Raw genomic sequence first — 72,089 nt, 5'->3', positions numbered from 1 at the left:
GAACACATTCACTATTAATTAGTGTCAGAGTTAGTTGTTGACGAACCCCAAGATGCAGAGATGGAGGCAGGCATGGAGTGAGGAAACATGATTTAATTAATATATAGAGGTATTAACAAAGGACGCGCACAAGGCCGATAACAAACAAATGAGTCTTTAGCATGGAAGCTAGCAAGAAACAAAAAGGGGCTCAGCGTGGAAGCTAGCTGGTAGCAAACAGGAAAATAGAGGTCGTTACTTGTAGAGTGAAAACAAAACGGAAGCAGGGACCAAAAAACAGTAAGCTACAAACAGATCCCGCAAGATAGCTTACCGCTACGCTGCAATGACTTGACATGAAACGACATGACAGGAGCGACAATACGGAAGTCATAGATAAGACAAATCAATAATCCAGCACTGACTGGAAGACAAAGCAGGTACAAATAAGAGAGGGCTGATTGACACCAGGTGTGGCCAGGTGCCAATCAGCTGCAGCTGAGGGGAAACAAAGCACTCAGGGAGACAAACAGGAAGCTGAACCAAAATAAGAGTGCTGACAGGAACTAAGGACAGGAAATACTAAACACAGAGGAAAAACTAAAACACAAACAAACTGTCAGTGGCAAGCCTGACAATTAGTTGCTTATTAACATGCAAATTAGTAACATATTGGCTCTTAATTAGTCATAAATAAGAACTTATTAAGGGATAGGGTTAGGATTAACTAACAAAATACAAAACTACAAATGTCGGTAACACTTTAGTATGGGCGACATATTTACCATTACTTAGTTGCTTATTAACATATATGTTCCCCATACTATAAAGTGTTACCATAGTTTATTTTGTTTTGTTAAATTACCAATATTTAACGACAAAGCATTGTGTTTTAATTAGTTATTGCCATCAACATTTAACCTTTTTCTCATTGTGTCTTTTTGCTTTATTGTTTTTCCCCATTTTCGGTGGGGTTTTTACCAATTTAATTTAATTTCTCCAGTGTGCTGCAGACCAATCAAAAACAATATAAAAATGCCCCTCAGGACTCACTTTGGATACCCCGTGTATCACTTTAATTCATACAGGATTCATACATCTGTTTTTTATATCGCTTGTGCTCATTTACCTTTACTGGCAACCTTTATTAACATTTATTCTGTTCAACTAATATTAAAGTGTTGCATGCCACGTGATCCCAAGATGCAGAGAACAGCAAACGATGTACAGGTTAAATAGTATTTAATATACAATGCAACAGCTATTGTGCAGCTGGGAAGTGCGTCGGAAGCAAAGGGAAAGCTACAAGACCACAAGCACACTTAACAGACTACAAAGTAATGAGCCAGCAAGCTGCAACAGCTGAAACTAAAAAGACCTGATTAGACAAACGAGACACAGGTGCACTGGCAAAGTAAAAGTGCTGCAAGACAAAGATAACCGGAAGTGGAACTGAAAAATAAGTGCACAAGACTGGAACAGAGGAAAACACAAACATATGACCAAACACACAGGAGCCACCCTGAACAATATACATATATATGTCACAAAAAATAATGCAAAAATACAAAAAACATCTCTATTTTCCTTTTTAGTTTGTGTACAACAAATATGGGGGTCATACTCCATGCCAGTGACGTGCTGACAGGGGAGGCAAGTGAGGCAGTGCCTCACCTGCCACCAGGTGGCTTAACCATGAGATGTTCCAAAACAAAGTAATAAAATAAAATAAGTTTTAATATTCATCTTTTGGTTTATGCTTTCTATGTGATTTTGGTGTGGTTTCTGTATATTTTGATCATTTTCATGGTCAAAATTGCGGAAATTCCATGTTTCCTTATCAAAACAACGCAGCATACAAGAAGCGAGGCAGACACAGGCGGTGCCTCCACGGCTACACACAGTGTGTATTGGGCGTGTGCGTGCGAGGGGGCGCATGATTGTTGCCAGGGGAAAAGGCTGGCCATGAGGCAGCATGTACCTCTGCCTCAAGGTAGGGGGCGATATATTGTCAACTTGCAGCTCAAGGCCTCGCCACACTGGGAGAAGTGGGGGCGCTCAAGCTAGAAGCCAGACTTTTTTTTCTTTTCTTTTTTTTTTAAACTGTATTTATAACAAACAGGCATTTTTATTAGAGTAAGCCAGCCTTTGTGGGTGTTTTTTGTCGGATGCAAAAATATTGTTTAATTTTTTGGTATTAAATTCAATTAAATGAATGTGTCTGCCAATATGGAGGATTAATTATACACTGCATCCAAGATGAAATACTTCTCTAAACTGGACTTTAAGACAAAATTAATGAGGTCATACAAAGTATGTTTTCATAGAGGATAGCTATTGCTGGTTCAGATACAAATACAGAAAGGTAATATACACTCACAATACTTGATTTATTTTGTTAAAAGGAAATGGGACCTAAAATTATTTAATAACAACTTTATTAAATACTTTTTGGAACCATTTATCATATCATTATATCATTATGATAACGGTTTTATGAAAGCGAATAACTCCCTTTTTTTGCTGTATCTCTAATGTGCGTCCTAAATCAACAATAACTGGAGCTGCACATATGAATTTAAGTAAAAAAAAAAAAAAGGAGAAAAAAAAGTATGCATGTCTCATCTGGTGTTTAGCTCACCGCACGTCACTGCTCTATGCACATTAGTTGTCTTAATATCAGTTAAATTCAGCTTCAAACTACCGTATTTGCTTGAATTGCCGCAGGACATATAGTATGCGCCTGCCTTGAATTACTGCCGGTCAAACTCGCTTCCCAAAATAATTAGCGCATGCTTAGTATTACCGCCTGGTCAAACTCGTGACGTCACAAGTGACACTTCCTCTGTCATCATTTTCAAAAAGGAGGAGGCTGATTTATTTGAAATCGCATAAAGGGAAGAGGATTAAGAGCTATTCAGTAGGATTTAAGGTCCAACCATACATCACACTCAAATTTTTACTGCATACCTTTGGTAAGTGCCGGAGTGAGAAGAGGTTTTAAAATAATTAGCGCATGCTTACTTTTACCGCATGCCTTTGGTAAGCGCAGGAGTGAGAAGAGATTTTAAATTATTTAGCGCCCCGGCGGCAATTCAAGGAAATACGGTAAATGACGGTGATCATTAAAGTTGTTTTTATTTGCTTGTTGTATAGCTACAGGCGACATATCTACCTCCGTTCCCATGGCGGCGAGTGTGGAGAAGTCATGTGTTTCAGTTGCTTAAGCGGTTTTCACAGAAGAAACGATGTGGCTTGTGGAAACAAACTGTCATCCATCTTTGGCTTTTCTGTCCACTCAGGTGAGCATTGAGATATTGTGTTTAGGCCTACACTGTATCCCAGATCTCGCCAGGTGTTTAAATATATTTCCTTGTTTTTTGACGCCAACCTGCAATTCATTTGAAGAACTGGAAAAAAAAAAATTCCACCTCACATAATGCTGAGATGGAGTTACAGGAACGGGAATTAACTCAAGTTTGTTGCAATTCAAAGTATCCAAGTAAAAATGTAATCATATAAAAGTAATTATCATGTGTTTCACATTTTTGACTTAAATTCCAAAAATACTTTGCAAAGTATTTCCAAATATATCAATTTTGAATTATTGGATACAGAAAAGAGTTCTAGGAAATGGAGGTACTTTTCCACTATTTAGAATTCCTAAGTAAGAACAATTTCCCTTGAGTATCATTTAAGTTTGTCTAAGTCTAAGTCTAAGTAAGGATGGTGAAATCAAATTTTTGGATGTGATTAATCACAAAAAAATGATTGCAGTTTTATTGTACTGTATAAATGCAGATTAATCACAAAATGTGTTTTGACCGCACACGCTCCTTTACTTAACTGTGGATGGTTACCTGAAAGGTGGTGGGGGATGTTATACGGTTAGTGATCATGTCAATGCATATGCTAGTACTCCAACTAGTGTGCTCGCTGGCAACGTTTGCTTCAAAACACATCCTGACTGAAAATAATACTGTTAATAGGTTTTGAGCAATTAAATGATGTGCATTCAATCGAAAAACATTCACATATGACATTCTGACAATAAAATTATATTTGTGTCAAAATATGAGGGCCTTTTTTTAAGCTAATTCAAATTACCCAAACAAGTAATTTACTGTGATCGTCGCGATTTATCGAAATTCAAAAACTACAATTGAATCTGATTGGAAAAAATTATTAGCACTATTTATAAAACATTAGAATAAATGATCTGTTTTATAGAAATTCTCAATTGTTTACTGAAAAACCTTTGCTGTATAAGGTAAACAAAAACTCAATCTACTACAGCATTTTGTACCTAAAACTTGTCTGAATGTAAGAAACTAAACATATAAAGTCCACATTAGATTAAGGGTGTCTCGATACAACTTTTTTACTTTCGATACAGCCTTAAGTAGTCACCAATACTGATATTGAGCCGATCAATACCAGCACAAATCATATTGCACACAGGTGTGAAATATTTAGAAAATGTTTGATCAAGTAAAATTACTCAGAGAACAACGGTGGGTATGAAAAACAATAACCCTATGACTGTTCTGAATTAAGGGAGAGTGGTAACATGTTTTTAGCGCCACATGGTGGACGACATTAATTCAGTAAATTAAGCTCACGATGCACTAAATTAAATGATGCGGACACGTTTGTTACAGGATACTTTCTAATATGCTTCTACTTCTAAGACTTCGTATGTATAAGTAATATGCAACGATAATTATATGATAAGTGTTTGTATTTTACGATAATTATATGATAATTGTTTGTATTGGACTGCAATATAGTTCTATGAAGGACCCTTATAATGTATGTCTAGCTTGTGTGCCTAGCTGTGTAGCTGTTAGCTCCATGTAGCCTATAGACTACCATGTTTACCTTTTGTTAATGACTTCACTAAAATTCAAGAAAGGACCAACTTTTTATTGGAGGACATTTCGATGTTAATTGCTTTGCACAAGTAACTGCTTGTATAGAAGCTAATTATTGCAGCGATTTTACATGCAAGCCAATATTAGTTTTTTTGCTGATATCTGATAGCAATATCAGATTGGGACACCCTATACATGCGGATCATAGTAATATTATTTCCATGAAACCAACATTTTTAATTGAAATTTCGCGTCATTTCAATTCTATTTTCTTTCATTTTAATTGCAATTGTACTTCCAGTTGCAATCTTAATTCAGATTCAATTCATATTTGTGGGGACTGCTTTGGAATTCTCCACTCTGTTCAAAATGTTGCACCAGCCATGCTCCATAAAATCAGTATAAACAAATGAGGATGTTGGGTGGGATGCATTGTGATCGTCTACATCAGGGGTGTCAAACTCAGTTTAGATGGGGGCCACACGGAGAAAAATCTACTCCCAGGAGGGCCGGGCTGGTAAAATCACGGCACGATAATTTAAAAATAAAGACAACTTCAGATTGTTTTCTTTGTTTAAAAATAGAACAAGCACATTCTGAAAATGTACAAATCATAATGTTGTTTATAGTATTCTATTTGTATTTGTTGTTATTTATACTTTCTCAATAAATTATGCAAAATTGTTCATCAGTCAACTCATTGGTGTTAGTTATCAATCTCATCATGATTCAAAAATGATATCAAAATCAAATTACAGGATGTTATTTATGTGGTTTGCTCATGTTCCTCGACTGATGTACTAACATGTGGTTTATTTTGTTTACATATTGAGCATCATCTGCAAAGATAAAAATAATTGCTATTGCCACATCTAGAGGACACATTTAGAACAGCGGTTTCTTTCATTCAAAAATTTCAACAAATTTTTATACCGCGTAAACTCGTCCCGTGGGCCGGATGAAACCGGTTAGGCCAGCGGGCCGTATGTTTGACACCCATGATCTACATGCATTAATGAGTCCCCTTTTTTTTTACCATGATATGCACGCTTTATAGACACTCTGAATTTGTTAAACACACACGTTGTGCTTTCTATGTTTTGTCATTATCGCTGTCTTTTCTGTGCTGGATGTCCCCACCAGACTTAAGCTCCATCAGCTCCACTTCATGCTTTGCTGCAGTCTCCAGCTCCTTCTGCTTGTTGTAAAACACCACAAAGTTGTTAATGATAGGGTGTATAGGTAAGGCGATGGCTATGACTCCACACAGGAAACTCAGGGCTGCGTTACACTTGCCCAGAGTGGTTTTGGGGTAGATGTCTCCGTATCCCACCGTAGTCATGGTGATGATGGCCCACCAGAAGGATTGTGGAATGCTCCCGAAGAGAGTCTTGGGGTGACTTTGCTCCATTGTGTAGCCCAGGGCGGCGAAGACAAAAATCCCCACGCCCATGTACATGAGGAGCAGCCCCAGCTCCTTGAGGCTCCTCTTGAGGGCGTGTGTGAGTGTCTGGAGTCCTGAGGAGTGGCGCGCCAACTTGAAGATGCGAGCTATGCGCATGATGCGCAGCGCCTGCACCGCCTGCTGAACGTTGGCCAGCTCCATCATGGAGAAGGTGCCGAGGTACGTCAGACTGAGCACCACGTAGAAAGGCATGATGGCCATGAAGTCGACGATGTTCATGAAAGAGAGCGCAAAGTGCAACTTGTCGGGTGAGGAGGCGAGGCGCAGCAGGTACTCTGCCGTGAACCACATCATGCAGGCGGTCTCTATCGCCTCCAAAGTCGGGTGTTCCACCAGCTTCCCCTCGGCGTCTGACACCTGCAACTCCGGGATGGTTCCCACGCACATCACCACCGCCGACACCAGGACGGAGAGGAAGGACGCGATAGCAATTACGCGCGCCGGGAAGGAGGAACCAGGCTTCTCCATGAGCCTCCAGACGACCCTCTGACACTGCTGGGTGCCAGAAGCGTTCTGGTCCTCCTCCAGATCCTCCAAAATTACCTTCACCTTGCCGGCGATGTCCTTCAGCTCGCCCTCCTTCTCGCTCAGGTAACTTTTACAGCAGTCATCCAAAACACTCTGGTCGATCTTCCAGAATTCCATCTCCTTGATGAAACAAATGGGGCAAATGCCGCGTTTTATGTGGATTTCATCCAGGTAATAAACATCCATGATGCACTTGAAGGCATCTGGATCTCGGTCGAAGTAAAACTCTTTCCTGTTGGGGTCAAAGTCGTCACAGAGAGAGGAAATAAGTTCGTCGTTGTGCGCCGAGGAGCTGTTCAGCAACTCGGCCAGTCGGCTCTCCGGGTAACGATTGAGAACATCCCCAAAAAGCACCACTCGGACCCCGCCGATGTTCACCGTGATCTCAGGCTCATCCTCGCACCTCCTGTATCTGGGCTTCGGGATCGTCCACATGTTGTTGGAGCAAACACACTGCTGGATCCTATTAGTAGAATTAGCGCGTACTGCAGATTTTAAAGTGCAATTGTTTTCCTCTTCAAGCTGACAGAGTGACTGACACAGCTTGTGTGTGTCTTTTTGTAGCAAGGAGAGTGAGAGGGAACACTTTCACTGCTTGCATTGAGCTCACCTAGCGGTGAGCTTCCGTATTACATCGTTGCTTCACTGATCCATCATCAGACCTGATCTATTGGGTAGGGCAGGGGTCGGGAACCTTTTTGGCTGAGAGAGCCATGAAAGCCAAATATTTCAAAATGTATTTCCGTGAGAGCCATATAATATTTTTTTTAACACTTACAACGTGTATTTTAAGACCAACATTTTTAGAGTATAATAAGTCTCTTATTCTTTTTAATAAGATTGTTATTCTAAAGCTAACCAATAATAAATATAATACTTCTAGAACAGGTGCGATAGAAAATGGATGGTTGAATTAAAATGCATGAGAATGTTTTATAATTTGAACGTTATTTTTAACACTGCGATTAACAGCGGAATTATTCATTACTTATCGTGTTAAGCGATATCAGCTAAGATTTATCTGAGAGCCAGATGCAGTCATTAAAAGAGCCACATCTGGCTCTAGAGCCATAGGTTCCCTACCCCTGGGGCAGGGCAATCTTTTTTCGGTCCTGTTCTGAGCTTTTTTTCCCAAACATCTGTTTTTGCTGTGTTGTTCACATCGTAATTGTTATCAAATTGTTTGATATTGTTAAGGGTGGGCGAAACTGCAAATTTTGGCATGGATCTGATACCAACTAAATCAGTGGTTCTTAACCTTGTTGGAGGTACTGAACCCCACCAGTTTCATACGCACATTCACCGAACCTTTCCTTAGTGAAAAAATAAAATAAAAAATTTTCAAATTCAAGACAAATGTATATGTTTTGGATAACACTTTATTATAGGGAACATATTCTAACTAACAGACATAATTTTGAGTTATTTGGACACTAGGGGAACATATTATAAGTAATAAAGACTAGTTATTTGGTTTGGGTTAGGGTCAGGGTTGGAGGGCTAGGGTAATAATAAGGCCATGCCGAATAGGACATTAATAAGTACTTAATAATGACTAGTTAAGAGCCAATATGTTACTAATTTGCATGTTAATAAGCAACTAATTAATGGTGACTATGTTCCCCCATACTAAAGAGTCACCATGTTTTTTTACTGGTGCACAAAATGAACCGTGCATGAACATCACCTTGTTCAAACAACAAAACCAACACTGTGCATAACCTCACAACAAATTACACACCTGCAAATCAGTCAGCTGTTGCCGTATCCGTAATACGCCGATAAGGAGAAGTTTGTATTTACGCGATGAGTCGGGTGTGTTTTGACCTCCGCCGAACCCTTGAGGCCGACTCACCGAACCCCTAGGGTTCGATCGAACCCAGGTTAAGAACCACTGAACTAAATAAAGGGTTGGTATATTACTTTTGAAGATCCATCCATTTTCTACCGCTTATTCCCTTTTGATGTAGCCTGTCTCAGCTGCATTCGGGCGGTAGGCGGTGTACACCCTGGACAAGTCGCCACCTCATCGCAGGGCCAACTCAGATGGACAGACATTCACACTCACATTCACACACTGGGGCCAATTTAGTGTTGCCAATCAACCTATCCCCAGGTGCATGTCTTTGGAGGTGGGAGGAAGCCGGAGTACCCGGAGGGAACTCATGCGGTCACGGGGAGAACAAGTTAACTCCACACAGAAAGACCCCAAGCCCGGGGATGGAACCCAGGACCTTGGTATTGTGAGGCACATGCACTAACCCGTTTCACCGTGCTGCCCTGATATGAATATGATTGCTTTTAATTTGTTAATCGTATCAGAATCATTTTTGTAACACATCAACCAAAAAACAGTAATTCCCTTTAAATACATACAATTGTTTGAGCAAAATAAAATGAATGCATGTAAACAAAAGCCACAACTTCCATTGACTCTAATTCAAATATTTAGGATTTTTGGCCAAATATTTTGGATTTTTGCCTCCAAAGCCCTTCTTGTGTCCATCTTATCACATCTGACTCTAATGCTACTCTCAGTACCAAAAACCAATACTATCCATATTTTGTTTAAGTATTTTGTACTACTGCGATGAGATGGCGACTTGTAGCTGAGATAGGCACCACGCAGCGGCCCCCGCGACCCCAAAGGGAATAAGCGGTAGCAAAAGGATGGATGTTTTGTACTAAAAGCTACATAAATACATACATTAAATAAAAAGGTAAATACTACTATTGACTTTCTGTTCAAACAATTGTATGTAATAAAAATAATTGGGTTATTTTTTTTACAATGTTATCTAAGTATGTTTTAGAGCACTGACACAAAAATCCTCAACAGTATTGATGTTATCTTTGACCAAAGCTTGCTGACATCTTAGTTTTTTTAAGTACCAACACGAAGATACATGTAAATATTTTTGCACTCATGCTGTGCCTTTTTATGCAATTAAAACAATTTCACTTAACATTTGAGATCATTACATTTTGCACTCATGACTACACAAAGCTTTTCTACAATTCACTACACATTTCTTGGTAGAAACTCGAATATTCTTGTGATAAACAAGAACTTTGATTTTAATGACGTCATTAGGAATAAAAAGACTCGCAAAAGCAATATTTACATACACCCAAATCGTCAGGCGGATTAGCACTTCCAAACATGAGGTTTTACTCCTGGGCCACCAACATTAAAATTCTTAATAATGGCTGTAATATGAAGCATTTGATCGCCTTCTGTTATGGCTGGTTATGGAGGCTAACTCAACTAAACCAGTATCTCTTAAGGCTGTGGTTCACTCCCCTATCCACTCTCCTACTTCCGCTTTTTACGAAAAATCCTATTGTAAAAACCTCAGAATTTGGATTCAGTTTAAGCGCTATTTTGTTTTACAGACTATTTTTAGTCTTGCACCCATCACTGCTAATTATGCTTTCCCTCCCTTTCTTGGTCAAGTCTGGGGATCAACGACATTAAATATTTATACATTGTCAACACTTTTGCCTATCTTCAACAATTTTGTGATACATTTTCATTCCCTAATTAACCCTTTCTTTTTAAAATATCTAGAGATCCAGGGTTTTGTTCTTAATACTTTCCCTAGGTTTCCAGATTTACCGACGGACAGTCTTAGAAGCGTTTCTGACGCATATTTACAACTAAGCTGTTATTTTACGTCCTGAGTCTCTAAATTCATTTATGTCACTTTGGGAGGAGACTTTAGGAGTGAACCTATCTGAGGATAGCTGGACAGATATTTTAAGTAGAGTTCATAAGTCTTATCTGTGCAAGACAAAGCTTCATCCAATGCAAGCTAATACATCATACTTATTATACCAAGGTTTGACTAGCTAAGATGTATGAGGGAATATATGAATAAAGTGATCTGTGCCAACAGTCTCCAGCTAATGCACATGTTTTGGATCTGCCCATCCCTGTGCAGTTATTGGACAGAAACTTGTCTGTGGTCACTGATGAAAGGATTGAACAGAATCCTTGAAGGGGATGAGGTGGCACCCCATTTATCTACCCGTAACAAATCAAAAAATAATCTTGTAGCTTCCACTACTCTGGTTGGAAGACTGTGTTGAATTGGAAGGCGACAACGCCTCCTTGCCACACACACTGGTTTAATGATGTTTTGTATTTTCTCAAACTGGAGTAAATATTTGTTCTGCAGCGTTTCAAGAACTGCGGGATGCCTTTCAAAGATATGTAGGAGAAACTGATCTGAAAATTAACACTTATTGAAACACAACTGTGTTGTGGGTGGCTGATGTCTTTTGTGTGCTTGTTGGTTTTTATCTAAGGCCATTCAAGAATGCAGCTGTCTTGTGTTTTTTTGTTGATATTAGTCTGTGGTTCCTTTTTATTTTATTTTTGTATTTGTTTCTATTAATACTATAATTGGATAAATACTGTATATATATATATATGTTTTATTAATATTTTACTTGGAAAAATCATTTGATGTACTTGTGTATACTTTCGTAAATTGTCCATCCACCCATCCATTTCCTACCGCTTATTCCCTTTTGGGGTCCCGGGGGGCGCTGGCGCCAATCTCACCTACAATCGGGCGGAAGGCGGCGTACACCCTGGACAAGTCGCCACCTCATCGCAGGGCCGACAGACAGACAACATTCACACTCACATTCACACACTAGGGCCAATTTAGTGTTGCCAATCGACCTATCCCCAGGTGCATGTCTTTGGAAGTGGGAGGAAGCCGGAGTACCTGGAGGGAACCCACGCATTCACGGGGAGAACATGCAAACTCCACACAGAAAGATCCTGAGCCTGGGATTGAACCCAGGACAGCAGGACCTTTGTATTGAGGCAGACGCACTAACCCCTCTTCCACCGTGAAGCCCACTTTCGTAAATTGTATGTTTACAAAACTTAATAAACACATTTTTAAAAAAACAACAGGAATTCGGGTCATAGGACTTCCATGTGCCCCACAGAATAGCAATGTAACTGTTGCGGTGGTGTAGAATTGTAGACGACATTATACTCTAATTTGCAATATTGACAATGGACACAAATTTTACAAAATATTGGGTTTTTAAAAAGAGTGTATTTATAAACTCGCATAAACATGGAGGATTCTTAGCAGAACATGGAGGTTTCTTAAAAGGAAGTGTCAAATGTATTTGTGGCAGTCCAAATGTATTTGTGGCAAGCCTCCACAAATAAATTATTGTCTGGGAATTTTTGTGACTTGCTGTTGCTACAGTATTTAGGCAATGTGCTGAGGTGTAAAATATGGAACCAGGTGTAACAGATGCAAGCTAGTGTGACCGTGCGATAGTAGTGCAAACCTCACACCCTGATGCATTAAGCGCTGCACTGGACAATGAGTTGACAAAGGCTTTTGTCATTGGTTAGCAGTGCTTGACTTAACTCAATCTGTGGGGATATGTGGTCACTGGTTCGAGTGGTTCAAGTGTGCAAGGCTGGACTGAGAGGTATGAGCTGTGTCACTATATAAATTGTATGTGTTTTTGGTGTTTTGTGTTGCTATCTTAAGTCCAACAAGTTGATGTTAACGGGGAAGCAGATGTAGGAGAAGTAGTCCTGTTGGCTGAATCCTGGGATGTCACAGGTCACCTGTAAGCAACGAACACTCTCATACATCATTGATTACACAGCATGCCTATGCAGGTTCTCATTTATCCAGGTCATTGTCGTCATTCCACAGTAATCGTTTATAAATGACTGTCGTTTGCTTTGACCGTTAGGATTGCTCGTTTGCATTAAAACAGTTGTTTTTCTCACCATGATAGGGTGAAACCATCCTTGCCCAGGCACACCCTCCAGGTTTTTGGAGTATAAATACTTGGGGTTTTGGCACCAACTCTTTCTACTAGATCCGACCAATCAAAGTCTACGAGCACGAACTGGTGAAGCATACTCGGATGAGCGTCTTCCCAGACAAACTAAGCAGTCCAGTTGCGACCGATTGAACGCCCTGAGATTAAACAGCAGTATTATTTCACAAGTGTGCCTTAGGCTGCCCACAAAACAAGGCCACTCTGAAATGTGCAGTTTTGCTTTGTTGCGGATCTGAGGAGGAGTGTTAAGAATGGCAGTCAGTATCTGGAGTTACCACCATTTGTGTCACACAGTGCAACACATCTCCTACACACAGAGTTCATCAGGTTGTTGATTGTGGCTTGTGGAATGTTGGTCCACAGTTCTTCAATGGCTGTGCGAAGTTGCTGGATATTGAACAGGCTGTCTTATACGCTGATTCACAGCATCTCAAACATGTTCAATGGGTGACATGTTCGGTGAGTATGCTGGCCATGCAAGAACCGGGATGTTTTCAGCTTCCAGAAATTGTGTACAGATCCTTGCAACAGGGGACTGTGCATTGTCATGCTAAAACATTAAGGTGATGTTCTCGGGTGAAGAGCACAACAATGAGCCTCAAGATATTGTCATGGTATCTCTGTGCAAATGCCATCAATAAAATGCACTTGCGTTTGTTGTTCATAACAAACGCCTGCCCATACCATAACTCCACCCCCACCATGAACCACTCGATTTACAAAGTTGATATCAGCAAACCGCTCTTCCCATGATGGCACAGAGAACACCTCTGCCAACGTGCCAGGCGCCATCGAATGTGAGCATTTGCCCACTCAAGTTTGTTACAATGACAAACTGCAGTCAGGTCAAGACGCTGATGAGGTTGACGAGCATGCTGATGAGCTTCCCTGAGGCGGTTTCACAGTTTGTGCAAAAATTCTTCGGTTATGCAAACTAATTGTTGCAACAGCTGTCCGGGTGCCAGGTCACAGACAATCATGGAGGTGCACCTGCCGGATGCATAGGTCCTGGGCTGGTATAGTTACACATGGTCTGCAGTTGTGAGGCTGGTTGGACGGACTGCCAAATTCTCTGAAATGCCTTTGGAGACGGCTTATGGTAGAGAAATGAACATTCAATTTACGGGCAACAGCTTTGGTGGACAGTTTCAGTCAGCATGTCAACTTCACGCTCCCTCAAAACTTGCGACATTTGTGGCATTGTGCTGTGTGATAAAACTGCACATTTCAGCATGGCCTTTTATCGTAGGCAGCCTAAGGCACACCTGTGCAACAATCATGCTATTCATTCAGAATCTTGATATGCCACACCTGTGGGGTGGGATGGATTGTTTTGGCTAAGAAGAAATGCTCACTAACGCATAATTAGTCAAAGTTGTGAACGATATTTGAGAAGAATGGGTATTTTGTGTATATAGTAATAGTTTTAGATATTTCAGTTCAACTCATGAAAAATGGGAGCAAAAACAACAGTGTTTTGTTTATATTTTTGTTCAGTGTATGTAGTAGGCTTTGCACGCAACTGCAATTCCAAGAAGCTAGGTGGCAGTAGTGTATAGACTACTTAGCCAGGAAGTAGTCTGTGTGTTTATGTTGAATGTGCCACGCAGTGTAATTATTGTATTTATTACACACTGATTTGATTGTACCGTGCATCTTAGTTGTATTTTTCTTAACCAAAATTGAAGCTGTTGAAATTGCCATGTAAAATCGGAAAGGCTAATCGGCAGCATGTCTACGAAAATTCAAATGTAAATTAACATGCAGCCAGCACATTTCTAAAAAAATGGAGCCGTACAGTACTTTTGAGTGCCTTCTTTTCACTTTGTTGGCATGGAAAATTGCAACATTGCCTAAGGGCCGTCTGACTGAGTCCTTTCTGAGTGCTAACCTGCTTGTTTCCTGGCCAAGGGTTTGAACTGATGCTGAGTATGCAACTGTAAAAGAGGTCACGTGCAACAAAGGTATAAAAATATGGCATCATTTGATTGTAAGTGAATCTGTGCCCAGTAGTTCCGACGAACATCGGTCAGTACCTATAAAAGTTTTGGGGGTGATCTGGATCACTGCTTGGATTCAGGAAAGTCTTACTATTAGGAGGTATACTGTAGGACCTGGTGGAGGTCTGCGCTCTCCAAGTGATTTTATTAATTAAGAATATTTATTTGATTAGGTTAGGTTAGGTTACTTTATTAGTACCCAAAGGCAAATTTGTTTTGCAGCCAGCAAGATCAGGACATCCATTTAAACAACAAATTTGATTGTTCTGTGACTATAGGACCTCATACTTTACTTAGATTGTGTTTGTTTCTGTTTAACAGTAATGTGTTGTTTGCAAACGATGCATCTCTTTGAAGTAAACAAATTATGTGGGGGGGTAGGTTCATCGTTTTTACTATCAAAACCACACGTAATTGGCCAAAATGTCCTGTATGGCACCGTATGGCCAAAATGTCCTGTATGGCGCCGTATTTGTCGACACTGAGCAGAAAGTGTGATGGAGGGGATACACAGTCATGGGCACACAAACAAGAGTGGGAGAGGGATGAATTTATGAGATAAGATAATATTAAGATATAACTAAGATAATTATAGACTACATGCTGGAAAGCTGAGGAAAATGAACATGAGGGAACAAAAGCTGAAACACTTTTTGAGTTTCTGGTTTCCAGAATATTGTAATGGTTTGTCTAATACACAGTATTTTTGTTGTCGATTTTCATAATAGAAATTTAAAGCTTAAACAAATCAGAGAAAGCCACGTGAAGCCAGGGAATAAAATAACTACCCTACCCAGCATGCAACAGGAGTGACGAGCATGCGCGGTAGCCCGGTATAGGTTGTGTCGCCATGACGGCATCTTGTATGTTGTGATATGCACGCTCTGAAAGTAAACGTTAAGAACTCAGCCAACACTCGTCGTCTGCATTATTCATAAATAGACAGACAACACATATACTCCGCTGTATATGCCTGGTTGTCTGGATTTCGAACTACCTCACCGACAGGCCACAGTATGTCAGACTGAAGGACATCACGTCCGACACTGTGATCAGCAGCACCGGAGCACCGGAGCACCGCAGGGAACGGTGCTGGCCCCTCTTCTCTTCACCCTGTACACCGCTGACTTCTGCTACAACTCAGAGCTGTGTCACATCCAGAAGTACGCGGATGACACAGCCATCGTCGGGTGCATCAGGGACGGCAGAGAGGAGGAGTTTCGGAACCTGGTAAGGGACTTTGTTGTCTGGTGCCACACGAACCTCTTGCAGCTCAATCCGTCAAAGACCAAGGAGCTGGTCATTGACTTTGGGAGGTCGAGTCCACGGTCACAACCTATTGTGATCGAGGGAGTTGAGGTACAGACCGTGGACTCATTCAAGTACCTCGGGGTTTGGGCGGACAATAAGCTGGACTGGACTGTCAACACGGACCACCAGTACAAGAAAGGACAGAGCAGGCTGTACTTCCTCAGGAGACTGCACTCCTTCAACATTTGTAGAAAACTCCTGTGGATGTACTACCAGTCTGTGGTTGCCAGTGTTTTCTTCTACATGGTAGTGTGCTGGGGGGGCAGTACATCTAAGGACAGCTCCAGACTTGAGAAACTGATCAGGCGGGCCGGTTCTACAATGGGAATGAAACTGGACTCACTGGTGACAGTGGCAGAGAAGAGGACTGTTGACAAACTAGTGAGCATCCTGGATGATGGCAGTCACCCTCTGCATAGCGTTATCAGTAGCCAGAGGAGCCTGTTCAGTGCTAGACGGCTTCATCCCAAGTGCAGGACTAATAGACTCAAAAACTCCTTTGTCCCACACGCCATTAGACTGTACTACAACTCTCTGGGACGGGGGGCGGTGAGTACTAGGATGACAGGGGATGCAAAAGAATAACATTGCAATACGTTTTCATAACATGGTCACTACTGCCTACTTTGTCTTGTTATATTTTTATTTTACTGTTATAATTTTATTCCCATTGTTGCTTTTTATTTGTTATTCTTATTGTAATATTTCTCAATTTTGTTCTCCATTTAAACCCCCATTATTTACTTTTTACTTTTTTTAAATTGATCTCAACTCTGTACACTGCTGCTGGAATTTTAATTTTCCTGAAGGAACTCTCCTGAAGGATTCAAAAAAGTACTATCTATCTATCTATCTATCTATCTATAGATATATGTATATATGTAATGTAGTAACAAGCACATTAATAACAACATTTAATATTTATGTATTTTGATCATTTTAAGCATACACGACGCATTAATATAAAAATGCATCACGTTTGCTTTTTTTCCCCTTCATCTCTGATTATTACTCTCCGCAGATTTCATGAGAGCCAACAAACAAAATAAAACATCACTTACTGTATAAAGTCTGCTGCCATTAGGATGCTGACTGCTAGGATGTTCATACATTCCCATTTAGGGGAAGAATGTCTCATAATGCTCGCGAAGAAACGGGGTAGAGGAGCAAGGGGAACAAATGCTTTTCGTGTCGTCCTCGACAGTTCCAGGACCGATGTGGTTGTCAGTTTGTCCCAACTTGTCGGATTATATCAACAACCACTTTGTCCAGGTGAGAGGCATGATTTATGATGTACAATAAACTTACATGGAGCAGAGAAACAGGGAAGCAGATGATCAGTCGATGATGTAAACATCGGCACATAGTAAGTGATAATGGTGCCGCTATAAATAGTTTGTCTGCGTTAGCGCTTATGATATTAATATCACTAAGACTTGTTAATATTCAAATCACCAAATGTTGTATTTTTGGCGCATTTTGAACGAATGTTTATCAATTTTATGGGTGGAATAGTGGAGGTCCCATTGGCTTTACTGTAAACTGACTTTTATTTACGTTTAAATTAAAATTTAAATGTTTTTTTTTTCTTCTAAAATCTCCATCCACTGTCATGTCTCTCATGATTGTGAACAATAGGCAAAATTCCCCCCCAAAAATGCAGTTACCCATTAAAAGCGTATGAATTGGCTCCATCCCATTTAAATTATTTTTTCATGATCACTTATACATTTACCTACAATCTTTCAAAATACGCCCAAATCTGCACTGATGCAGGTAAATTAAACAGTAACCTAATGTGAAAATATTTTGTTCAGTAATGTAACACAAAGTGTATCTTTTTTTAATTGGGATTTTTGCATTTTACCATTAGGTTTTGCAATCATGTTGAGCAAATACTAAAGCCATCCATCCATACTCTACCGCTTGTCACTCACGGGGTCGGGGGGGTGCTGGATGAAAACATTTAATATAAGTTTGTTTTTTACAGGACAAACAATCTCACATGTCATTTGGTTATAATCATTGAGTAGTCTTTTTTAGGGAGCTGAATTTCCATTTACTATTTTACATCATCAGTTCTATAGTTTTTTTAAGTGTTTTTTTTTCCTTTTTGGACTGGTATTCTACTCTTCCTGTCGTTGTTTTATTAGTAGAATGTACACATATGCTTCAAAGGAATTCTCACTGTGGTATACTGAAAATGAACAGGGTGCCAATTTCGGTCACTTACGTCACTGACTGCAGAAGTTGGGTCCAGATACGCAAACAAAGAAGAGAGTTTTTCACTCAGTTTCTCAGAACACTTCCTGTCTGACTGAAGCAGAAGAGCCTGATAGTTAACAGGCAGTCCGTACCTGGAGAGACCATTGAGACGTCATTAAGAGACAGCAAATGCATTCTATAACATGACCACTATTACTCACCTGAGAACTGACTCCACAAAGATCCTTAAGGCTTTCAGGTGAATCCAAGAAATGATCACCTGGTTGTATATTGCCTTTAGCCATTCCATAAAAGTGCCCTATGGAGAAAGAAGGCATAGCATTAACACAATTATGTATTTAGACATGTCAACACGTTCACCATCAATCTAGATCAGGGGTGTCAAAATTATTTTTTTATTGAGGCCCAAATTGCAGTTATGGCTTCAATGGGCCACTTGTTAGTGAAAATATATTAATTTTAATGTATAATCTCCTTGTGATATTATTACACAATTCCCTATATATTTTTTGGGGGGGGGGGTTTTGGACAAATTGATGGATAACAGACATACTTTTGAAATCATAAGTCAGGAAAGGGAATATACCGATATGTTAATATAGGCGTGTTCAAACTTTTTCCACCAAGGGCTGCATACTAAAAAGTCAAAGTATTTTGATTACATTTTTTTAAGAAATGCTAAAAACGGACATTGACTATCCAGTATATTGAAAGACAAGACTGTCATATTTGTGTTACACGTGACAAAGCACACTATTCTTATTACAGTGGTAAAAAAATAGTAGTCTTTTTTTTTTTTAAAGAACAAAAAAATGTAACGTAATGACAAAAAGCTGAAATTTTGACACTAATAACTACACTTTGACAACGCTGACCGGAACTTTTGCAGTTGGCCAAACAGCTAAATTTTTGTTTCATCTGACATCACATGGACAAATATAAGAACTTCTGGAGGAAAGTTCTGTGATCAGATGAAACAAAAATTTTAGCTGTTTGGACACAATACCCAGCAATATGTTTAGAGGAGAAAAGGTGAGGCCTTTAATCCCAGGAACCCAAGCGTCAAACATGGTGATGGTAGTATTATGCTCTGGGCCGGTTTTGCTGCCAATGGAACTGGTGCTTTACAGAGCGTAAATAGGACAATGAAAAAGGAGGTTTACATCCAAATTTTTCAGGACGACCTAAAATCAGCCCAGAAGTTGGGTCTTGGGCGCAGTTGGGTGTTCCAACAGGACAATGACCCCAAACACACGTCAAAAGTTGTAAAGGAATGGCTACATCAGGCTAGAATAATGTTTTAGAATGGCCTTCCCAAAGTCCTGACTTAACGTGTGGACAATGCTGGAGAAAAAAAGTCAATTTCAGAAAACCAACACATTTAGCTGAACTGCACCAATTTTGTCAAGAGTGGTCAAAAATTCAACCATGCAGAAGCCTGCCAGACGCTTGCCAAGGGACATATGACCAAATATTAACATTGCTGTATGTATACTTTTGATCCGGCAGATTGTCACATTTTCAGCAGACCCATAATAAATTCATTAAAGAACCAAACTTCATGTTTTTGTGACAAACAAGTTATATGCTTTGATCACTATCACACAAATTATTGGAAACTCAAGACAGCCATGACATGAATCAAGTGTATGTAAACTTTTGACCAAGACTGTGTATATATGTGTAGATGAGATAGGCACCAGCGCCCCCCGCGGCCCCAAAGGGAATAAGCGGTAGAAAATGGATGGATGGATGGACATATATATATATATATATATATATATATATATATATATATATATATATATATATATATATATATATATATATATATACACATATTGTATATATATATATATATTGTATATATATATATATATATATATATATATATATATATATATATATATATATATATATATATATATATATATATATATATATATATATATATATACACACACAGTATATATACACACAAGCACATGTATTAGTATGAATATAGACTTAGACTTAGACTAATGTTTGGGTCAGCTTTGTATTATAAGTGACAAAGTATAGTTTTTGGTATAAAAAAATTCAGCTTTTTCTCATTGCATTACATCCATCCATCCATCCATTTTCTACCGCTTATTCCCTACGGGGTCGCGGGGGGCGCTGGCGCCTATCTCAGCTACAATCGGGCGGAAGGCAGGGTACACCCTGGACAAGTCGCCACCTCATCGCAGGGCCAACACAGATAGACAGACAACATTCACACTCACATTCACACAATAGGGCCAATTTAGTGTTGCCAATCAACCTATCCTCTATATTTTTTTTACTATATACACACACACACACACTAATATATATATATATATATATATATATATATATATATATATATATATATATATATATATATATATATATATATATATATATATATATATATATATATATATATATATATTCAACTTCAGGAAGCACCAGTCCAGCCACACTCCACTCTTCATCAACGGCACAGCGGTGGAGATGGTTAGCAGCACCAAGTTCCGGGGGGTGCAGATAACTGACAATATGACCTGGTCCCTACACACCGGAGCTCTTGTAAAAAGAGCTTAACAGCGCATGCATTTGTGCGCGATTGAAAGGAGCACAACTCCCTCCCCCCGTTCTCGCCATACTCTACAGAGGCACGAAAGAGAGCCTACTGACCAACAGCATCTCTGTCTGGTCTGGAGCCTGCAGTGCCTCAGACTGGAAGTCTCTACAAAGAGTGGTGAGGACGGCTGAAAACATCATCAGGACTCCTCTTCCTCCTATCCAGATCATCGCAAAAAGCTGCTGCCCGACCAGGGTTCAGAAAATCTGCAAAGACTCCTCCCACCCCCACCAAGAACTGTTTTCACTGCTGGACTCTAGAAAGAGGTTCTGCAGCCTCCGTAGGAACGTCCGTAGAAGAACCTCCGTGTTCTGTAAGCGCTTCTTCCCTCAGGCCGTAAGACTATTGAACGCATTAAAATAATCCCTTCAATTCCCCCCCAAAATGGATTAACTCGCTGGAATATAAAGACAATATAACATACATCCATAATCGTGGCTGCATATGCAAAAGTGCAATATATTTATCTTTACAGTAATCTATCTATATCTGCACCTTATTGCTCTTTCATCCTGCACTACCGTGAGCTAATGCAATTAAATTTCATTCTTATCTGTACTGCAAAGTTCAAATTTGAATGACAATAAAAAAAAATCTAAGTCCAAGATACATTATATATATATAATATATATATATATATATATATATATATATATATATATATATATATATATATATATATACATATACACGTATATATATATATATACATACATATATATATATATATATATATACATATATACATATACATATATATATAGAAAAGGTTTGGACATACCTGAGTTATTAGGGTAAGATTTATAACTTTTTTGTCATTACATCGCAAATCTTTGCTTCTTTATTTTTATACATGCTCACTGTTGTTTTACGTAGAAAAAATATGCTGCGGGACAACAGAACTCGAGTTGTGGACACCCCCGTGTTAACACAATGTTTTTTGCATGGTCAGATAATTCTCAAGTTTAAAAGACATGCAATTGTATGCAGTTCATGCAATTTTTCTGACAAAATTGAAAGAACAAATATGTTTAATGAGAAAGATGAAGTGCACATTATTACCAGGCTTTCGCAGGCCATATAAAACGATGTGGCAGGCCAGATCTGACCCCCAGGCCTTAAGTTTGATACTGGTGATCTAGATAAACATACGTAATGCTCTTTTTTGTGAACACTGAGCTCCATCCTCTCCTGTTGCTGCTTCTCGTCCAGGTCAAAGCTGTACTCACGCACATTGAACCTGTGTGGGTTCAGACTACACAATGGTAAACAAAACGGACAACACGGTTTCATTTCAAAACGTTATATTCCTTCCAGTAACGCATCTTGCTTACTTGTTTTCCTTGGCTTTGGCTTTGAAGTCACACACCACTCTCTTGAATAGTGTCACAGAAAATATACCTACTGATCTGTCTTCACAAAGTTTTCTGATGATGCACAAAAAGAATGTGTCAACAGAGTTTTAGAAAAAAAAACATCAGTGCAGTTACATTCTGATTTACAAACCCCGTTTCCATATGAGTTGGGAAATTGTGTTAGATGTAAATATAAACAGAATACAATGATTTGCAAATAATTTTCAACCCATATTCAGTTGAATGCACTACAAAGACAAGATATTTGATGTTCAAACTCATAAACTTTTTTTTTTTTGCAAATAATAATTAACTTAGAATTTCATGGCTGCAACACGTGCCAAAGTAGTTGGGAAAGGGCATGTTCACCACTGTGTTACATCACCTTTTCTTTTAACAACACTCAATAAACATTTGGGAACTGAGGAAACTTATTGTTGACACTTTGAAAGTGGAATTCTTTCCCATTCTTGTTTTATGTACAGCTTTAGTTGTTCAACAGTCCGGGGTCTCCGCTGTCGTATGGGGGAAAGGTCTGGACTGCAGGCCGGCCAGGAAAGTACCCGCACTCTTTTACAACAAAGCCTCGCTGTTGTAACACATGGCTTGGCATTGTCTTGCTGAAATAAGCAGGGGCGTCCATGATAACGTTGCTTGGATGACAACATATGTTGCTCCAAAACCTGTATGTACCTTTCAGCAATAATGGTGCCTTTACAGATGTGTAAGTTACCCATGCCTTGGGCACTAATACACCCCCATACCATCACAGATGCTGGCTTTTGAACTTTGCGCCTACAACAATCCGGGTGGTTATTTTCCTCTTTGTTCCTGAGGACACCACGTCCACAGTTTCCAAATATATTTGGAAATGTGGACTCGTGAGACCACAGGACACTTTTCCACTTTGCATCAGTCCATCTTAGATGAGCTCGAGCCCCGCGAAGCGGGCAGCGTTTCTGGGTGCTGTTGATAAATGGGTTTGGCTTTGCATAGTAGAGTTTTAACTTGCACTTACAGATGTAGCGACCAACTGTATTTACTGACAGTGGTTTTATGAAGTGTTCCTGAGCCCATGTGGTTGTATCCTTTCCACCAGGGGTGCCCATTACGTCGATCGCGAGCTACCAGTCGACCGCGGGGGGTGTGTCAGTCGATCTCGAGCCAGGCTTTTAAAAAAAATAGACCTAAAAATTAGTGATCATCAATCTTCACCAAGACGTCAATTAAATGACATTCACGGTACCGGAGGGTCTTGTGAGATGACGCTGGCTGCTGCAAGATCATTATTATTAAAATATGACCGAGAGGAAGGCGAGAAACACTTTTTATTTCAACATACTCTCGCGCCGTACCTTCCGTCAAAACTCTAAAGGCCGACTGCACATTTCCTATCTTCACAATAAAAGCCCTGCTTCATGCTGCCTGCGCTAACTAAATACAGAGTCTCGGAAAACTAGCGTGCACAAGCGATCCCTCAGAAAGCTGGCGTGCACATCACTTGTGCACGCCAGTTTTCCGAGACTCTTATTTTGTTAGCGCAGGCAGCATGAAGCAGGGCTTTTATTGTGAAGATAGGAAATGTGCAGTCGGCCTTTAGAGTTTTGACGGAAGGGACGGCGCGAAAGTCTGTTGAAATAAAAAGTGTTTCTCGCCTTCCTCTCCATCATTTTTTCATAATAATGAACTGGCAGCAGCCAGCGTCATCTCACAAGACCCTCGGGTGCCGTGAATGTCAATCAAGCAAGCTACGGAATTTGCCGCCAATGTTTTTCTTGTAAAGTGTATGGAAGCTGGATGAATTAGATGCCAAAAACCAACCACTTTCATGTGGTATTGTACAGAAAGGACAACTTTTTTTCTCCTCCATTTGAAAATGTGGGCTTTATCATCATTACTGTCTGATTCCAATCAATGCAAGTCATCAGAATCAGGTAATACACCAACTTATATTCTTGTCTTCGTGAAAGAAAGACATCTATATGTGTTACACATGCTTGTATTATCATTAAACACATTTAACTTGTTTACAAAAATGTCTCTTTCAAAAATAAATAAATATAAATGATATATATAAATGAGGTAGATCCCCTCGAGTTGGTCAATTGAAAAGTAGCTCGCCTGCAGAAAAAGTGTGGGCACCCCTGCTTTACACACTGATGTCCGTTTTTGATGCAGTACCGCCTGAGGGATCAAAGGTCTGTAATATCATCGCTTATGTGCGGGGTTTTTTTTCAGATTCTCTGAACCTTTTGATGATTTTCTTTGTAATAGCTCGTTGAGAAATGTTGTTCTAACACTGTTCAACAATTTGCTTACAAAGTGGTTACCCTCGCCCCATCCCTGTTTGTGAATTACTGAGCATTTCATGGAAGCTGCTTTTACACCCAATCATGGCACCCACCTGTTCCCAATTAGCCTGCACACCTGTGGGATGTTCCAAATAAGTGTTTGATGAGCATTCCTCAACTTTATCAGTTTTTATTGCCACCTTTTCCAACTTCTTTGTCACGTGTTGCTGGCATCAAATTGTAAAGTTAATGATTTACAAAAAAAAATGTTTATCAGTTTGAACATCAAATATGTTGTCTTTGTAGCATATTCTAATGAATATGGGTTGAAAATGATTTGCAAATCATTGTATTCCGTTTATATTTACATGTAACACAATTTCCCAACTCATATGGAAACGGGGTTTGTAGTTAACTAAAACATAGTCAGATGCTTACTGACCACGGACTAGTCTCCAAAGTCAAAAGGATGCATTAATTTAGTTTTTGTCAGTGCTATAGCCTATCCGGTGAAGTAAAGGATAAAACCAGCTGATAGTTGTTAGAGTCTCGGTTTTATTACGTATGCAAATTGAAGCAATTGTTCCCATTAGAAATATTGTACATCCAAATTATCAGTTCCAGAAACCCAAAAATATTAACACTAAACACCTTTGATAATGTTAAAAATGTCAATATAATAAAACTGTGTGTAATCACGTGCCTTTATTTCCATCAACTGATGCATGACACCGCTGTTGCTCTACGGCACAATATGTCCCAATGTTGAGACGTCACAATGCTTACAACTTTTTTTGGCCCGATGCTGGGTTATTTTGCATTTGAAAAAACCCGAGAGACTAAGTCACCAAAGGGTCGGATTTGGAATTTTTTTTTGGGCTTGGGGGTAAATTTTGAGGGGGAAATTTCCACAAAATTCATGGAACCGCTGTTTTATCCTTTACAAACAAGCAATCATATACAGACTCTCTTATTTGCTGTAGCTAAATGTTTCAACATTTTCAATCAAAGTTTATTTATATAGCCCTGAATCACAAGTGACTGCACAAGCTCCAACGACATCATCGGCTCAGATCCCACATCAGGACAAGAAAAAACTCAACCCATTGCCTTATTTAGTTAAGATTTTTGAATATTACAAGCACATGTATTAGTATGAATACACCAAAAGGCTTATGATATGAGAAAGACCACTCACCTGCTTGACCGCGGCACCACAAATTCTGACAAAGATTCATATGTGTTTTCCCACTGCATATAGTCCCTCCTGTGATTCCAACACACAATGAAAGCAAACTAACTATGGCAGAAGTGTCCCATTTGTATTATCCCTCAACATACTCTAAACATCAAACAATTTCATTACTAATGCTATACATTATTATGTATTACAATAATTTGCTTTGCCACCTACAATACAGAGTTATGATGAATGTTTTTTTCAAATAGTACAGCACATATTGATCAAATTTGGGTGGATTTTAACATTTTGATCAAAGCTCTGACACCCCCTGAACTATGGCAATGAAACAATCCAAATAGGATTATATAACACAATTGTAAAATCCCTTATTTTCACAGCGTCTGTTTTCCTGACCTGCTGACCAGCACCAGGAGAGTAGTCAGATACTCTGAAAACACCAGATCTTCTCTCCTCACAATGCCATTCATGCTGCATGTTTGCAAACTGCCTCTGAAAATATAAATGTACTACTTTAATATGGAATAATGTCATGCATGTGTCAATTTAAATTAACTCACTTTTGTTGTTGCTCCAGTCTCTGCAAACGTGTTTTCACACTGTTGTACGTTGCAGCTCTGGATTTGAATTCCATCTTCACCTGGGAAACTTCCTGACACAGACACATGCAGCCACCAAGAGCACAGGCAAGTGTTATTTATTTATAGTACTGAAACATATTTGCAGCAGTTATATTGGTGTTTGATTTTATGAGAATAGTTTAATATTGGCGCTATTATCTTTTTATATGTTTATCTAATGTAGAGCAGTCATCAAAATAAAGTCCAAAAACTATATTAAGACTAAAATGTAATCAGATTGGAATTGTGTGAGTCTTAAAACAGTTAAAACATCTCTTTTGTTGGACTACTGTAGCCCCAATACACACAAAACTTTAAATAATGCAGTTGACTGTTGAGTTGAGTTCCTGATGTCACTGAATTAAATCTTACATGACCAACATTCAGCATTACAAAACTTGTCTATGCATTTTATTTCACAACTTCACCACTGAACAAACTATCTTTTACGACCTTTATACACCTGGTTTTCTTTATAGGCCCCTTAAATGCTACATAATACTTTTTAGCAGTGGGAAACATGTTAGAATTCAGTGTAGTTTTTTTTCTGATGTTCATGGTGTACCCCGACTACCGCCTGAATGCAGCTGAGATAGGCTCCAGCACCCCCCACGACCCTGAAAGGGACAAGCTGTAAAAATGGATGGATGGATGTTTGTAATACAGTATATAGTTTTATTTAGTGCTGTCAAGCTATTTACAAATATAGTGAATAAATAATTAATTATGATACTCTTAAATCAATTAATATAATCTATATTTAATCTCACCTTGAAGAATGCTGAGGAAAGCCCCCGACTTGAGGTATTTTTTGTATAAATTCATTACAATATATAACAAAAAAGTGGAATTTAAAGTAATTTGTTCTTTTTAACAGACAGTGTTTTATTTACTAAAATAAAACACCAGGTTCAAAAGTACTGAGGTTATTAACACATCAAAATAAGAGGAAGAAAACTTTTCTGAACAATAATCATTGAATGTTTATTTTGTTGCCTTTTCTCTGCTGCAGATAATATAAGATAAATAAAACGGAGCCATCAATCCAAGTTCTAGCAAATGTTACTAATATTGGTTTAAGAGAACAGATCAAACAAATACTTTTTTTATATTGGTCACAATTACATGTTATACTTTGTAAACTGGATCGAGGAAAGGCTGGCTTTGATTGCCTTTCCTGACTGTCAATCGCAGCTGTCTCATACGCGTATATTAATGTGCAACATTACAGAGCATCCGGAAAGTATTCACAGCGATTATTTTTCTCCACATTTCATGTTACAGCCTTATTCCAAAATAGAAATCAATTCATTTTTTGTCCTCAAAATCCATCACATATTCCCCATAAGACAATGCGAAATGTATTAAGACTAAAAAAATAAGAAATCACATGTACACAGGTAGTAAAAGCCTTTTCCATGAAGTTCAAAAATGAGCTCAGGGGCATCCTGTTTCAACTGATCCTCTTTGAGCTGTTCCTATAGCTTATTTGGAGTCCACCTGTGGTAAATTTAGTTGGTTGATAATTATTTGGAAAGAAACACACCTGTCTATATATAAGGTCACACACTTGACAGTGCATGGCAGAGTCCAAACCAAGAATAAATTCGAAATAACTGTTTGCAGACCCCAGGGACAGGATTGTCTCAAGGCACACATCTGGGGAAGAGTATGGAAAAATATCTGCTGCCTTGAAAGACCAAATGAGCACAATGGCCTCCAACATTCGTAAATGGAGAAAAGTCAACACCACCAGCACTCTTCCTATAGCTGGATGAGTGTCTAAACTGCGCGATCAAGGAAGTGGAGGTGACCAAGAACCTGATGGTTGCTCTGTCACAGCTACATCATTCCTCTGTGGAGAGAGAAAACCCTTGCAAAAAGACAACTATCTCTGCAGAAATCCACCAATCAGGCCTGTATTGTATAGTGGCTAGACGGAAGTCATTCCTTTGTAGAAGTTTGCCAAGATATTAAAGGAATTGCTACAGGAAAACTATGTAAATGATCTCGAGTGGCCCAGCCAGAGCCCAAACTTCAATTCAATTAAACATCTCTGGAGAGATCTAAAAATTGCTGTGCATCGACGCTTTCCATCCAACCAGATGGAGCTAGAGAGGTGCTGCAAAAATGAATGGGTGAAACTGCCCAAAGATAGATATGCCAAGCTTGTGGCATCGTATTCAAACATACTTGAAGCTGTAATTGCTGCCCCCAGATACATCAACAAAGTATTGAGCAAAGGTTGTAAATACTTATGTACATGTGATTTTTTTTTTATTGTTTTTATTTCTAATACATTTGCAAAACTTTGTGAAAATAAAACTTTTTCACATTGTCATTATGGGGTATTGTCTGTAGTATTTTGAGGACAAAAATTAATGTTTTAAATTTTGTAATGATGCTGTCCATCCATCCATCCATTTTCTACCGCTTATTCCCTTTCGGGGTCACGGGGGGCGCTGGCGCCTATCCCAGCTACAATCGGGCGGAAGGCAGGGTACACCCTGGACAAGTCGCCACCTCATCGCAGGGCCAACACAGATAGACAGACAACATTCACACTCACATTCACACATTAGGGCCAATTTAATGTTGCCAATCAACCTATCCCCAGGTGCATGTCAACAAAACAAAATGCGTAAAAAGTGAAGCGCTATGAGTACTTTCAGAATGGACAGAGTATATCATGTCTTAAACCAGGGGTTCAAACTCAAATTTACCTGGGGGCCACTGGATGCAGAAACTGGGTGAGGCTGGGACGCAAGAAAATATTTTTTAAAAAATCTAACATGCACTTTTTAATGAATTCACCTTCTATGAATGGCTTTCCCGCCCTAGCAAACATACTTGCCAATCCTCACGATTTTTCCGGGAGACTCCTGATTTTCAGTGCACCTCCCGACAATCTACCGGTGCAACCATTCTCCCGAATTTGTCCCAATTTTCACCCGGCCGACATTATTAAGGGCTGCCGTTACTGCACTGCCTTTAACGTCCTCTACAACAGTGGTTCTCAACCTTTTTTCAGTGATGTACCCCCTGTGAACATTTTTTTATTCAAGTACCCCTTAATCAGAGCAAAGCATTTTTGGTTGAAAATAAGAGATAAAGAAGTAAAATACAGCACAATGTCATCAGTTTCTGATGTATTAAATTCTATAACAGTGGAAAATATTGCTCATTTCTTGAACTATTTGGAAAAAAGATATAAAAATAACTAAAAAACTTGTTGAAAAATAAACAAGTGATTAAATTATAAATAAATATTTCTACACATAGTCGTAATCATCAACTTAAAGTGCCCTCTTTGGGGATTGTAATAGAGCTCCATCTGGATTCATCAACTTTATTATAAACATTTCTTCACAAAAAAAGAAATCTTTAACATCAATATTTATGGAACATGTCCATAAATCTAGCTGTCAACACTGAATTCTGGATTGTTGTATTATTTTTCCACAGTTTATGAACTTACATTCATACTTCATTGCGGTATTATTCAATAAACATATGTATAAAAGATTTATGAATTGCTGCTGTTTTTTAAATTGTTTTCAATAAATGTCACTTGTCCCTTGGCATACTGTATCTTCAAGCACCTCCAGAGGTTCGACTCTGCGCACCCCCAAAAGTAAACTACTGCTCAACTACATGTCATCGCGCACACTTTTGTATCCCACAACCAATATACCAGTTCTGAATCATGTTGTGTGAGACTTGTGCAGAACAACGTCAGTGGCTGCATGACGTACTTGTTCAACAGCCATACAGGTCTCACTAAGGGTGCCGTATAAACAACTTTAAAACTGTTACAAATATGCACCACATTGTGAACCCACACCAAACAACAATGGCAAACCTTTTTTGGGAGAAATTCCGCACCCTAACACAACTTAAACACAAGAGAACAAATACCCAGAACATCTTGCAAGGCTAAGATATACAACACCTCAACAGACGCAAGTAGGGAAGGTGGGCTGTGGGGGGTTGGTGGTAGCAGGGGTTTGTACATTGTAGCCCTGCAAGGTGTTCTGGGTATTTGTTCTCTTGTGTTTAAGTTATGTTAGGGTGCGTAAATTCTCCCAAAATGTGTTTGTCATTCTTGTTTGGTGTGGCTTCACAGTCTGGCACATATTTGTAATAGTGTTAAGTTTTTTTACGGCCACCCTTAGTGTGACGTGTGTAGCTGTTGATCAAATATATCTTGCAACAACACAAGTGGTCTCACATGGCCAAATGCAACATACAACTGGGCTGGAACGCTGTCAGTTTAGGATGTAGGGGGCGCTATAGACAGTGCCATAATGACACTCCCTGATTATTGTTGTTCTGGTAAATATCGACAGGGGCTTAGAGAGAATTGTTGCCATTTATTTAATTCAGGAGTCTCCCGTGGAAAAATGGGGACGTTGGCAAGCATGAGCTATCAAGCGCCGTTTATATTAAACTCGCGGGCCGCACCAACATTAAATTGTCATATCGAAGCGCGGGCTGCATAATAACGTCTCGCGGGCCGCAATTGGCCCGCGGGCTGCATGTTTGAGACCCCTGTCTTAAACCTTATACAACGTCAGAACATGATGTAATTTATCAGCAGCAGACATGCGTGCATGCACCTTATGGCACGCATAACAACATTTCTCACGATGTAAAGGTGCTTTGATTTTTATCATAATGTACACATCATTGTACATTTACTTTATCAATATATTGATGCACATGTGTATAATACAAACGTTTGTAGCATGAAGTCAGTTTGATGGGGGTCAATCCCCACCCGAAAGTGATGCCATTTCTACATACCTTGTCTAATAGTTGCGCATTACAGTAAAAAAATAAAACATTGCCTCTCTACGCTAAAAACAAGACAACATTCAAACTTACACAAATCATAAACATACTTCTGACATGACTAAGTTTATTAAGAATATTTGCCAGATATAATTAATCCTGTAACAAGTATTTAATGTGGGCAACATCAGTCTTGTGACAGAGTGAAACCTCATTTTGGCTGTGCCTATATAATATCTTTATAGTGTAGAGATTAAAAATGAACATAACTCGCTAAATATGCCTGTAATGAATTAATCGCAATCAACGAGACGATTTCCCAACCATATTCTTATTATTCAATGTTACGCAAATGTTCTTCATTTGTACCTTTTTGATGATGTTTACCAGGCTGGAGAGAGGCAGCGACGTGGGATACTTGACTTCGTCCCACTGGAAGTTGGTCACATAGCTCATCATGTCCACTGACATATTCACACACATACACACACATTCATATGTTGGAATATAAAAGTATGAGGGAAAACGATAGGGGAAAACGATAGGGCAAAACTGCAAAAAAATACCTCTTAAAGACTTCAAAAGGGCCTTGAGGGTAGAATGAAGATCCTTCTGCTTTGTGATGTGGGCTGTTAGTGTTTGAGGAATTAATTAGAAATATGATGTCTACTGTACTGTACTATGTCTACGTACAGAGCTGAAAGCTCCAGACTGTATGTGGGTATTTATGTATATTGTTCCCACATTTAGCCTTATTTGCCTGAGGCATCTAGGCACATTACTTAATGGGTTTCCATAGCGTTTCATTAACCCCACAATATAATTAACGTGTGTCTGTATGTGCGGCTGTGTGTGACTCACCTCCATTGGCTAAGATGTCTTCCATCACTTTGTCACCGGCTTGCTCCATCACCTCCCTCATACATTTGCATGTTTGTATCATCACGCTTGGATCACACAGGAAGAATAGCACCATTAAAGGCCTAACTAGGAAAGGTCTTGGCAATCACTTGTGCATTTAATGAGTGACACTCATGAAAGTAATCAAACTTACGTTACTTGAAGAGCACAAGAGGCCTCCAGTGGACAATTTTTTTTGGTTTTCAAATTTCTCATCAACGCAAATACACTCCTCATTAATATAAAATCAGTAGAGAAAACTAACCATCAGTCGTCTTTAAACATGAATTAATCATTGTGCGTACTTCAGTTAAGCTCAGTTATTCATTTTAAGTAGGACTTACAAATATACGAAATACGCTAAGAGAAAGGAAAAATGTTTTACCTTTCAGTAAATATGTCGAGTGTGGAGAGTTCATCTGACACGCTTAGTAGGCTGTCCAATATTCCCACCTTAGGTCAAGGCATACATAAGTCTTAAAAAGTGGCTATCACAAACAAATTATGCCTGAAATTTAAAACTGTTTGAAAATGTGACAGCATACTGAAGAGCTCATTAGGTTGGATGGAAATTTCACAACAAACTTAAGGCAGCAACCTTAGCATCAAATCACAGAAAATATTTGAAAAAAAAAAAACCCTCACTAGCCTTTAGATCTGGAATGGAGAATTTGCAGCAGGAGGCCAAGTTAGTTCTGCCAACGAAGCGTTTGAGTTTCTCAACACTTTTTGAACTGGTCTTGTCCAGTGGGACAGATATCACCCACGCGTCTTGCATGACTCTTGGTTCTTTTTAAAAATGTTGTTTGGCACTAAAAAGACAAAAAGCAAACATTTTGACCAGAGTAATATGTTCATATGGGAAAACAAACTCTAAAAAATCTGTTTTGTTAAAATTGTCAGAAAATTCTGAAAGAAGGCACTCACAAAAATGAGAATTGGAAAGAGAGAATTTTCTTACCTTCAAGATATATCTTCTTTGGAATCCTGAGTCAGTCTATGTCAGTCTCCAACAGAGGATGCAGTGAGTCTCCTAAACTTGAAAGACAACTGATTTTAAGGTCATAAAAGCCAATATATATCCATGCTGTATGTCTTTAAAAAACGTGTCACTCATAGAAAAATGTTTACATCGTAGTTAAACAACTTTTGACAATTTTTCCACATTTGATATACTTCTTTTGTCTCTCTGGTAATCGGATGTGTCATGCTCCTACATTTACAATCATAGCACTCAAATTTGATCACGTTATACCTGCTACAATACTTGCGTTTCTGAAATAACTCTTTTTTTTTTTTTTTTTTACTTCAGATGTGTCCAAACAAACAAATAGGCCAACAGCAATACTAAAACAAATCAAAGAATGCAAAGACCGCTTTGATATTTTTGACTTTATTGTTTAATATAAAAAGACTAAAGCCCGCAATATTTATGCATATAATGACAGAACATGAATTTGTTATTCGTACCAACATATAAGCTCTTTCTCTTTGTTGTGCCCGTTAACTATATTAGCCTATCACTATTTTAACTGTTTTAGTTGAGGGGTTATATTAAACGGGTCATAATTTTTTTTTTTTAATCAAATAAACTGTAATTTGTGAATAACGTGAAATAAATCTATACTTACGGGAGGAACGTCCTGTAAACTTTAAGTCGAACTCTTCTGCGGTTATTTATTATTCAGATGAAAATGACCAAATGTCGTTTATTGACCCAAATGATAGCGGAACTTCCATGGACTGTATTGGTTCCCAGCCGGACACATTTGTTGCACGGACGTATACTTCCTGTTTAGCGCCGAAACATCAACGTGGGTACTGTACCCCTCGCCGCTGTGTTATGAGTATTCACAACCTTGTTAAGCTTCCAACATGCAGGTTTCTAGTGTAAATGATGTGAAGATTTACAATTTGAGCCATGGGAAGTCTCTACCAGAGGTAAGAACTACCATAACTTTGCTTTCATTAGCCAAAATATTGGTAGAAATTGAATATAAAATATTTTATTGATCCCTGGGGGAAATTCAGCAGACATACCTATTTGGCTAATTACCTGTGTTTTGAAACACAACTTAACTGATTTGTTTTAAAATATGTTCTATGTCATGAATTAAAATGGCTGGAGAGCTACTTGAATGAGAGACAGCAGATGGACCAACATCAATCTACACTCATGAACATAACCTGTGGAGTCCCCCAGGGGTCGATACTGGGACCCACAGTATTTATAATATATATCAACGAAATATGTCAAGTATCAACAGTGCTGAAGTTCTTCCTCTTTGCTGATGATACAACCATTACATGTGCAGGTGACGACGTGAAGCAAATTCTGACTTCTGTAACTGAGGAGATGATAAAGTTTAATACAAACAAATTGTCTCTGAATTTAAAGAAGACCAAAATAATGCTCTTTAGCAATTGCAAAAGTAAAATACCGATCAAGATTGTTATTGATGATACACCAATAGAATATGTTCAACAAAATTCTTTCTTAAGAGTAGTAATAGATGAAAATATCTTATGGGAGCCTCATATAAGTTACCTCAGGACAAAAGTTGCAAAATATGTTGGAATGATGAGGAGATCATGTCATTTATTGAACACCAATGCTCTGCTGTTGTTGTTGTTTCATTCATTTATTATGTTATGTTTAAACTATTGTGTTGAAGTCTGGGGAAATTGTTGTGAATCACATCTAAAGCCTTTAGTCACTCTGCAGAAAAAAGGGCATCAGGATTGTGTCCAATGTTCACTACAGACATCATTCAAATCCACTATTTATGGACTTAAATCAACTTAAACTGAACGATGTGATCAACTTTAAAACTGCTCAAATTATGTTTAGGGCATCCCAAAACTCTCTACCATCCAATATAAAGAACTTATTCCATGATAGAGATGTTCACCATAATTACAGTTTAAGAGGAAACAACAAATTATATTTGCTTGAATTTAGAACCACTTTAAAATCAATATCCATTTCAGTGCCTGGAGTCACTCTGTGGAACAATTTAGGGGACAAGTTAAAAACGTGTTCTAACATTATTCAATTTAAAACACTGTTTAAAAAAGAAGTACTGAAGAAGTACGAGGAGGAAAGAGAGTGATGCCCTCAGCACAGAGCGATGGTAGAGAGGTGTATGGTCAGAGAGTGTTTGGGCCCGTGTGCGTGTGTGTGTTGTCTTGTCTTGTCTCATAGTATTGTTAGTGTGCAGGAGTTTTTCTTGTTTTTGTTTATAGAGTATTGTTCTTGTATTATATTGTTTATGTTAAATGTGGAATGAGTGAGAGGGGTTGGGCTATTATAAGCAGCTGCTTCATTTTAATTAAATTCAATTCAAAATAAACAACAGTCTAATCCGTATTTGTTTTCAACTTCCAGTGGTTGTCAGACCGCAAGAAGAGACAACTGCAAAAGAAAGATGTTGGTAAGTTCCAATGTATTCACGTTGCAATAGTCAATAGTTGACATCTTAGTCTGTCTTACTGTATTTTTTATTTCTAGACATCCAGCGGAGGATTGAGCTTATCCAGGACTTTGAGATGCCCACCGTGTGCACCTCTATTAAGGTGTCTCGAGATGGGCAGTTCATCCTTGCAGCTGGTAAAAAAAACAAAAAACGTTTATCTTTGGTGTTTGTTTTCAAGTATGAAAATGGCAATATCCATCCATTTTTTACCGCTTGTCCGTTTCGAGGTCACGGGGGTCACTGGAGCCCATCTCAGCTGCATTAAGGCGGAAAGCGGGGTAAACCCTGGAGAAGTCGCCCCCTCATCTCAGGGCCAACACAGATATGAGCTAAAAATATTAACTCTACAGTATATGAGACTATCGCTCCTAAAGTCGGTTCAGTGTGTTATTTTCTTTTATTGGGTATACTATACTGGATATCCATCCATTTCCTATCACTTATCCCTTTTAGTGTTGCGGGGGTGGGTGATACCTCATCGCAGGGCCAGCTCAGATAGACAACAGTCACACTCACATTTACACACGAGGGCTAATTTAGTGTTGCCAATCAACCTTTACACAGTTGAATGCCTTTGGAGGTGGGAGGAAGCCGCCGGGGTATCCAGAGGGAACCCACACAGTCACAGGGAGACCATGCAAACACAGGACATTCTCGCTGTCAGGCACAGGCACTAACCAATGCTCCACCGTGCCACACTATATTGGATAGATGAGTGTAAAAGTGACTTAAAGGTGTTATTTCATACTTAGAGGGCTCTCATACTGTAAATATCCAGTAGTTATCCTCCTTTCATGGCATCTTCCGGGTCCTGTTTTTAGTTTTTTGCTATTGCAGCGATCAAGTCGCTTAACTAGCCTCCATCCACGTGACATGCTCCATAATTCAACATATCTGTTTACACAAAGTTAATATTTTGGCAGAAATGTCTTCTCCGTCGTTTAAGTGCTTCCAGCTCTTTCGCGTTGTCAATTTGATCAAATCAAATACATTGCAAGTTGCCACGCTCCTGTCATGAATGCGCGTTCACCCGAGTGATGCTGAGGTTTGAGTCAAACGGACACGATTGCTGGCAACAATACGACTGAGGATAATTTTTTCATTGAGAGCAAAATCCGTGGAAAAACGGGATCAGTAAAACGCTAACAAAGGAGGAAGAAATTCGTTATTTTCCGGTAAAAAAGGGAACTTTGACATTTATGCTTCACAGACACACACTTCTCATATTGGAGTTTGTGTCACGTGAATGTGGCTCCTACCCCGCCACACTGTGTGTGGAGGAGGCATGACAGCACCCAGTGCAGACAGAATGAGCATAGAGACTTCTTCGTTAAACATTTAGGATTACATATATCGGTATGGCGGTATTGTCTCAAATACATACCTCTATCTAAAATATACCGGTATAATTCCTATTACTGGTATACCGCCCAGCCCTAAGGAGACTTATTATATAAGTAAAGAAGAGTGGACAGCCGTTTACACATTTTCATGCTTTCTGTGACATCAAGGAAAAAATTATATCAGTGAGCTTTAAAAATGCCTCACCTATAAGCTACGTGAAGGAGCCTGGAATTGTTTTTGTTTAAATGTTTGCAATATTTCAGGGTTCCTCACAAGGAAACCTTACAATGTATTCAATTCATAAACTGCGTAGTAGTTGAGTACTAATTGAGTAGATGGCAACTTATTGAGTAGTAATTGAGTAGATGGCAACTTATTGAGATGTAGAGAAATCCAGTATTTTTTTTAATACATTTTCCCTAGATTTCCAATGTTTTGAAATGCAAATCTTAATGCTTTTCTGACCCACAGCATTCAAATTTACACTAACCATAAATAAACTTCTGACATGTCTTATGTTTACAAACCCCGTTTTTCTTATGAGTTGGGAAATTGTTAGATGTAAATATAAACAGAATACAATGATTTGCAAATCCTTTTCAACTCATATTCAGTTTAATGCACTACAAAGACAAGATATTTGATGTTCAAACTCATAAACTTAATTTTTTTTTGCAAATATTAATTAACTTAGAATTTCATGGCTGCAACACGTGCCAAAGTAGTTGGGAAAGGACATGTTCACCACTGTGTTACATCAGCTTTTCTTTTAACAACACTCAATAAACGTTTGGGAACTGAGGAAACTAATAGTTGAAGCTTTGAAAGTGGAATTCTTTCTCATTCTTGTTTTAGTCGTTCAACAGTCCGCGGTCTCCGCTGTCGTATTTTATGCTTGTTAATGCGCCACACATTTTCGATGGGAGACAGGTCTGGACTGCAGGCGGGCCAGGAAGTACCCGCACTCTTTTACTACGTAACCACGCTGTTGTAACACGTGGCTTGGCATTGTCTTGCTGAAATAAGCAGGGGCGTCCATGATAACGTTGCTTGGATGACAACATATGTTGCTCCAAAACCTGTGTAGACCATTCAGCATTAATGGTGCCTTCACAGATGTGTAAATTACCCATGCCTTGGGCACTAATACACCCCCATACCATCACAGATGCTACCTTTTGAACTTTGCGCCTATAACAATCCGGATGGTTATTTTCCTCTTTGTTCCGGAGGACACCACGTCCACAGTTTCCAAGTATAATATGATATGTGGACTCGTCAGACCACAGAACACTTTTCCACTTTGCGTCAGTCCATCTTAGATAAGTTCGGGCCCAGCGAAGACAGCGGCGTTCCATGGTGTTGTTGATAAATGGGTTTTGCTTTGCATAGCAGAGTTTTAACTTGCACTTGCAGATGTAGCTACCAACTGTAGTTACTGACAGTGGTTTTATGAAGTGTTCCTGAGCCCACGTGGTGATATCCTTTACACAGTGATGTCGGTTTTTGATGCTGTACCGCCTGAGGGATCAAAGGTCTATAATATCATCGCTTATGTGCAGTGATTTCTCCAGATTCTCTGAACCTTTTGATGATTTTACGGACCGTAGATGGTAAAATCCCTAAATTCCTTGCAATAGCTCGTTAAGAAATGTTGTTCTAAAACTGTTCGACAATTTGCTTACAAATTGGTGACCCTCGCCCCATCCTTGTTTGTGAATTACTTAGCATTTCATGGAAGCTGCTTTTATACCCAATCATGGCACCCACCTGTTCTCAATTAGCCTGCACACCTGTGGGATGTTCAAATTAAGTGTTTGATGAGCTTTTCTCAACTTTACCAGTATTTATTGCCACCTTTGCCAACTTCTTTGTCACGTGTTGCTGGCATAAAATTCTAAAGTTAATGATTATTTGCAACAACAAAAAAATGTTTATCAGTTTGAACACTAAATATGTTGTCTTTGTAGCATATTCAACTGATTATGGGTTGAAAATGATTTGCAAACCATTGTATTCTGTTTATATTTACATCTAACCCAATTTCCCAACTCATATGGAAACGGGGTTTGTATTTTGAGTATTTAACATTATTTGTTAGATATAATTCATCCTGTCACAAGTATTTAATGTGGCCAACATCAGTCTCATGACAGTATGAGACCTCCTTTTTGCCGTGGCTACATGTTATCAATGTAGTGTTAATGCTCAGTCAAGCACAATAGGGCGAGACAACTTGCAGGTATACAGAGCCAGTAACGTTAGAGATTAAAATTAATATCACTCACCAAATGTGCTTATAATAAATTAATCACAATTAGGTGACAATGTGACAACTTTTATTTTGTTATTCAATGATCCATTAAAACAAGAAAATGTTCTTCATTTCTATCTTATTGATGATATTTACCAGGCTGGAGACAGGCAGAGATGTGGGATACATAAACTTGTCCCACTAGAAGCTTTTAACATAGCTCATCATGTCCACTGAAATATTCACACACATACATGCACACATTCATATTTAGTTGGATTATAGAAATGTAAGGGGTTAGTTAAAAAATACCTCTTAAAGATTTCAAATGGGCCTTTGGTGGAGAACGAAGATCTGTTTTGAAACTTCTCTGACCCGCAGCATTAGATACATGTAATAACGGTGTTTATGAAATCCCCTGATTTTTGGGGTGTTATATTAACCACAACATTAGTGCTGCATAAAACATGTTGCTACTTGACTGAAGTTTCCTAAAAAATAATGTTTAAAAAAAAAGTACTAAAACTACTTAAAGCCTTGTCCACATGTTTACTAACATATACTAATCATGTTTAAAAAACATTTATTGCAAATTAATATGTGTTACAAATATCATTTATCGGCCTCCTTGACTTGAACAAATCATATCGGTCAATTTTTAATCTGTATGTATCATTTCAGGCACGTACAAGCCCAGGTTTCGATGTTATGACACCTACCAGCTGTCACTGAAGTTTGAACGTTGCCTGGATTCAGACAGTAAATGCTAACTTTTTGTCTTGTTGCATGTCCATATCATTCACGTAATTATATTTTGATGAATTCTATTTTCCTCCCTTAAAAGTTGTGGCCTTCGACATATTGTCTGATGACTATTCAAAGGTAATTAAAAATGTATTGTTTCTGACTACTTACTCAAGTGAATATTTGTGTTGTGAATTGTTTGCCATAGTGTCATGTTTTTTTTAATTAAATATTTTTTTATTTTCTATTTAAGGAAGCAATGTAAACTATCTCATAAATGCTCACGTTACAATACATTTATTTATTCATTCTTTTATTTAACTTCAATTCTGAATGTGTCCTCAGCTTGTGTTCCTACTCTCTGATCGATATGTGGAGTTTCATTCCCAGTATGGTTACTACTACAAAACCAGAATTCCAAAGTTTGGACGGGACTTTTCTTACCATTACCCCTCGTGTGATCTTTATTTTGTGGGATCTAGGTGAGGGCATTTTACATTTTGAGACATTAATCCCTTTTAATTTGACATGTTTTATAGGACATATCTTATATTTTCTGTAAGAATGGATTAGTTGTATGTTGGTTTTTTTCCCCCCAGTTCAGAGATCTACAGACTGAATCTTGAACAGGGTCGTTTCCTCAACTCATTTCAGACAGATGCAATGTGAGTGTTTTCCACATTAATTGCCAAGGATCTTTTCTCTGTCTCACTGTTTTTCCTTCTTGTCTTCTCCACCAGAGAGCACAATGTGTGCGACATTAACCCTGTCCATCATTTGTTTGCCAGTGGAACCTCTGAGGTACTTTATCATATAGTGCTGTATCTAAAACAAGGCAGTGAGTGGTCACTTGTAGACACAAGTACACGCATGGTAGTAGTTGCTCACTGCATAAAAATCTAAATTTAAAAAGTCAAATTTAAACCACTTTCTTGTACCAAAATAATTACTTTCTGTAACGATGACAAAAGTTATGCTTAGCTTTGTTAAAATGTATTTTTTGCAACATATTTGAGCTAGTTGACCAGTTACACAGTTGACCTGCACGTAGTCTCCACCCAGAGATTTAAAGAAATGTTTTGACCATTCTACCATTACCAGTCATATAGTGACTCAACATATGCAATTTTCTGATAATGCAGTAAATCCCATGTCATTTATTGCATGGGGTTCACGTGTCAAACAGCAGTTTTCAATACCACCACTGACCTCATCCAATAGGGGAACATTTGTTCTGCCAATGTATCCCCAGATTATGAGTGTTATGTTTGAAAATGCTGTAAAAATGGCTTTATTTTTCCAGTTTTCAAAAAAAATTATTGAGCAGTGGCTTTGATTCTTGAACTGAGCTTTTCAAACTTTCCAGGTATTACAAAAGTTAAATGTGTAAAAGTATTAGGCCCACATTAGATTTGTTGTTGAGCAATGTTACAGAATATTATGTAAGACCTTCCTGTGCCCAGACTGAACTGCTAACACAACACATTCACTTTGGCGAATTCTGGGGGTGGACGGTTATATTTTGTGTGAATGCTTTTTATCAATCACACAAAATGGTATTCTAATTATTATTCCACCCTATTTTCTGTCCACCGCCATCTCCCACTTTTTTTAACCAATTTAAAGCCATTCTACTTTTTAAATGTTCACCCCTGGCCTTGTCAATAAGTCCATTAACCTACGACAAATGAAAATTAAGTTGGTGTGTTTTCCAACGACGATAGATATGCATGTCCATGTTTAGGTGGCATTCACACTTTTTTTTTATCGCTTTCAATATTTAGGTGCAACTTTGTTTGTCAATACTTTATTTAGCCATTTTATTTATTATTTTGGTTGTGTATATCAATAGTTATTTGGTCTTGTAAAAATAACGCCAATAATATTGTTTATTGGCAATAATTTAAGGGTCAATATATCTATAAGCAAAGTGTATATTTATATATTATTATTATTGTTATCAGCCCAGGCCTAGTTTATCAACATCTGCCTCAAGCAACTCAAGGAACAATGAAATATAATGTCAGTTACTTTTTCTAAATAACTAATTATTCTTCCAATGAGGTAACTGAGTTACTAACTCAATTATTTATTTATTTTTTATCTATATTATATTTTATTTTTTATTATTTGTGTAGAAAATTTGTAACAAATTAATTACTTCAAGATAATATGACCAACACGAGTAGATAATATTAGTCAATTATCCTTGATATCCTTTTTTTAGCAACTTTTGCAAGTTTAAACCTCAGTCATATACAGTATGTTTCTTACTTGATTCGCACATGTCTTGTAAACATTCTAACTTTTTTTGGCTAATTTCGATGTTTGTATAATGATGCATGCATGCTGGCTTTTTGAACACATTTTTCAGGTATACACCTACGGAGTCTTATATTTGATACTTGACACATGCCAATTGTTTGTAGCTCATTTCAGTTCTCTCTTAAATTGCTTTTTGTAGTTGTTGGAATTAAAATTAGCTTTGGAATTTGGTCTTAAATTTTCCTGCATTTTACTGTTTATTCCTGTCTTATAGGGAAGGGTGGAATGCTGGGACCCTCGTGTCAGGAAACGAGTGGGTCTTCTCGATTGTGCCCTAAGCAGCCTCAGAGAAGGAATGCAGTATGTAACAACCTGTCACATAAATATGACAAATTATTTCTGTTGACCTCAACTTTTCTTGTGCATTGAAAGCTGGCACTGTCAAAAAAAAACGACTGACACGCCATGTGTCATTCTGCTTCTCTGTAGGAGCCTCACAGATATTTTAGAAGCAGTAGTAGCTTACTGACAATCCATTGTTTACAGATAACTTTTATGCCTTTCAAGTATATTAAAATGTACCTTTCTGCAAATAATGTGATACTTTGTTTATGTTCTTGTTTCCAGAATTCTCAGTTTGCCCTCTATAACTGCACTGAAGTTTAACGGCCCTCTCTCCATAGCAGTGGGGACCAGTACTGGACAGGTGAGCCTTATGTACTGAAGAGACACTATAGTAGAATATTTGGGAAAAGGAAGTTATATTTTGAATATAGCATATCTTTGAATGTACTCGCACAAGCAAGTTGGTGTCCTCTGGAGTGATGGTAGCCTGTTGGTTGTGTATGTATGTGTGTGTGTGCGTGCGTGCGCAGGCATGTATATATGTACTGTATATGTCCCTTGATTTTCTGACTAAAGGTGCTGTTGTATGACCTGCGATCCAACCAACCGCTGCTCGTGAAAGACCACTTCTACAACCTCCCAATTAAATCGCTCAATTTCCACAACGAGATGGACCTGGTTGTGTCAGCGGACGCCAAAATAATAAAAATGTGGAACAAAGACAATGTAAGAAGTTCCAGATGTTAGTGTTATATTATATACCCTCTGGTCATAACTTTTAATACACATTCTCTCAAGACTCATACTCCATGAAACAGATTAATGCTCTTTGTATGACATGCTCTTCTTCCACGACTCACCACAGGGCAAAGTGTTCTCTTCCATCCAGACTGAAAGCAACATTAATGATGTGTGCATATATCCCAACTCAGGTGAGAACAATGTATTACCACTGTTGTTTGAATATAGGCCTCACAATAAACATTTAATGGTAATGTATGTCAAAAGTAAGTAGAGTAGAAAATGACAAAATGAGTTTATATACTGAGCAAATTATTTCTATGTATAAATATGAACACATTCAACAAAGAAATTACAAAGCAGTACCTTGTTTCCACTTGGTTTAACAGACTAAGTCTGTTTTTGTGCCGCAAATAAGTTATTAGAAGATAGAAGAGCCAATTGTTTTAATATTATCTAACATAAAGAGAGCTTTAGACGCAATCCATCTAACAAAGTTTTATAATAAAGGATGACACAGCACTAAAATATTTAAACACAAAAGTGGTGTTCAAAGAAATTACTGCATAAAAGCAGTCAGCCAAACATTTGGATTAGTATTCTGACAATTAACTCTTGTAAAATCATGTTATGTGGTTTTGATATGAACAAGAACTAATGAGAACATTAAACCCATGGTCTGACTCTAAAACGAGATCGTGAGGAAGTGTTAATTAATGATCCAGCTCATAATAAAGCATGAAAGGAGATTTTTTTTAAATAAGTGAATGCTTTTGTAAATACATAAAACCACAGGAGAACCTATAAGTATGGGAAATTATGTTTTTTTTTTCTTAAGCGACATTTGCACTTATTTTGTTACATTAAGTAATTCATATTTTGAAAAGAGAAACTGGAAATTGTGATGTATCATGTTGTAATTGTAGTGCATGTTCAAAAAAGACTTAAACCATAAACCATATTTTTAACAAACAAGCAAACGTTGCTGTCCACCTTTGGGTGGCGCCAGTTGATCTTGGCTTGAAGGTTAGTAGGTTTATACTGGCTACAAAGGTGACCATAATCTTTAGTTTTAAAGCTATCCATATATTAAAACAATTCTCATTCTTGAATATATTGTTGTGTCACTTGGCCCATTTAGCTTGAGAAAATACTTTTTTCATTCTTAATTGCAATGATTTTCTCTTTTTATGCATTTGAAATTGTGAATACATGCTAGCAATAGGTGCATAACACTGCAAGTAATTGCATTCGATCCATTCCACATATACAGTGCATCCGAAAAGTACTCACAGCACTTCACTTTTTCCCCATTTTATGTTACGGCCTTATTCCAAAATGAAATGAATTCATTTTTGTCCTCAACATTCTACACATAATACCCCATAATGACAATGCAAAAACGTTTTTAGGAGCTTTTTGCAAATGTATTACAAATGAAGAACTAAGAAAAAAAAATATATATAAATGTGTGTGTGTGTGTGTGTGTGTGTGTGTGTGTGTGTGTGTGTGTGTGTGTGTGTGTGTGTGTGTGTGTGTGTGTGTGTGTGTGTGTGTGTGTATGAGGGCTCCAACTAACGATTAATTTGATAATCGATTAATCTGTCGCTTATTGCTTCGATTAATCGATTAATAATCGGATAAAAGAGACGAACTACATTTCTGTCCTATCCAATACTTTATTTTAAAAAACAGCATACTTAGACTTAGACAAACTTTAATGATCCACAAGGGAAATTGTTCTGGCACCATGTCCTTTCGACTTGCCAAATAAAACAAGGCAAGTGTTACAAAAATGTTTTTTTTTTATAAAGTGCACCATTGTCCTGTACAATAGCAATAATTTTGCTTAGGGGAATTTCAAACCTGGCTACTACATTTTCCAACTATTCTGCGATGTTGGATGCTGAATGTCTTTCCTCTAGTGGCATGGTCGTAAGGCAGATTGACTTCATGTTCCATTTGTCTCCAATGTAGTGGCATGTATTGCCAAGGTAGGCTACACTTGTCCACACATCAGTAGTGAGAGCAATTTTGCTCTGGGTGGCTTTTATGTCAGTCTACAACTGCATGGAATGTCCGCTCGTACTTCCTCTCCATCAGTTTGGTAAAATGGTTCCTCGAGGGAAGAGTGTAACCAGGGTTGAGGACGTAAATCATTTGTCTAAAACCTTCATCCTCCACCATTAATAGTTGCCTCATGTCAGTTAGCAACATATTCAGGATAGCATCAGTCAATGCAGCCGCTTGCTGTGGTGTGCACACCTTCCTTTGTACCAAATCTCTAATGCTGCCTTGTTTCTTTCTGAAATGAGAGAAACCATATTACGAATGTACATAGTAGCATCATTTACATGTAACTCAATACATACCCAGTTGATTTAATTAATAATTTCTGACGTAAAAGACAAATACGCCACCACAGTAAAAAAAAAAAAACTAAGTTAAATAAATGGACATTGGAGTTGCAGAATACACCAATAACAACACAGAAATGTAACTCATCACATCAAAACTGGATCAGATATAGTACACGTTTCTTTTCTGAATAATAAAGGATTCACTTTAGGCTACCTCTGAATAATAGCATGAAATATTCCAGCACCTTCATAACGTTTAGTTATACTAAAGCGTCACTCAAGACTAAATAGATTTATATAGCTTTATTGGGCCCGGCTACATTGATCCATTATCAAAGCAACCTGAAATATTTCTGTCTGTTACATTTATACGTGCGTTTTCTCTCTGAAAACGGAGTCAAATGTGCCGGAGACACATTATCAGCCCCGCGTTGCAACAAAGACATAACGTTAAAGTTACTCACAAAAAATGCTGAACTTATGAATGAATGCCTGTTGCGACTCAAAACAACATAGAAAATGAAGTCACCGCACTATCCAAACAGTTCCTAACACTGAAAGTTAATACACAACAGTTGCTGCTGCGCTTCCAGAAAAAAATCTCCTCGTTAACAAAAGATTAAAAACACACAAAGATGGACACAACGGATCAATATACTCGGACTATGGACTTAAAAAAGTTACGTACCGTGAGTTCTCTTCATCCATGGCTCCAACATGCTTCCTGTACAGTTGCTGCTGAAGCAATGTTGTCCTCCGTGCCATGCGAGGTCCATGCTGCACGTTTTGCAGGAAATGTCTTCTTTGAAGTCTTTAAAGTAAAGTGTTCTGAGACTTAGGACAACTTATGTCGTACACTTTTCTCAATTGAAGCAATAACCTCGAGATGTTTCTCCGCTGAACTATCCGTACTGTTTGCCTCCACCATTTTTCGAACGTTTCCACAAAGGAGACAGTGTGGTCACGTGAGCTGCACATGGCACATCATTGGCTGGTTCACTGTTTTTATAATAACAATGACGCTAATACTTGGTTAATAAGCAGGTCACAACATGTAAATAGGGTATTGTTGGAAGTTTTTTTGTAGCGCTTTTTGTGATTGATTGATAGCTGGATAAAATAGTTTAATTCACGACATTGTTAGCCGCGTGGTATGATACATATACCGGTATTACACATTAGAATGCTGAAAAACAAAACAGATGTGTGTTCTTATCTTAAAATGGGATTATGAATCCTGGGTAAAATTACAAAAAAAAAAATTTAATGTACTGTTTTTACACTATTTTAGATGTATTTGTTTCTCATTACACTATTCTTTCTCCTTATGTCTGTTTGGCAGGTATGATGTTCACTGCCAATGAAGATCCAAAGATGAACACATTCTACATTCCGGTGAGTAAAGAAATAGTTTTTCCTACAACCCACAGACAAATACTACCAAGCACATATCTCAGTACTTATCTTAATGGATGTTCTCACAGTTATTGGTGCAATAAAAGTTCTGGTTGGTGTGCACATTACAAAGTTGCCAAACACAGTTACTCACATAATTGCACCACGTGTGGGCACTTGTACTACTCTAGTGTACTAGCAACGAGACCAAAAAGAATGACAGGGGGGGAAAAAAAGCAGTCGTTTTTTTAGACTTTGTACTTGGAGCCTTTCATCAGCATTTCCAAGAGTGTAAGAGACACATCTGTCTATTCCAACTAAGTTAAATGTTATGACAGATCTCGATCCAATCCAATATGATGTCACGTCGTGGATTTGTGTTGATAGCATATGATATGTTCATTTTCTAAATTCTTATGACCATTTGTTGTATCCAACAACAAGATTTACAATATTAACAGGGATATCGGCAACATTAAATATGGCTTCTTTCAAATAATCCCTTTTTTAACTTGCATAGAAAACAAAAAAATAAGAGAATACTGGGCTTGTGCTAATAATACATTTTGTTGGGCAAAATATTGTCCCACAAATTATTCAGGATAAAAAAAAAATAATTTAAAAAAGGGATGATATCATTGTAGACGATAGATAAATTATATTATTGTCAGCATTATTGTGAGACCAAGTCGAGCACTATTGCAATCATAATATATAACAAAAAATAATGCAAGTATTGCTTTTCAGAGGCAATACATTTTAATTTGTCATTTTTTTTTCACCATTGCAATTCAAAGGTCAATAACTTTTAACTATCCTAAATAAGTAAACAAACAATCAAATACTTTTGAATCTCAATATCTGTTAGCAAAATGTGCACTTGAGTAGATGTTGTGCATTTTTACCCCAGTTGGAAAAACTAGGTCAGTGGTGGTAAATATCAAGTTGAATAATTTCCTGGCACACTAACGTGTTGGGAACCACTGCCTTGAATAATACAGAATAAAGTGTAGAACTTTATCAAAGATGAACAATCCTAGACAACTCTGGCACACTTTAAAGTTGAAGTTATGACCTGTCAGGGTCACTCCGGTCCTATAGGTGGCAGTGTTGTGCATTACAATTTGGCTGCCCAACTGATACTATATTTAAAAATAATTGACTTATTGGGTCATTCTTTGACATGTGTCCCTCAACACAGTTTAAAAAAATGTATATGTAGTATATGTTCAATCCTGCTGACAGAACACGTTGGTTTGGGTTAGAACATAATCAAACTCAATCAATATCGTTGATAGAAGTTCCTTTTTAGGACTGCAACTATACCAGATCCTTTCAGTGTTTCAACTATCTTATAAATGTATTAAGTGTACTGGTGTGGATTTACAGTGCACGTCAGTGTAATACCAGAACATTTATCGTCTACAATGATATCATCCCTTTTTTTAGATACTGATGAGTTTCCTAATCTTCATCTCACTAATGTTATACTTTGTCAAATTTTTGTTTTCTTCAGTCAGCGATTTAATCCGAAATTTGTGTTTTTCTGAGTTCAGGCTCTAGGCCCGGCACCTCGCTGGTGCTCCTTCCTTGACAGCCTCACCGAAGAGCTGGAAGAAAGCCCTGAGTGCACTGTGTATGACGACTACAAGTTTGTCACCCGCAAGGACCTGGAAACTTTGGGTAAGGCCTTGTTGCATTAATGTTTTTGTTTTTCTGCTGGGTAATACACATCTTATTTTGTTTTATTCTTACTGAGAAATATAAATGTATATTAAATCCCCACTTTTCACGGAGGTTTGGCTGTGGACACAACTAATTTATGGTAATCGAGCTGCTCACCCGCTCCCCCACAGCTGTGGTGCATTCAGGGCCGCAGAGCAAAGTGGGACATCTCAACGCTTAGTAAAAAAAGCATTAAAAATAAGCAATTGCAATAATTTGCAGTATCACAAATGCTGAATTGCAAACATGCTAAGTTCTACTGTTATTATTTCAATGCTTCTATAAAAATTAAAAACTGCACCTAACTTTCACCGCAACCTAACTTTGGATGCATGGGGGGAGGACTAAGGAGGGCTGGGTGTGGGCGTATCCCTGAGGAATGGTTGAATGAACATTGGAATGCAGTCTCAGCAGTAAAAAAGATCAAATGGCAAAGAGCAGAGAGGTGGTTGGCTGCTGTCGAATAACGGTTGGACACAGCAGCGGTAACGTGGCCTGTTACATAACTTTGAGTAGACCACGTCAATGGAAGATCCTTTGGGAGCATTTACACACTCACAGGCATTAAATACATACCGGTAGCTTCTTTACGAGTGAGTCATCTGAGGGTGGAGAGCACATATCGCTACATTCTTACAAAATGTAACGATATGCTTTTCATTGGATTGCAACAATATTAATATTATCCAATTTACCCTAAAACTGGTCACAAACACCTTGGAATTAAAGTTGGATATACAAATATTATATAATGTAGCTCATCAAAGCTTTATATGAATCACCACCCCCATCCTAAAGAACAATGTACATCACCTTGATTTTCTTTTAAGGTTTGTCTCATCTGGTTGGGTCGTCCCTACTGAGAGCGTACATGCATGGCTATTTCATGGACATCAGGCTCTACCATAAGGTGTGTTGTTTCATATTCCTTTAATATATGAAGAAAAAAAATATCTGTGCAATCGTTTATGTCATATTTATGAATCTTAAGGATTTATGACATCACTGACCAGCCACTTCATTAGAAATAATAAATTGCCTTCCTTGTGATATTTAGCTTATTTTATAAAACTTTAGAAAAAAATCATGCAACAGTAATGCAACATACACTTTGTGATTACAATTTTAGCAGCAGGTGAGTTTTCATGATCATAAGCAGTTTTATTTTAATTATAAACATGTAGCGTACAGGTGTTAAATTTAACACTTAGGCTTTTTGGTCTCAGGTCAAAAGCTTGGCAAATCCTTTTGCATTTGAGGAGTACCGCAAAGATAAGATCCGGCAAAAGATCGAGGAGACCAGGACTCAGAGAGTACAAGTTAAGGTAAGCCATTCTGACACCATAACATGACCCTGGCAGTTAGCATTAGAGCTGCACCATTTTGATGAACAGAATGTGCCAATTTTTTATTTAAAGAAGTATGCTGTTGTTTTGGCTTACTTAAAGCCACTGAAATTCTAGTAGTTGTCGATACAGGTTATTAAATCATGAACCGTAAGATGCTTCTTGTCTGAACTTTTAAAGTACAATAAATGACTTCTGCCGTGTAGAATATTATCTTCAAAATTTAGACCTAATTAAATAATCAAACTTAAAAGTTATTGTGGCCTTCATGTCAAGTTTGGTTTAAGAGTTTGATATTTATTCCTAAACACATATTGAAACTGTAAAAAATTGAGGGGCATTTAGATATTTTACCAAGTCAAATTGTCCCTGACGCAAACTATATGTGGCCTCCATAAGAAGTAGTATACTCTATTGACTACAGTGAGGTAGAATATTTTCTCTAAACAAACACTGTTTTCTAATAATAGTAATAATAAGTAAGATTCGTTTAGCATCTTTCAAGGAGCCCTCAACAATATTGCAGTTATAGATATATGTGTCTGTGAATGTATGTTGGGGATGTGATATTTACAGTAGAGTAGTATCACTACTTTGGTGAACAAGTGGCGTTTAAGGAGTCTTTAAAAAGATATCCAAGAAAGTAACATCACAGATTTTAATGTGGAGAGAGCTTCAAAGTGAGGAAGCTGTGATACTGAAAACTGTGTCACAAAGTCACTGCAGTTTGGTGTGCGAATATATGTAAACAGGTGGTGTATAGTTAGGAAACGATATTTTTCAGACTATATGTCGCAGTTTTGAGCGACTTATGTGTGAAATTATTAACACATTAACGTAAAATCCATCCATCCATCCATTTTCTACCGCTTATTCCCTTTCGGGGTCGCGGGCGGAAGATATCAAATAATATTATTTATCTCATTCGCGGAAGAGACGTATAAAATGTCAGCAATTGTCACACACACTTCAGCAATCATCACACACACGTCAACCAATAAGAATTTGGCGGGGTAGGGTCATGGCAGAAGTCATTGTGGGTCATGGAATGCTAACTGCTATATGTTATATGCTACTGCCGTAGCTATTAAAATGGATCATTTCATCGTTGGCGGTAACTTATAAAAACTGAGAAGAGCTGAACAAAAATGGCACCAAAAAGGAAGTCATGTACTGCAGATTACACAATGTCAAATCATATTATTTATCTCATTCGCGAAAGAGACGAAGAAAATGTCAGCAATCGTCACACACACGTCAGCAATCGTCACACACACGTCAAACAATAAGAATTCGGCGGGGAAGGGTCGTGGCAGAAGTGCATTGTGGGTCATGGAATGCTATATGCTATATGCTACTGCCGTAGCTATTAAAATGAATCATTTCATCGTTGGCGGTAATTTATATAAACTGAGAAGGGCTGAACAACAATTGGACCGAAAAGGAAATCATGTACTGCAGATTACATGCTTGACGTAGTGAAATATGCAGCAGAAAACGACAAGAGGAAGTGGCGCATACCTTTGGAGTTGGCAGAGTTGTTCAGAAGCGACATCGATGTAGAAGATTTTATCGGCTTTATCGATTTGGAGTGACAGATTGTTTGGTAAACGTATAGCATGTTCTATATGTTATAGTTATTTGAATGACTCTTACCATAATATGTTACGTTAACATACCAGGCATGTTCTCTGTTGGCTTTTTATGCATCATATAACGTACACTTATTCAGCCTGTTGTTCACTATTCTGTATTTATTTTAAATTGCCTTTCAAATGTCTATTCTTGGTGTTGGATTTTATCAAATAAATTTCCCCCAAAAAAGCGACTTATACTCCAGTACAACGTATATATGTTTTTTTCCTTCTTTATTATGCATTTTTGGCCGGTGCGACTTATAATCTGAAAAATACGGTACCTGGGTCGCTTTACCATTGGCTGTTGAGAGTGCAGTAGTATTGTTTTTGTGTTTTTTTATGATCTCAGTGGTCGTGGCTAGAGACGCCAGATATAGAGCAGGTTTAGTTTGCCACCTGATTTCGAGTAGCTTCCTATTAGTGGGTGAACAATCCGACGCTTGGTGAATTCTACTTCACAATGACAGGAAGAGCCGAGATCGAAGGATCAAAAAGCGACGTCACTATGAACGCTTGGCCGCCACTAGCCATTTATCCCTGTGTTAACTTTTCTGACACTTCCTGCTTGAAACCCAAAACAGACATACCTTTCCTTAATGACAAACTACCACATAATCACATAAAAACAATGACTGTATTGTTTGAGTGAAGATCTGCTTCATAAAGGCCAATTTAAATGTTGGCAGTCATATAATTGAAACACAAATAGTACACCCAGCTTTTCGTTTTGTCAAAGTACCTCTAGTAGTGATGAAGGAGAGGGGCTAATGCTAAGCAGTCAAGCAGTGAGAAATTTCTGTGGCCACTAGACTGTTATTTCATCCGACATGCATGTTTATATCACCAAGTACCAAAGTAGACAGAGACAAAAAGCAAGGTCAGGAGTTCAGATAGTTCACACAGGAAGGTAGATGACTATGACCTGGAGTAGGGCAGATTCTGCCAACTTGAAACCTGAAACAAGGCACCCCATAAAAGTAGCTTTGGGTGTTCGCACAAGAAATCGCAACTACGCACTTTTTTTAACATCTTAGTGCAAACCCAGCTTACTGCAATTATCCAACACGATCATACTTTATTTGTAGAGGACTTTAAACAATCACAATGTACCAAAGTGCTGTACAGAAAAAAATATAAAATACATATTTGTAAAAAGGCACAGATACTCCCAAAAGACAACATGGTACATGTAAAAATTCCTGAAATAAAATTAAAAGACATTAAAACATGTAGAAAAATATTAGCCAAAAGAAACCACAATAAACAGATACTACGGAATCAGTAAAAAATAAAATACAACATAAGTAAAAATAACATCAACAACTTAAAACTGTGCTACAAAACAATGAAAATGAGAAAATATTTTTAAAAACCGATTAACGTGCAAAGGCAGATCATTATGATGAAGACGGCATTAAAAAAAAGTCATCGCATAAAAAGGATGCATCTTTCTACATTAAAAAAAAGATGCCTGGGTTCTTTAACACTGATAGCTTTTTGGAACTATACCAATTTGTCAACAACTGCATAACTGCAAGTTAATGACTGAAACCAGGTGACTGTGTGCAATCAAGTTAATTAAGAGTGTGGACAGTATCATCTTTTTATTTTTCTAACAAACGCTACCCGTTTGTCTGCCCGAGTCAGACTCTGCCCAAAGTCAACAAGGAGTTGGCTCTCAAGTTGATGGAGGAGGGAGACGATGAAGTTGATCTGGCGTCCAGGAAAAAGAAGGGCAAGGTAAGAAGATGTAGAAGACAAAATGGACAACTTTAAAGTTTCAGATTGTGTATTGTTTTACTTAATTCAACTTGTTGAATTTGCAGGCCCTTCCCACCATTCTGGGCGACAACCGCTTCAAGGTGATGTTTGAAAATCCAGACTACCAGGTGGACGAGCAGAGTGAGGAGTTCCGCCTGCTTAATCCCATCGTCTCCAAAGTCAGCCAGAAGAGGAAGAAGAAGCTACACCTGCTAGCTAAACAAGATGCTGCTTCTCAGGTGATTCTGCACTACTTAATGAATACTTGAAAAGCAATGAGGCTCTCACATGCGGCAAAGAAGGACCAACATGTCTATAATTCCTTCCAGGAGGAAGAGGAAGAAGAGGAAGGTCGGGCTAGCTCTGAGGAAAGCTCAGATGACGACAAGAGCTGGGTGGAGGAAGTGAGGGAGCAACGTCGACTACTGCACGAAGAGGGGCGAGATAGGAGGCGGCAGGAGAGGAAGGTCGCTGACCGCAACACCATCCTGCTGGACAGCAAGCGCAGTGGAGGAGATGAAACCTCCATCACAGCTGAGAACATAAAAAACAATCAGCCTCAGTTCTATCAGATCAAAAGCGGGGAGGAGTTCCGCAGCTTTAAAGACGTGGCCCACAAGCAGAAACTACAGAAGTATGTCTTTAAAGCCAGTTGGGACTAATTCTAAGAATTTGTAGTTATTATTAACTGAAATTAGCTTTTCATATTATAATAGGCGAATAATGCATTTTCCAACAATTTCCTAAGCACCCAAAAAATGTTGTTTGTTTTTGTCTCGCCCTCAGGGCGTCCTTGGAGGAGCGTCTGAAATTAGAGCACTCTGAAACCAACAACTTGGCTGACACTTCAGTGGGCAGCAAGCAACTAACCTTTACTCTTAAAAAGGTAAACTGTGCATCATTGTCACCCAAAGTTTAGGAAAAGCCATGCTTAAAAATAGCAACCGTAAAAAACAGTAAACCACGGTGGAACATTGGCCCCAATAATTGCAATTTTGGTGGCTATAAAAAAACACATCCTGAGACTCATAAACTGGTCTTCTCTGACCCCCCGCCAAGTACATATGAAAACATTTAACAGAGCAAGATTGACCACATACACTTGTCTACTCTGCAGTCTGAGCAGCAGAAGAAGCAGCAACAGGCAGAGCGGGACCACCACGAGGAGAGAAAGAAGCTCCGCCGCTCAGCTGGACACCTGAGCAGCGCTCGAGGTAGGGGTCGTGCCGGCAGCAGAGGAAGAGGAAGGCACTAAGGAGGGGAAGCCCAGTCTACAAATGTCCCAAGTCAGTCACACCATTTAAGCACATATCTAAAATGGCAGAATGTTGTTTTTAAACCCAGGGAATTTGTAGAGGCTCTCTGCTTAAGATTGCCTATGTCGAGACTGTGTACATGCTTTGAAAAGTCTTTATCCAAAACACCTCTAGTACATTAAATGTACACTGTATATATTTTAGCTGTGATTAGACCTGCGGTTTACACTTTCACGCCATGAATAGGGTAAAAGATGTACCACTGTATGTTGTGATACCAACTCTTACTAAAATGTTTGATAAAACATGTCTCAGCTATGTTTTTATTGCCAAAGAGGTAAAATTCTAAAACCTTCTCTCCCTGTGAGAATATTCTTGCTTCTTCCCTATGCAAACTAAAGCTGCCATCCTTTGTTGCAGTTAAGCACCTACTTGCGTCAGCAGTGAAAGAAAGGGAGGGGGAGAAATGTGAGAGTTTTTTTTCCTTTTCCATGGCCAACAACTGCAGTTCTTAGAAATGGGACAGCCGAGGTGTCCTTCCCCCGCTTCTGCCGCATATTAGCTGGATGGCGCCAACCCCCTACTTTATCAACATTGTCCATTTTCAAAATGTGAGGGAGGGAGGTTTCATTTGAGTGTTCTTGTAGCCCCCAGTTTATGTCAGATAACAATGCTTTTGCATATTAGCATGTAAGCCATACAGGATGGATATATTTTGCAAAAGTACCATGCTATGCATTTGTCATTTGAACTATTACTTTTCTAAGCAAACAAAACCGACTGAAACGTAACTTCAACACAATTATCTTTTAGTAATACACTCAAGTGGAATTCTTTAGAAAGGAGATGAAAGTGAACTCATCCAACAGATATGATTATAACACATTTGAACAAAGCTGGCGTGTAGAAGGCGGCTCCAGTCTGAAGGAATCTGCTCCCGCATACCGCGACCACCACTTCCCTGAAGACAGCAGGAACTTCACTCGGGGACAGAAAATACCGTCGGTATGAATCTCCGCGCTACGTGCACCGTTCTCATGGATAGGCTGGCTCCGATAGAGGGCCGTGTCTGCCAGCAGAGTAATCTCGTAACTTTATATTTTGCGGACACATCTGCTAGCGTTTGCTGTAGCTAGCTAACTAACTCCGCTTATAGCAGTCCTAAGCGGCCTACAATCAACGGTGAACCGGTTGAGACCTATAATAGATTTATCCCTTTATCTAGTCCTACACCCCAGTCTACCGGTCACCACACCTTAATCATAGTGGACTCCGTCACCCGAAACATAAAGCTTAGGAAAAACAGCCACAATTAAGTGTATTCCTGGAGCCAGAACACCTGACATTGAAGCTAATCTTAGGGAGCTAACTCGCAACAGGCTAATCGCACCACTAGTTATGTGAACATAGTTGTACACGTTGGCTCCAATGACACTAAGATGAGACAGTCAGAGATTACAAATAGAAACTTAGCCAGGACTTGTGATCTCGCTAGAAAGATGTCCAGGCATCGAGTAATTGTCTCTGGCCCCCTGCCTGCGAGAGGCAGTAATGAGAGATATAGCAGTTTAGTCTCGCTTAACAAGTGGCTGGCTAGCTTCTGTGGCCAACAGGGACTAACGTTTATTGATAATTGGCCCTCTTTCTGGGACAAACCAGGCTTACTGATGAGAGACGGCCTTCACCCTAACCAGGAAGGCGCCATCATCCTGTCTAGAAACATAGATTTCTGTTTGAGTCACACTTGACTAACTTCACTAGAGCAAGCCCGGTCACAGGCAATTACAGAGTGTGCTAGTCCGGGTGAGGAGTCAGTTAAGCTAGAACTAGCCAGCGTCAGGCTGGAAAATCCCTGCACATAGCAATTATCTTTGAATAATACACAAGTCACATAATGTTTTTTCTGCAGTGACTGTGTAAGAAGTGGACATGCATTCTACTGATGTGGCAAAAATTATGATGTGTTCAGTGTATTGCAGCACCAAGCAAACAATCTGAAAATCTCCGTCATATCAATTCCTAGATATGGTCGAAATTATTTTAAGTGCACTACGCATAATAAACGCAACATTATTAATATTGCTACCAAGGATAATTTCAAGAAATACTCCTCAAAATAGCCCACTACCTATAATATGGGATTTTTAAACATAAGATCATTGTCTCCCAAAACGTTATTAGTTAATGAGGTCATTAGAGACAACAATCAAAGTGGCCGTGCGCAACCCTAGGGTCCCTGGTTCAAACCCCACCTAGTACCAACCTCGTCACGTCTGTTGTGTCCTGAGCAAGACACTTCACCCTTGCTCCTGATGGATTCTGGTTAGCGCCTTGCAGGGCAGCTCCCTCTATCAGTGTGTGAATGTGTGTGTGAATGGGTAAATGTGGAAGTAGTGTCAAAGCGCTTTGAGTACCTAGAAGGTAGAAAAGCTGCATACAAGTACAACACATTTATTTATCATTGGTCTCAGTGAAACCTGGCTCAAACCAGATGATTTTTTTTTCCCTGAATGAGGCATCTCCTAATTATATGGATGGGCATATTGCCCATCCTCTTAAAATGGGTGGGGAAGTCGCACCAATATACAATGAAAACTTTAACCTTAACACTAACCGAAATAATAAATATAAATCGTTTATGTGCTTACTTTAAGGTCTGTCACACCGCTGCCTCTCTACCTGGCTGTTATCAACCGCCCCCCAGGGCACTATTCGAACTTTATCAGTGAATTCTCAAAGTTTGTTGCTGATCTAGTGACGCACGCCGACAATATAATCATAATGGGGGACTCTAATATCCATATGAAGTTAAAGTTAAAGTACCAATGATTGTCACATACACACTAAGTGTGGTGAAATTTGTCATCTGCATTTGACCCATCCCCTTGATCACCCCCTGGGAAGTGAGGGGAGCAGTGGGCAGCAACGGTGCCGTACCTGGGAATCGTTTATGGTGATTTAACCCCCAATTCCAACCCTTGATGCTGAGTGGCAAGCAGGGAGGCAATGGGTCCCATTTTTATAGTCTTTGGTATGATCCGGCCGGGGCTTGAACTAACAACCTACTGATCTCAGGGCGGACACTCTAACCACTAGGCCACTGAGTAGGTGTACCATCGGACTCTCCGTGCTTGAAGCTCCAGACTATAATTGATAGCTGTGGTCTTACACAGATAATAAATGAACCCACGTATCTCAACGGTAGTACGATAGACCTAGTGCTTGTCAGGGGTGTCACCATCTCCATAGTTATGATACTCCCGTATACTAAAGTAATGTCCGATCATTACCTTATTAAATTTTAAATTCTGACTCATTGTCAACAAGCAATAACTGCTTTGGCAGCCGCAACATTAATGCTGCCACAACGATGACTCTAACTGGCCTAACGCCTTCGGTAATGGCACCATTCCCAAATTATGTGAGCTCTATTGATAACCTCACTAACAACTTTAACGACGCCCTGCGCGAAACCATTGATAGTATAGCACCGCTAAAGCTAAAAATGGCCCCTAAAAGGCGTACCCCATGGATTACAGAAGAAACTAAAGCTCATAAATTATCATTTAGAAAGCTGGAATGCAAATGGCGCGTGACTAAACTTGAGGTTTTCAATTAAGCATGGAGTGATAGTTTAATAACTTCTAAATGCATGCGTAATTACCTTAGCTAGAGCTAAATATTACCCAATTCTCATCCACCTCAACAAAAACGCTCCTAAATATTGTTTTAGTACAGTAGCATTGCTAACCCAACAAGGGACTCCTCCCAGTAGCTCCCCTCACTCGGCAGATGACTTTATGAATTTCTTTAATAAGAAAATTTAACTCAACGCATCCCAGCTACAACTGGGTTCTATTAACACACATACAACTGTATATACGATGGATACTGCCATTCAAAATAGTCTCTCTTTTTGATGAAAATACGTTATGGGAATTGCTACGTAGTGTACTGTATTTTTCGGACTATAAGTCACAGTTTTTTTCATAGTTTGGCCGGGGGTGCTACTTATATTTAGGAGCGACTTATGTGTGAAATTATTAACACATTACCGTAAAATATCAAATAATATTATTTAGGTCATTCACGTAGGAGACTAGACGTATAAGATTTCATCGGATTTAGCGATTAGGAGTGACAGATTATTTGGTAAACGTATAGCGTGTTCTATATGTTATAGTTGTTAGAATGACTCTTAGCATAATATATTACGTTAACATACCAGGCACGTTCTCAGTTGGTTATTTATGCGTCATATAACGTACACTTATTCAGCCTGTTGTTCACTATTCTTTATTTATTTTAAATTGCCTTTCAAATCTCTATTCTTGGTGTTGGGTTTTATCAAATAAATTTCCCCCAAAAATGCGACTTATATATGTTTTTTTTTCTTTATTATGCATTTTCGGCAGGTGCAACTTATACTCCGGAGTGACTTATAGTCCGAAAAATACGGTAAATGTGATAAAACAAACAACATGTTTACTTGACCCACTTCCTGGGAAACTTATCAAGGAGCTTTTTGTATTATTAGGTCCATTAGTGCTAAATATTATAAACTTCTCACTTTTCTCTGGCACTGTTGCCTTAGCATTCAAAAAAGTGGTTATTCATCCTCTGCTCAAAAGACCTAACCTTGATCCTGACCTCATGGTAAACTACCGGCCGGTGTCCCACCTTCCATTAATTTCGAAAATCCTCGAAAAAATTGTTGCACAGCAGCTAAATGAACACTTAGCGTCTAACAATCTATGTGAAACCTTAAAATCCAGTCTCAGGGCAAATCACTCTACAGAGACAGCCCTCGCAAAAATGACTAATGATCTATTGCTAACGATGGATTCTGATGCATCATCAATGTTGCAGCTTCTCGATCTTAGCGCTGCTTTCGATACCGTCGATCAAAATATTTTATTAGAGCGTATCAAAACACGAATTGATATGTCAGACTTAGCCTTGTCTTGGTTAACTCTTATCTTACTGCTAGGTTGCAGTGCGTCTCCCATAACAATGTGACATCAGACTATGTTAAAGGGGAACATTATCACCAGACCTATGTAAGCGTCAATATATACCTTGATGGTGCAGAAAAAAGACCATATATTTTTTTAACCGATTTCCGAACTCTAAATGGGTGAATTTTGGCAGATTAAACATCTTTCTGTTTATCACTCATGTGGTGATGACGTCAGAACATGACGTCTCCGAGGTAATACAGCCGCCATTTTCATTTTCAACACATTACAAACACCGGGTCTCAGCTCTGTTATTTTCCGTTTTTTCGACTATTTTTTGGAACTTTGGAGACATCATGCCTCCTTGGTGTGTTGTCGGAAGGTGTAACAACACTAACAGGGAGGGATTCACGTTGCACCACTGGCCCGAAGATGCGAAAGTGTCTGCCGCCAGACCCCCATTGAATGTGCTGGAGTGTCTCCACATTTTACATGGCACAGAGATGTAAGGATAACCTACAGATGCATTTGCAACGATAAAGTCAACTAAATCACAAAGGTGAGTTTTGTTGATGTTGACTAATGTGTTAATAAGACATATTTGGTAGCGGCGTGACTGCCATCTAATCGATGCTAACATGCTATGCTAATCGATGCTAACATGCTATTTACCGGCGGTGCTCAAGCAGACATGGCACAAGGATGTATGGATAACCTGCAGATGCATTTGCAACTTTAAAGTCAACTAAATCACAAAGGTGAGTTTTGTTGATGTTGATTGCCAGCTAATCGTTGCTAACATGCTACACTAATCGATGCTAACATGCTATTTACCGGTGGTGCTAAAGCAGACATGGCACAGAGATGTTTCTTTCCACCCATATTTAATGCGAAAAAAACACTTACCAATCGACGGATTTAAGTTGCTCCAGTGTCAAGAGATGCGAAAGTCCTGATCTTTTGGTGCGCAGATTTTACCGGCGATGCTAACGCAGCTATTCGCCCATGCTATGGCTATAAATAGCGTCAATAGCTATTCGTTCAATAGCTTCAATTTCTTCTTCAATACTTTCATACTCCAACCATCCGTTTCAATACATGCGTAATCTGTTGAATCGCTTAAACCGCTGAAATCCGAGTCTGAATCCGAGCTAATGTCGCTATATCTTGCTGTGGTATCTGCCATTGTTTGTTTACATTGGCAGCACTGTATGACGTCACAGGGAAATGGATGGTCGCATCGCAAATAGCGAAAATCATGCACTTTAAAGCTTTTTTTAGAGCTATTCGGGGACCGGTAAAATTTTTAAAAACACTTCAAAAAATACAACAAGCCACTGGGAACTGATTTTTATTGTTTTAACCCTTTTGAAATCGTGATAATGTTCTCCTTTAAGATAACGTGTGGAGTTCTCCATTGTTCGGTTCTTAGCCCTGCACCCTTAAGGAACTACATGCTGCCGCTAGGCGACATCACACGCAAATACGGTGTTAACTTTCACTGTTATGCTGATGACACCCAAATATACATGCCCCTAAAGCTGACCAACACACCGGATTTTAGTCAGCTGGAGGCGTGTCTTAATGAAATTAAACAATGGATGTCCGCTAACTTTTTGCAACTCAACGCCAAAAAAACGGAAATGCTGATTATCGGTCCTGCTAGACACCGACCTCTACTTAATAATACAACTTTAACATTTGACAACCAAACAATTACACATGGCGACTCAGTAAAGAATCTGGGTATTATTTTCGACCCAACTCTCTCATTTGAGTCACACATTAAGAATGTTTTTAAAACGGCCTTTTTTCATCTCCGTAAAATCGCTAAAACGTGTTCCATTTTGTCCACTAGCGACGCTGAAATTATTATTCATGTGTTTGTTACGCCTCGTATTATTTTCGAGTCTCTCTATGTCTAGCATTAAAAGATTACAGTTGGTACAAAATGCGGCTGCTAGACTTTTGACAAGAACAAGAAAGTTTGATCATATTACGCCTATACTGGCTCACCTGCACTGGCTTCCTGTGCACTTAAGATGTGACTTTCAGGTTTTACTACTTACATACTACACGGTCTAGCTCCATCTTATCTTGCTGGTTGTATTGTACCATATGTCCCGTCAAGAAATCTGCGTTCAAAGAACTCCGGCTTATTAGTGATTCGCCGAGCCCAAAAAAGTCTCCGGACTATAGAGCATTTTCTATTCGGGCTCCAGTGCTTTGGAATGCCCTCCCGGTAACAGTTAGAGATGCTACCTCAGTAGAAGCATTTAAGTCCCATCTTAAAACTCATTTGTATACTCTAGCCTTTAAATAGACCCCCTTTTTAGACCAGTTGATCTGCCTTTTGTTTTCTTTTCTCCTCTGCCCCCTTCTTCCTTCTGCAGGGAAGGGGGGGAGGAGGGGGGGCACAGGTCCGGTGGCCATGGATGAAGTGCTGGCTGTCCAGAGTCAGGACCCGGGCTGGACCGCTCGCCTGTGCATCGGTTGGGGACATCGCTGCGCTGCTGACCCGTCTCCACTAGTTATGGTCTCCTGCTGGCCTCACTATGGACTGGAATCTCACTATTATGTTAGAGCCACTATGGACTGGACTTTCACAATATTTTGCTGGACCCACTCGATGTCCATTGCATCTGGTCTCCCCTAGAGGGGGGACGTCACCCACATCTACGGTCCTCTCCAAGGTTTCTCATAGTCAATCACATTGACATCCCACTGGGTTGTGATTTTTTACTTGCCCTTTTGTGGGCTCTGAACTGAGGCTGTAGTTATGGCTTTGCAGCCCTTTGAGACACTTGTCATTTAGGGCTATACAAATAAAAATTGATTGATTGATAACGTTATCTCAAAGTAATCAGCATTTATTCACCATTCCCACGCTAGAAAATGCAGAATGTGTTTTCCTAGTTAAAAAACAATGGGTGGTAAAGTTATCTAATTTTTTATTTTCGGAAATTGTTCTTTTCCTTTCACAGTGGTCCAATTTCACCATGACAAAAAGCATTCCACCGGAAGCAGATCAAGCAGCTTTGTCACAAACAATAAGGGGATGGGTGGGATTTCGACCCAAATTAGGATAGTGAGATACACTTTACAGCCAATAGTAATAATAGTAACAATCTCTGGTGCACTGAGTGTTTTCTTTTCTTAAATGTATCAGAGCTTCTGTACATGTAGGAACACTTCTAAATAATCCAAATAGGTTTCTGTTTAAATCTGAAACATCGGTATTAGTAATAAGAACAAATATTGACGCACTTCTCTGTGGCAGAAAAACCTGATTCATAATTACTCATTTCAGTTATACCATAGTAAAAGTTTTGAAATCAAAAAATATGTCAACACTGCTGACACAAGGGTGTTTAAAAGTATGTAACGTGTACAGTCTTACCCAATATTTGTTTACTAGTTTGGCCATGAAGTAACCGGGATAGGCCACAGCACACTTAACCCTAAAATAATAAACCGTAAAGAAAATTAACGGATGGACACATTATCACTACACTTGCATAATTCAATATGGCCGAAAAGGAGGAGGAAGAAGCAGAGGTTATTTAATCATACCTCTTCTATATGTCTCAGCTCTCTCTACTCACTTCACAGTTACAACAACTCATGTGTTTGCCATTTTATAATCATGAAAGAAAAGAACAAACAACATCTAATAATAATGAATAACTTGTTAAAATAAATATAAGAAGCTACCTAATCAATAGGAAGCAATGTGTGACGCTAGAAGAACAAACGTCTGCAGCTTTAAATATATCTTGCGGCGTACCTCAGTGATAAATCCTGGGACTAATATAGTTTAATTAATATATTAATTAAAATTGTAAAGTTGCAGACAATACGATTGCATTTTGTCCAGGAGAGAACACATAGATGCTAATAAAATTTATAACAGAAGAAATTGATACTTTCAGAATATGGTTTGAGAAGAAAGACTATCCTTGAATCAACGCTAAAACTAAAAAAATAATGTTATCTATAATAGATGCTAAAATGAACTGAAAATCCCATATAAAAAATACAAAATAGTGTGGCAAAAAATACTTCAATAATAAAGCAAAATATTTTCTGGACCAAAAATCACTCCATAGTCTCTACCACTCTCTAGTGTTACCATATTTAAGATATTATGTTGATATATGGGGAAGTAACTTCCCTGACCGTGTTACAAAATAGGTCAGTTAGGATAATCCATAATGTTGGTTATAACATTGAAGCCCTTTATTTTTTAATCAAAAGTTTTGAAAGTCAATGATTTGGTACATTTGCGAAAGGCTAAAATTATGCACAAACAGGACTATTACCTGCTTCCCAATAGTTACATTTCATTAAATAACCTCTACTTCTTCCTACTTCTTTTTGGACATGTAGTAATGAGAAACTGTAAATATTTGATGTACCACACTCTAACTATGCATGTTCAAAATCAACTAATACCATTACCAATTTACCATAAATACACGAGCAAATACTGACAAAAAAATGCACAAGATATAAATACAGATCACATAATTAATAATAACTTAGAATTACATATTGAATACATTCAAACACATGACATTTCTAAATATAATGCAATGTAGTTCTACACCACTGTTAGTTACAATTAGATGAGCATTGTTATATTTGGTCAAAGCATAATAATACAACATATACAAATGTGTCTAATTTTATGCAATGTCCTCCAACTAACTCGGACACCTGAAGACATAGATTGTTGCGTCACAACCACAACACAACTCTTTAGACACCCTGTAATCCATTTCACCACTGTCCTGTCTATGCTTCCTAATCAACAGTAACATACAGGAGATTTCATGTATCCACTGTGTTGTCTGTCACGTTTACTATGAAGCTCAGTTGGCCGAAATTCACAAGGAAGGACAGGGTAGAGTTTGTATACAATCACAAGAACATTACGCACACAGTACTATTACTCCTGCATGCAATAGAGGGCTAGGCAGTATACAAAAGGGACGTCTGTACTGTATTTCAATTTAGTCTTTTTTATTCAGAAATGTGTTTAAGTACTTTTCAGTGTGGCTAAAAGAAAATAGATGGAGTGTGTCTCTTGTAAGTTTTAAGGAGAATCATCAGTCTTTTTTGGAAGCCGTGTATTTTTATCTTGGTGATTCGATCTATCAATTAATTTTCTATTGTTTGTACTGTTCACGGGCCCAGGGAGCTGTCGCCTTCGGATCGTAGAAATCCTGGACTGGTTGCTGGACAATCATGATCAGACTTGCTATTTAACTGACGCCTCGGGGGCCAAATCCAGCCCAGGAATGACACCACACCACATCAAAACTTGGGAGACCAACATTTTTGCAGTAAATTCCTAAAAACACAAGAGTGTGCCTACTGTATAGAGGAACTTGGACCACTGTAAACACATAGGCTGATCCTTGCATTGACATTTTAACATTGCTAGCAAACATAGAACACTGGGGTCCAAACTTGTGATTTACACAATTGAAGCGTTCTTCAAGGCACCCCTTTAAGTCCTCTTCTTTTTGTCAGTTACACATTTTTTTTGTAACTGTGATTTATGTAACTGAGGTGTTGCTGGAGCTTATTTACTTAAAGATGCAGTCAGTAGTCATTCGTTGAACTTCTTCAGTTATACTGGTAGCGTTCCTCACGGTTTCATTTTAAGTCCTCTCTGTTTCATCATTTGGGCCATTCTACTGGTGGCCAGAGAGTTTGATACAAAAAAAACTTTTGAGACTCACACTTTTGCTGCAAATTCTTAAAAACACTGAACTGCTGTCATAGAGACGATCTTTAATTAGCTTTTCTACAGAAGGTCCTTTAAAAAAGCAGAGTGCTCCTGTAACTCTGACAAAACAAATAGACAAAAAATTAAATGTCTACTGTAAAGAACAATGGTTCTCCGCAAGCATCAAAATAAGACTTATAATGAAGGATCCTTCCTTGGTTTTCTGGAAATGTGTACCCTCCAAAAATCTAGTTGAATGTCCCTGCTTTATAGAAACACAACCATCCACACTAATTCATACAGTTTCGCCGATTGACGGAAGACATACAATGTTGGTGTTCGATTAAACCATGACTCAAGGAAATATTGGTCGAAGAACTCAAAATAATCTCAATTGACTGCATTGAAGTGTGCAAATTTGACCCAAAAACCCAAAAAGTTGGACCCCTACCAGAGTTTCTCTGTGCACTAATGCGGTCACATTCCTGTGGAGGTGTAACTGTCGTCCTCTGTGGGTGCAATGGTTTGTTCTTTGTCTGTTTTTGTATAGTTGAGAGTGAAGTAGTAAGCCTGTGCGTCAATCTGTGTGTTTTAACTCTAAAAGGATCAAAGGGGTAAAATGTGCTGATGTTGGCAGTTCAATCTTACGGCCACAGAAAGCTGACACAGAACGCTGTACTAAAAATGTGATCTTTTTCTCTCTTCTTTTATTTTTTTTGTCACTTAATTGCTTAGTAAACTAAGTCTGGTCAACTCTCAACCCCGAAAGAATAAACACTGATAAATCAGCCAAGAACCAGTTGACATTTGACATTCCAATTGATTGTAAAATATTAATAGTTTATTTAATGAAAGGGCTTAGGGACTACAGCAGAAAAGTATACACATGTTCATGAACTGCAGCACTTAATTTCAAAGCAAAGTGCAGATTGTTGACTCGGTACCACCACTCAAAGCAAAATATTGTGTGCAAAGTGAAAAAAGCTGTCAATCATTTCAATGAGGTATACGTGTTTATTTTACAGACCTTACTACATGACAATGATTATCATTATAATAACTTTGGTTATCTTCACTATTAACTCAAGGTTTACACTGTTTTGATCAATCGTGTCTTTGCCTTTAAAAATAAACAAGCGTTCATAATATCATCGCAAGGTTTGATTGATTTATTGATTGAAACTTTTAATAGTAGATTGCACAGTACAATACATATTCCGTACAATTGACCGCTAAATGGTAACACCCAAATAAGTTTTTCAACTTGTTTAAGTCGGGGTCCACGTAAATCAAATCATGGTAATTCATGGACTTATCAAGCTTTGTCAGATTTTGTTGCATTTACATTTCACAGTGGTACTGGAAGACATTTTGACAAAATATCACAGTTATGATGCTTTCACTGAGAAGGAACTTCAAACTAATTGAGCTGAAACTGTCATGGACCAAATATGATATACCATAACCTATCACAAACGCAAAAGCTAAATCATGGCAGAGCAATTGTAAAATCCCCTTTATTTGACTGAAAAATCAGCATGACACACCAATAAATAATGTTCTACTGTAGAATACTGTAAGTTAATGGCATGGATTAGTTAAAAAAGTGAATTTTTTGTCATATACAGTAAGAAATTAGTGCCCTTTAAATAAATAAAACCATATGGTAAATATAAATTTACCTGCACTCTTAAATGAGAAACATATGCACAGTGTTCAGTGCAAAGTAAGCAAATACATATCGTTTGAGAATTAATCTATTGACAAAGAACTAGCCTTATATTGCATTCCACAAGACGTCACTAGGTGCCAGTAAGCTGTGATCAGGTGTTAAAAGATATGGTTGGTCATTTTCTCATTTGCAATTGTACTGTAACAGTTAAAGCACAGTAAAAATAGATTATTCAAACAAAGTTGAAAGGGTCTGAAAAGGCCCATAATGTCACGATGACTACAATTTCACCAACAAGTTCTCTTTATGTATGTTTTTTATTTTGTAGCAGCCCTAACTGGCCTACAAGCAATGGTGAACCGGTTGAGATGCATAATATATTTACCAATACTTGCCAACTCTCCCGGATTTTCCGGAAGACTCCCAAAATTCAGCGCCTCTCCTGAAAACCTTCCGGGACAAATTTTCTCCCGAAAATGTCCCGAAATTCAGGCGGGTCTGGAGGCCACGCCCCCTCCAGCTCCATGCAGGACCGAATGACGTGTCGACAGCCTGTTTTCAAGTCCACTTTCCCACGATATAAACAGAGTACCTGCCCAATGACGTTATAACTGTATAATGATCGAGGGCGAGTTCTTGGTTTCTTATGTGGGTTTATTGTTAGGCATTCTCATTAACGTCCTCCCAGCGCGGTAACAACACACAACAACAGCAGTCAACTTTTCGTCTACGGTGAAGCAGTTCGTCTGCCGTAAACAGCAATGTTTTGACACTCTTAAACAGGACAATACTGTCATCTACTGTCCATGCATATGTGACAATAACATCTACGGCTTTTAGAGCAGTGGTTCTCAACCTTTTTTCAGAGATGTACCCCCTGTGAACATTTTTTTAATTCATGTACCCCTTAATCAGAGCAAAGCATTTTTGGTTGAAAAAAAAAAGACAAGTAAAATACAGCACTATGTCATCAGTAACTGATTTATTAAATTGTATAACAGAGCAAAATATTCCTCATTTGTATTGGTCTTTCTTGAACTATTTGGAAAAAAATATATAAAAATAACTAAAAACTTGTTGAAAAATAAACAAGTGGTTCAATTATAAATAAAGATTTCTACACATACTGTGATGAGGTGGCGACTTGTCCAGGGTGTACACTGCCTTCCGCCCGGTTGTAGCTGAGATAGGCACCAGCGACCCCAAAGGGAATAAGCGTTAGGAAATGGACGAGACAGTCAGAGAATACAAAGAGGAACATAGCAAGGACTTGTAATCTCGCTAGAAATACAAACCCCGTTTCCATACGAGTTGAGAAATTGTGTTGGATGTAAATATAAACGGAATACAATGATTTGCAAATCCTTTTCAACCCATATTCAATTGAATGCACTACAAAGACAATATATTTGATGTTCAAACTCATAAACTTTATTTTTTTTGCAAATAATAATTAACTTAGAATTTCATGGCTGCAACACGTGCCAAAGTAGTTGGGAAAGGGCATGTTTACCACTGTGTTACATCACCTTTTCTTTTAACAACACTCAATAAACGTTTGGGAACTGAGGAAACTAATTGTTGAAGCTTTGAAAGTGGAATTCTTTCCCATTCTTGTTTTATATAGAGCTTCAGTCGTTCAACAGTCCGGGGTCTCCGATGTCGTATTTTACGCTTCATAATGCGCCACACATTTTCGATGGGAGAAATGTCTGGACTGCAAGCGGGCCAGGAAAGTACCCGCAGTCTTTTATTGCAAAGCCACGCTGTTGTAACACGTGGCTTGGCATTGTTTTGCTGAAATAAGCAGGGGCGTCCATGATAACGTTGCTTGGATGACAACATATGTTGCTCCAAAATCTGTATGGACCATTCAGCATTAATGGTGCCTTCACAGTTGTGTAAGTTACCCATGCCTTGGGCACTAATGCACCCCCATACCATTACAGATGCTGGCTTTTGAACTTTGCGCCTATAACGATCCGGATGGTTGTTTTCCCCTTTGTTCCGGAGGACACCACGTCCACAGTTTCCAGATATAATTTAAAATGTGGACTCGTCAGACCACAGACCACTTTTCCACTTTGCATCAGTCCATCTTAGATGAGCTCGGGCCCAGCGAAGCCGGGGGCATTCCTGCGTGTTGTTGATAAATGGCTTTCGCTTTGCATAGTAGAGTTTTAACTTGCACTTACAGATGTAGCAACCAACTGTAGTTACTGGCAGTGGTTTTATGAAGTGTTCCTGAGCCCATGTGGTGATATCCTTACACACTGATGTCGATTTTTGATGCAGTACCGCCTGAGGGATCACAGGTCCGTAATATCACTTACGTGCAGTGATTTCTCCAGATTCTCTGAACCTTTTGATGATTTTACGGACCATAGATGGTAAAATCTCTAAATTCCTTGCAATTGCTCGTTGAGAAATGTTGTTCTAAAACTGTTCGACAATTTGCTTACAAATTGGTGACACTCGTCCCATCTTTCTTTGTGAATTATTTACCATTTTTTGGGAAGCTGCTTTTAAAACCAATCATGACACCCACCTGTTCCCAATTAGCCTTCACACCTGTGGGATGTTCCAAATAAGTATTTGATGAGCATTCCTCAACTTTATCAGTATGTATTGCCACCTTTCCCAACTTGTTTGTCACGTGTTGCTGGCATCAAATTTTAAAGTTAATGATTATTTGCACACAAAAAAAGTTGATCAGTTTAAACGTAAATATGTTGTCTTTGTAGCATATTCAACTGAATATGGGTTGAAAATAATTTGCAAATATTTGTATTCCGTTTATATTTACATTTAACACAATTTCCCAACTCATATGGAAATGGGGTTTGCACATTATGTCCAGGCATCGAGTACTTGTCTCTGGTCCCCTGAGCTCTATTTGGCTTTATCAGGGAATTTTTAGAGTTTGTTGCTGATTTAGTGACGCACGCAGAAAATATAATTATAATGAGGGATTTTAATATCCATATAAATACCCCATCAGACCCTCCAAGCATGGCGCTCCAGACTATAATTGATAACTATGGTCTTACACAAATAATAAACAAACCCACACATTGCAATGGTAATACTAGATCTAGTCCTTGTCCGGGGTGTCACTACCTCCAAAGTTATGTTACATCCGTACACTAAAGTAATGTTCGATCATTACCTTATAAAATTTGAAGTTATAACTCATTGTCAACAAGCTACTAATAACAAATGCTTCAGCAGCCGCAACATTGGTGCTGAAGCCTATTTTTGACCCAACTCTCATTTGAGTCACACATTAAGAGTGTTACTAAAACAGCCTTCTTTTGTCTCAGTGATATCGCAAAAAGTCATGCCATTTTGTCGGATCATTATTCATGTGTTTGTTGCGTCTCATCTCGATTACTGTCACTTATTATTTTCGGGTCTCTCTTTGTCAAGTAAAAGATTACGGCTGCTAGACTTTTGACAAGAACAAGAAAGTTTGATCATATTACGCCTATACTGGCTCACCTGCACTGGCTTCCTGTGCACTTAAGATGCGACTTTCAGGTTTTACTACTTACGTATAAAACAGTGGTCCCCAACCACCGGGCCGCGGCTCGATTGGTACCGGGCCGCAGAAGAATTTTTTATACATTTTTATTTTTTATTTTTTTTCAATTTTTTTTTCTTTCTTTTTTTTTATTAAATCAACATAAAAACACTATATACACTTACAATTAGTACACCAACCCCAAAAACCCTCCCTTTTTCATGACAAAAAATAAATAAATCTCTTCCCTTGATTGATTGATTGATTGATTGATTGATTGATTGATTGATTGAATTTGACTAGAGCGCTCCATGCTTTCCTCATACTTCCATCCGTCCGTCCATCCATCCTTTTTCTACCGCTTATTCCCTTTTTGGGGGCGCTGGCGCCTATCTCAGCTACAATCGGGCGGAAGGTTGTGTACACCCTGGACAAGTCGCCACCTCATCGCAGTCCTCATACTTCCTTGGAAATGTAGGCATGCTTACCCCTTCTTTGGTTTTCTTTCTACAACCTGCAACAATGCCTCTAGCAGGAATATTTGGTAATTACTTTAAATTCTGCTCGGAAATATTGTGATTTGTGATGAAGACGCTACTAAAACACATACTACGCAATATGAAATTACTTTCAGTGTTCTGAAGGTGACGTCAGCAGGCTGTTGCAGGCCTGCCCACATTTTGGAGCTAACAGTAGGCATTCCAAAATGTGCTGAAAACAAATCTAAAATCGCTACGTTCTGTTTTGGGGAGATTTTTACCTGTAGACATATTTTTTTGGTCCAGAACTATGAAATTATTTGCAATATTATCAGCATTAGAGTGGTCCTTTGAGGTCCTAAAGTGTGGGATCTGGGATCTGAACTGAGGATGTCGTTGTGGCTTGTGCAGCCCTTTGAGACACTCGTGATTTAGGGCTATATAAATAAACATTGATTGATTGATACATTTCTTACTTTTTTGCAAAGTTTTCAGTTGGTAATTGAAACGCAACATTACTGTATTTAGTGAAAGTTAAAACAAAAATACAATAATGGATCTGCCAACAAAGTAATGGCTAAACCAATAATTACTAGTTTTACTTTTTACATACATCTGGGATCTGAACTGAGGATGTCGTTGTGGCTTGTGCAGCCCTTTGAGACACTCGTGATTTAGGGCTATATAAATAAACATTGATTGATTGATACATTTCTTACTTTTTTGCAAAGTTTTCAGTTGGTAATTGAAACGCAACATTACTGTATTTAGTGAAAGTTAAAACAAAAATACAATAATGGATCTGCCAACAAAGTAATGGCTAAACCAATAATTACTAGTTTTACTTTTTACATACATCTCTTTAAAATGGTTTCAGACTTTCTGAATGCCATATCCGAGAGCCAACAAGCACAAGGCCTCTGTTAGCCTCACAGTATTGCAAAAGTGCAATATTAAATTTAAACTTCCACAGTCTGTGATAATGTGCAAGCTACCAGCAAAAGATAAGTCCTGCTGTCCACACAACACAAACATGAGAGAT

The 72,089-nt window shown here is 38.5% G+C and overlaps 3 protein-coding genes across 3 annotated transcripts in view; 1 reads left to right on the top strand and 2 right to left on the bottom strand.

Annotated features, from left to right (window-relative positions):
- The window catches only part of LOC133549854 (potassium voltage-gated channel subfamily F member 1-like), a 7,405-nt gene extending 15 nt beyond the window's left edge, over positions 1-7,390 (bottom strand). Inside the window, exon 1 of the mRNA XM_061895698.1 lies at positions 1-7,390. This exon is cut by the window's left edge and continues 15 nt beyond it. Within this exon, the coding sequence (XP_061751682.1) occupies positions 5,947-7,281 (1,335 nt within the window). The 5' untranslated portion in view covers positions 7,282-7,390 and the 3' untranslated portion in view covers positions 1-5,946.
- A 4,566-nt stretch (positions 7,391-11,956) lies between these two features.
- LOC133548798 (V-type proton ATPase subunit C 1-B-like) lies at positions 11,957-33,062 on the bottom strand. Its single transcript, XM_061893740.1, has 13 exons — positions 32,991-33,062; positions 32,679-32,841; positions 32,415-32,482; positions 31,991-32,076; positions 31,499-31,593; positions 26,276-26,367; positions 26,112-26,207; positions 25,713-25,781; positions 22,203-22,295; positions 22,021-22,108; positions 18,422-18,519; positions 18,229-18,352; positions 11,957-12,460 (listed from the first exon to the last, which is right to left on the bottom strand). Exons 2-13 carry the CDS (start codon positions 32,805-32,807, stop codon positions 12,371-12,373), a joined length of 1,128 nt encoding a protein of 375 aa, XP_061749724.1. The 5' UTR covers positions 32,808-32,841; positions 32,991-33,062; the 3' UTR covers positions 11,957-12,370.
- Positions 33,063-33,784: 722 nt separating this feature from the next.
- Positions 33,785-62,488, top strand: LOC133549853 (nucleolar protein 10-like). The gene is made up of 21 exons (XM_061895696.1): positions 33,785-33,970; positions 35,418-35,463; positions 35,541-35,639; positions 39,785-39,862; positions 39,948-39,985; positions 40,193-40,329; positions 40,447-40,512; positions 40,588-40,648; positions 42,387-42,472; positions 42,740-42,818; positions 43,034-43,183; positions 43,323-43,389; positions 46,901-46,953; positions 48,510-48,636; positions 49,509-49,588; positions 49,905-50,003; positions 53,309-53,401; positions 53,488-53,661; positions 53,752-54,056; positions 54,209-54,308; positions 54,540-62,488. Exons 1-21 carry the CDS (start codon positions 33,905-33,907, stop codon positions 54,675-54,677), a joined length of 2,142 nt encoding a protein of 713 aa, XP_061751680.1. The 5' UTR covers positions 33,785-33,904; the 3' UTR covers positions 54,678-62,488.
- Positions 62,489-72,089: the final 9,601 nt, after the last annotated feature.

Source organism: Nerophis ophidion, linkage group LG03 (assembly GCF_033978795.1).
Source record: "Nerophis ophidion isolate RoL-2023_Sa linkage group LG03, RoL_Noph_v1.0, whole genome shotgun sequence".
Lineage (NCBI taxonomy): Eukaryota > Metazoa > Chordata > Actinopteri > Syngnathiformes > Syngnathidae > Nerophis > Nerophis ophidion.
Note: the sequence above shows the minus strand (reverse complement) of the source record. Positions and strands in the feature narration are given on the sequence as shown.

Coding starts and splice junctions, on each gene's coding strand:
- LOC133548798 (XM_061893740.1), bottom strand. CDS start 32,807: ATGCAAGACGCGTGGGTGATATCTGTCCCACTGGACAAGACCAGTTCA. Junction 31,594..31,990: donor AGACATCTTAGCCAATGGAG/GTGAGTCACACA, acceptor TGAATATGTCAG/TGGACATGATGAGCTATGTG. Junction 26,208..26,275: donor AGACTGGAGCAACAACAAAA/GTGAGTTAATTT, acceptor TTATATTTTCAG/AGGCAGTTTGCAAACATGCA.
- LOC133549853 (XM_061895696.1), top strand. CDS start 33,905: ATGCAGGTTTCTAGTGTAAATGATGTGAAGATTTACAATTTGAGCCAT. Junction 39,986..40,192: donor TGTCTGATGACTATTCAAAG/GTAATTAAAAAT, acceptor ATGTGTCCTCAG/CTTGTGTTCCTACTCTCTGA. Junction 40,513..40,587: donor TCATTTCAGACAGATGCAAT/GTGAGTGTTTTC, acceptor CTTCTCCACCAG/AGAGCACAATGTGTGCGACA.